We start from the raw sequence: 72,089 nt of genomic DNA on the forward strand, positions 1-72,089 counted from the left end.
AGAGCAAGGCTAAGTAGTCAGAGAACTGTAACATCATAATGTCTCCTAATAAACTAAATCAGGAGGCATGATGCCAAACTGATGTGCCTGATTAAAAAATCTACTCAAGTGGACTACATAAGTGGGGAAATAGGGTTAAGAGATGCAGGGGACTGACGTTTCTATTCTATACTATTTTCCTTTGGTCCAGTTTCAAACGAGGTCAAGGCTACCACTGTGCTCAGTTTCATACCACATTAGCAGCATCTTGCTTGCAGGCTTAGCAAGGCCTTACTTACAAAAAGTTCCCTCAAGCAGAATCAGGCTCTATCCAATTAATTTGCTTCAATGAAATGCCACATTGTGATGACAAGCAATAAATGGTAAATTAGTTCTTTAGTGCACAAATCATACTTAGAAGTGTCCCTCACAGCAAGGGTTCACAGGCAGCACTGTAATTGTGCTGACCAACAAAGCAATGCTATCCCAGGCTACCAGCTTGCAAGCATGGTTTTGGTCAATCTCCTGGAAAATTGTCCCTGTGAGGAGTAGAGGAATTAGACAACTTTTAAAGTTTGAAGCAGTGATCAAAATTTATTGTTCCACTCTACATTCATCTGTCTGTGACTGCCTTGAGTTACTCGGCAAAAGTAAGTGAGCCCAGAAAAGAGGGGAAACAGCTGAAAGATATATGTGATTTTTGCAAGTTTTGAGATGTCATTTCACCAACTATAGGGTGGAAACTCAAGGAAATCTTTGTTAGTAAGAGGAAGAAAAAAAATCCCTAAACCTCAAAAACCTTAACAAGACACAGCAGGGTTAAAAAGGAAGATGTAGTGGCGAAGGTTGAGGGTTTGGAGCAGTTACACCTCTATCTGCAAACTCCTTCTGAAAGCTGCTGACAGAGCTTTGGCATCTGATCATCTCCTGACTGCTGATTAACATAGCACTGTTTTATATTTAACTCAGGCCAGAACAGGAGGGGCTGGGGGTGGGGTTGCACTGCTTATAAGGGGAGCACGGCAGAAACAATGTTCTTCTGTGTCAGTTCCCTCCGTCTCCCAGTCCAGCTGCACTTCTTTTGATCATGTTTCCTCCAAATGCATGTTGCCTTTAATTAATTGAGTGTCTCGTGGAAAGAGAGGTGCGGGAGACAAGCAGAGAACAGCTATAGCTACACAATTAAAATACAAACCAAGACTGCTGAGTTTACTGAATGCAAGTGCTGAAGTGGCTAATAAGCTTTTTTGTGGTTAATGTTTTTTTCTGAGAACAGACCTAGGAGCAGAGATGGAGGGCATGGATTTTGAGGATGAGAAGTCCAAGAGGTACTGCATGAAGACAAAGCATGTGGCTATCATCTGTGGAGTTGTGGTTGTTGTAGGACTTGCTGTGGGGCTTGGTGTGGGATTGAGCAGACCCAAACCTCCAAAGGCAACAGAGCAACCAACAACGACAACAACGACAACAACAACAACAACAACAACGACAACAACAACAACAACGACAACAACAACAACAACAACAACAACAGAACAGCCACCTCCCCCAGTGGATTTGGGTCCCTGTCCTTCCAAGAATGATGAGACTGGAGACTGGAGACATTTTAGGCTTCCCACTTATGTCAAGCCTGTCCATTATGATCTGGAAATCAAGCCTGAAATGGAGAAAGACACTTACAGTGGGACAGTCAGTATATCCATTGTTTTGGAAAAACAAACCAGCGCCCTGTGGCTTCACCTGCGAGAGACCAAGGTTACAGAAATACCCACACTCCGGAAATCTTCGGGACAGCAGATTGCTCTGAATGACTGTTTTGAGTACAAGCCACAAGAATACATTGTGATGAAGGCAGCAGCAGAGCTCCCTGTCACTGATGAAAGTGATCCCTATGTGCTCACCCTGAAGTTTCAAGGCTGGCTGAATGGTTCGCTGGTTGGGTTTTATAGGACCACCTATACTGAGAACGGACAGATCAAGTAAAGCAGTTTTATTTATTAAACTTTATTCTCTATTTTTACTTGCTCAGGTTTGCTCTATTCCTATTTCAGCTTTTCAGTCTTGTCTCTCACCAACTTGCTGGCATTTCTGGGCTGTTTTTTAGTTTTCATATTCCCCTAAGGGAGATGCTGTATTCAAAAACCTTTGGCTTCTGACTAGTGAATGTGGGCTGGAGAGATGAGAGGTTTGTTATTATTCTGAAAAATCTTGTCAAACTCTACTGGTCTGAGCTTACCTTTGAACTGAATGACTCCCTCAAAGAGCTGGAGAGATCAAGGCCTGTTTTCATCTCTATAGTACAATAAATAGCATACAACTCTCTAACATAACATAACACCCTCTCCTGTTATCCCCAAGGTAACAGTTTTGGTGTAAAATGTTCTGATAGCTTTCCTGATAGCATACCTCCTTGGTTTTGTAAGCCTAAGGAATATTCAAACCAGAACTTCCCTGTCTCTCTTGCAGCTGGTTTAAATTATATGTAGGAAAGTCTAAACAATTAGGGGTTATATTTTACTTTTGGTTGGTTTTTTGTTTTTCTGTTTTTGGTGCTCCATCTCTTCCTTATTAATATATCAACAGTATTGAAAGATTACAAGAGCCTCTACCAGTTCAGCTAACCCATTGCACTTGCCAGGTTTGCACTGCTTCAAGGTGGAAGCTTGAAGAAGCCATTGCCCACTGCCCAAAGGCTTCTCTTCGCAGTTAATGTATGGAGAGGACACTCACCCATTTTCTGATATTTACATTTCTGAAGAGACTCATTCCAGCCTTGACAGTTGGGAGATAAACTTGGCTAGACTTTTACAAGGCCCTGTAGCAGAAGCATGGAGACAAACACTGATGTGTTTTCATGGCATTTCTTTGCCCTTCTGGGACAATGGTGTCATGAGCTTTTCCTCTTGTTTTCCTCCATCTAGGACTTCAGCACTTCTCTGACTTAAAAGGTGTTTTAGTTTTATACTTAGAGTGGTTTTGGTTTCATACTTTGAGCATCTGACATCTCCACAGCTGTTTTAAAGTGCAACCTCCTAACATCCTTCTAAGTTGAAGTGTGTTACTTCCTTTACATTGGTGAAGGATATCAAGATATTGCATTTATAGCCCCAGGTCTGTCATAACCCCAGAACAGCAGGACCAGAACACAGGTCTTCTGAGGTGCAGAGCAGGAGAGGTGAGTGCCTGTCCCTCAAATCAAGACAGTATAGGTAGACAAGGGCTGAGTATCTGATACCAGGAAGAAAGGAGGACTTTAAAACTAAAGAAAGTATAAAATGTGAGCTTACTTTGACTCTTCCTACATCTTGAATAGGATGCTGGAAACTACTATTGCAAGGGTGATCTTAGCCAGCAGTCTGAAAACTCTCAACACAGAAAGGAACTTGAGGGTGTGAGTTTGTTAGGCTTGAGAAAGACTTTAATGAGTGAAAATTTTGAAAAATTTTTCATGTGATTGAGTTTGGGTAGATTGTTTGTGGGGGTGGCAGAGGTGATGTACATGATAGTAGTAAGTACAGCTTTTAAGGTAAAGCAACCATCAGCCAAGTTGTTACTATGCAGCAGAGGGTAGAGAGTAGGATGGGGTGAGGAAGGACAGTGAAGGAAGAGTCTTATTACTGATCAAAAACACATTTTCCTCCAGCTTTCTCCTTAAAATAATGCTGACTGGAATTCACATTTTTATTTTGCCTTTGCCTGAGGTAGACACCATCCTTGGAAAATTTCAACCCAAATAGTTCTGTTCTTGTCATGTTGCAAGTAAATGCAAATCAGATCAGGTAACAGCAATGATCAAACAAGTCTGTTAATAGTGGATGTTAAAGAGAAGAGGGCTGAGGTAAAAAGGAGATCCAACATTAACTTACTTTATTATCCCTTCTGTGCAGTGTTAGAAGCAGTGGGAGCTTTTGAGCGATTTAATGACACTGAACATCAGTTCCTACGGCTGAGTTGCTCCCCAGATGTTTATCTGTGAAGGCAAAGGTTTGCCAAAGCATAGCTATAAGGCCTTTGCTTTACAAACTGGGCACATGTCCAGGCTCTGCTGTTGCTTAGATTCAAATCTCCCACCACACTTTGTGGATAACAGGTAGAGATGTGCTGAACATGCCTCTAAGTCTGGGATCCTTGAGAGGCTTAGGGAGAACACCTCATTTGGGGATCCTGTTCAGACAGATCACACAATCCCCATCAGGAAAAAGGTGCTTTTGGACATGCCCTGAAGCAGATTGTGAGATACCTTGGAATCATGACTATTTAAATTGATGTGCATATGCAGGTAGGGAACAGGAAAGCAGAAACTTTAAAAATGCAGATTTTGGACACAGACCTGCGTAGATGCTTCTGTGGGTTCCTAAATCTAGCCATAAGCACTTAAGTCCTTTGGTAAAACTATTCCTCTGTCTGTGCATTTCATTTCCCCATTGAGGAAAATGGAATAACAGTCCTTCCCTACTTTGCATAAAGCAGTGAGCATAACTACCTTACATTTGTATTTTCTGATCTTATCGAAAGGAGCAAAAGAAGAGTCCTTGGCTGGTGTACTGGGTTATTCAAGTCATTAGTTTCTCTCAGGGAATGTGCTAAAGCCCCCTTGTATTTTTTCCTTATTATTAAAAATAATACAAACATGTCATAGCAGCTAGCTTTGATTTTTGCACCACTATTAGTGACAAGGTATGTTCTCCCTTTTTGAGGAATTCCCTCTGTTCATAAGGGAACAGGAGGCTGGCACATGGCTAACAGGGATGTATTTAGGATTTTATTGAATAGAGAAGTGAAAATTTTTCTTCTGTGTGCAAAAGTAACACTGCTGATTTTTTTCTTCAAGGAGAAATTTTTCTCAGAAGAACCAATGAGTTGTAATTTTAAGACTATGAGAAAAATGCTTTAATTAGCTCAGGGAGGAGGGGTTTGACACTAATGCCTTGTACTTCAGGGGAGAGGAAAAAAAAGAAAATTCATCATGGTTCTAAGTGCATCATTCTTTTATTTTGAGAACAGCTGGATGCAGTCTCAGCCAGATCTTCACTTCTTATTGCTATGATGTTTACAACTGTCAACTCTAGTTCATATTTAAAGGTCTGGACATCAGCTTCAAGAGCAGAAGCCAACAAGCAGTGAAGAAAATCTTATCTAAAAACTACATTATGCCATTTGAAAGTGAATTACATTATTTCATGTTTCTATTGCCACTTCCATGCATGCCATAGTCTGGAGTTCTCATCATCTAGCTTATAAGAAGGGTAGTGCTGAGGCTTTTTATTCCTAATGTCTGTCTGCCTCCGCAAACGTATGAGGATAGATGGATTATCACCTTATAAATCAACAGATATATCACAATGTTATCAGTCTGTAGGAACAAGGTATAAATGTGTCAAAATATATAGCCAAGTTTTTAACCAATAGCAGTGAAGTATTGCCCTGGAGGCTTGGAGTTAACTTAATTGTGAAATAGCTCTCAAATCCTATGAAAAGTAGAGAGTGACAGCAAAGAATGCACCAAGCAAAAAAAACTCTACTGAGTCTGAAATTATGTTAAGGTGAAAGTTCATTATGCTTTCTGCCCATGAACCTTTGAGTTACTATTCCAAGGAACATAAATGGAGAGAACCCAGAAATACTACCTGTGTCAGGCTTGTAAATGACCCTTGCTGCTACAAGTTCCTAATGACCAGTTTAGTATTTAACCATCACAGGGAAATGCCAAGGGCAACAGAAACATTGAAAAATTGTTTGTCAAGTGAGCTTGTCAGATTGCTGCAGATCTGTTATTTATGAGGTACACTTTTAATTACTTTTCGGAAAGAAAAACTACCTTAATATAGTTGGAGCAGCTGTAGAAGTGCTGTCAGAAAATGCTCGACATTCCAGATTAATTGAAGGAGCATCTGTGATCCCTTTCACCATCAATCACTGGAGAATATGCTCTGCCACTGTGTGGGTCATTAATGGGGGAGCCCAATGTCACTGAGAGAAGCAAGCACAATATGAACACTCAGAACCTTCACCTTATGTTTTTACATGGCACCTATTGTCTAGCTCCTTCAGCTGGTTGTGCATAACTGAGATGACTTTATGACCCTCCCAACACAGCTTGCATAGCATCAGTTATGTACTAGGATATTCACCTGAACTTTCCATGCTTTCTCCAGCAGTTTCCTGACAAATGCTGCCCTGACAAATGGAGTCAGGGGAGCATAAGAGCACCAGGAGAAAACTGAATGTGGTAAATGCAGAAAAAGAAACACACAAGCAGGATGAGATTTATTGGCATTTACACAATTTCAAGGTGTCGCTTCAGGAGATGTTCAAGACCCTAATCCCAAAATAAGCTGTAGTAGGTAAACAACTCATAGAGTGACTTATTCCTTTTAGGTGATATAATCTGTTCTTTATTTTAGGTGCATAAATCAATGGGAAAGCTCAGCAGGAGGGTGAGCAAAGTTTTCACTATGCATGAGAGGTCATGCCTCTCTTATTGCCTGTCTCCTAAAAATATTTGATGATAAGCAATTTGCATTAGCTTTTGCTCTGAAACCTAGAGAATTTTGTTGACAGATAGACTATGCAATGTCAGCTCATGCATTTCTGATGGAACCTGCTTTTATGAATGTATAAATATGCACAAATATTTGTAGCTGAAAATTTAGTTTGTGAAATCATTTTTAAAAAATGCTTAGAAATTGCAGACAAGATTTCAAAGCCATATAATGAAGTCTTGCCAATGTGTTGTTTGTTTCAGGAGCATTGCAGCTACTGATCATGAGCCAACAGATGCACGGAAATCATTTCCTTGCTTTGACGAGCCAAACAAAAAGGCAACATACAACATATCCATCATTCATCAAGATGTGTACCAAGCGCTTTCAAACATGCCAGTACAGGTAGGTATTTCCCAACTGCTGCCTAAGTAGAAGGGTTCTGTAGAGCCACTGACAGGTAATGTGGGTTGCCAGGTTCTTGCACGTTCACAGACTCTTCTACTCAGGCACTGTAAAATTCAGGGTTAAAAAACATTCCATGAACAGAACTGGTTGGCTGGTTGGGACTTGGAGAGGACCAGCACACAACATGGCAGCACAGAGTCAAATCCAAAGAAAAAATGAAACATCTCTTCTGTTGTTAGCCAGCTGACCTTCTGTTCAGATGTTCTAGGTGAGCATCCCCTGCTAACTATAAACAGATATTGGCAGATTCTTCAGTCAAACTGGGTAGGCTCAGAGAATGAGTACTCTGAAAGACAGCTGATTCCCACATGGAAAGTCTGAAATAATCTCTAAAGCTGCATAATGGTCCAGAACAAGGATCTGCTGATCACAATTTAATGGCAAATAATCCTGCTAGCCAGAAAGACTAGGATTATTCCTTTTAATAATGGAGGATCTGAAGCCCTATCTATCTGAAGCCCTGTCAGCTTGTGGGTGTGGACGTTTGTCATTCCACCACGTCTATAATTTCCTGAATAACCCATTTCTAGACCTACTGTGTCAAATTCCAAATTTTGCATGAAATTCAATAGCATCAATTATCTTCTTCTGGGCCTTTTGGAAGAAGACTCAATGGCTTTCAGATGTGAGAGTTTCTACTGAATAGTTCAACTGAATGTGTAGTCCATTGTATAAGTTCTGAAGTGGGAGATAAAGTGCCAAGTTTAAAAAAAAAAAAAAAAAAAGAGAGCTTCCAGCCTCCAGGCTGTTGGCATTTGCATTTTTCCAAACACTCCCCCATCCAGAAAACAAAGGTCTGCTTTAATTTAGAGTCCCCTAAACTTATTGTCCTAGCAATGCATCTGAGATATCTATTACCAGGCTGATATAGATGCATCCATACCCTTTGTACATCTAAAGCTCTGACCCATTGTTATTAAAAATCTTTCTATGATACCTTGAAGTCCACCAGGCACTTCGATGAACAACACATGAAAGGAGATTGCATTACCTTTCCTCACTGACCTCAGATAAGGGAGAGTACAAGCAAGGAAGTAAGGGGATATCACCATATGTTAACAAGATTTAATGTGTTTTGAGATTTATTTTACAGCTTGACCATGTGGACATTGCCTCTATTATGGATCTACAATAATAAGCTTGCAAAGGGCTAACTACTGCTTCTTAATTGATTTGCTAAAAAATAAGTACAGATAAGAAAATGTAGGTTATGCTAAATTCATACTGAGGTTTGACTAAGGGATTATAGCAGGGAACTTTTTCATCTGGTCAAGGTCAGTAGCTCTGGTCTTAGTAGTGAAAGAACGTTGGGAAAGATCTTTTCCACGTCTGGAAATATAAGAGTTTGTAAATGCAAGGCATGCTGTATGTTACATGTCCTGTAGTAGCTGGGTGATGTGGAGCTTTATAATCAGCATGGCAAAATCCAATCAGCAAAATCAGAATCTTGTACATTTAATTTGCATTTTTTGCTGGAGTTGAGTTTCTTCAATTTTTTTTTTCCACTCAAGTCCTGACTTTGTTGAAATAACAAAAGATATAAAAACAGAGTCAAAATGGGTAAAATAATGGAAAATTAGTGAGTGGAAAATTGTGAATACCTTTTCAAAAAGGGGTAATGGATATATCTGTGAATAGGTGTTTTTGCTCATGGAATCATATTACCTGTCTGTGCTTTATTTATATTTTGTTTATAACAAAAACTCTCATGAACCACTGTATCTCTAGAAGGCTAATGTCTTTTATATGCTTTTGGCTTTTGTTCTATTTAAGTTAGTCATCCAGTCAGAAGCACAAAAGTTTCCAGACTATAGAAAAAAAGGAATAGAAGAATTATGTGTTCAGAATAGAATCACAGAATAAGCTGAGTTGTAAGGGACCCATCAAGATCATCAAGTCCAACTCCTGGCCATGTGCAGGACAACCCAAGAGTCACACCATGTCCCAGAGAGCATGGTCCAAACGCTTCTGGAACTTTGTGAGGTTTGGTGTTGTGACCACTTTCCTGGGGAGCCTGTTCCAGTTTTCACCCTCTGGGTGAAAAACCTTTTCCTATAATCAAATCTAAACCTCCCCTGACTCAACTTCATGCCCTTTCCTTGGGTCCTGTCACTGGTCATGGGAAAGAAGAGGTCAGTGTCTACCCCTTCCTATTTAGTGCTGTCAGCAAACTTGAAGAAAAAACCATCTGGGAAAATCAGGAATGTTTTTAAATTTATTTGCAAAATAAAAACTATGATCAACACTAAATTTTATGTATATTTAGGCAACTCACCAATTAGCAGTGTTCATTTGTATTTGAATTAGTTCAGGATCGATTTATTAGACTGGTCTCTACACCAGGCAGCATCCCTCCATCATGACTTAAAATGTGATGAATGTATTTAAGAGAAGGGAGAATTCAGTCTCTTCTCTGCTCTGTCCAAAGTGATGTTATTTTACACAACTATTGCCAAAACACAGCATACACCAGAAAACTCCTGTTGGCAAAATTTCTGTTCATGTTAACCATTTCAAATCCCTGATGAAAATTAGAGCAAAGTAAACCTATTTAGTGCCAAAAAAGCAAAGTACCATTTCATGTATTGTAGAAGAAAAATACCTTGTCTGCTCTCATGCCTTCACCATGAACAGAAATGCCAGAAGAAGTGGACCTGGAGAGGTGATTTGTTGCTCCTATGCAGTTGCAGCCTTTATACAAATATTGTACTCCTATGCATGTGTTTGCAATTTCAAAAATCAATTTGATTATTTTTGCATTTCTGCAGAAAACTGTACAGCTTGGTGATGGCTGGAATCGAACAACTTTTGAGAAGTCAGTCCCCATGAGCACTTACTTGGTATGCTTTGCAGTGCATCAGTTTGCCTGGGTAGAAAGAATATCAGCAAGTGGAAAACCTGTAAGTCTTTCTGCAGCCTGAATGTGGTTCAGATGACAGATATGCCTTGATTTGCGCCTTTTCTTAAAAATATATTTTTATACAATCAGTGACATATTTTTCCTTTTCCTGTAGCTTATTTTATGCAGCCTATTTTATCAGATTAGGTGTTCACAGTGGTCCCTCTGACTTTGACTACAGAGTGTTTTGCACTCCCCCCCTGTCTCCCATCTTTGTGAGGGCCCAGTTAGTACCTCCCATATGAGCACACAGGTGAGGAAAGAGCACTCTTTTTCCAAATTCATCCCTGACTCAAAGCCCAGTGACTGAAGGAATGTACAAGTTAGGAAGTACAGGAGAGTGACAGGCCATGAATACTTTACAGTTTTCTGTGGGTTAAAAAGAATGAATTGTACTTGATGTTATTACAGCCTATATGCTGAGACAGGATTACAGTGCTATGTGCCATTATGTACTGGCTTGCTTTATTTTACAAGAGTGGCAACAGGCAACTGCCCAGTGTAAGCTCTGTAAAAATAAGTATAGAAGTGATAGTGTCTGCCTAAACAGGTGGGTGTTTGGTAGATCCCCTAATGATGTGAACATTAATTAAGTTTGAACATTAATCTATTAAATTAATATAGGTCCTTCATTTAGGTGCAGTATGCAGGCCAATCCATTTCTTGCTAAGATTCAAATCTCCTGAAGGTGTAGCTGACATGAAGAGATCACGAGACATTATATTAAATAAAAAAACTGAAATCCAAAATACAACTTGCCCCTCAACAGAAATCCTCATTTAGCCTAAACTTAGTTTGGGATACTCAGCCTGATGTTAATTGTTTATTGGTTTAGATCTTTTTCTTATCTGATACATAGTGTGAACATTAGGGCTATATGCCCTTGCTTCTTTCCCTTCCTTTCCCCTTATGTAGCACAGAGTCTTGTCATTCACATGAGCTGGCAGTGCTTTCCTTGTTTTCTGGAGACAATGTCACAAATGGACAGGGAATCTAGAATAAAACCCCAGCCAGGCTATTGTTCCCTTAGCAAGCTTGCTCTTCCTTAGTTTCTTTAACTGAAAAAGCTCATCAAATCCTTCCTTACTGCAATCTGTTCACTGATGTTAAAATCTGTCACATAGAAATCTCCAAAGTTCTGATTCAGCTCTTACCAAAGGCTTCCAGTCACAGCACTGTGCAGATGCCTCTCTCTGTGCCCTCCCTAGTGTCATGCTATATGCTTATATTTCTACTAGACAAATAACTAAAGCTAAATTACACTTAGATAAGCAAATGGAGCCTGGTTTGAGATACAGATATAATATTCTTTGTTCTCTGCTGTTTGGCTAAGTAATTCACAGGAGTACATTTTTATGCCTCCCAGTCACACAATTTTGTTCACCAATGCTCTTCAGCATAGCTGATCCACTCATTATCAGGGAAAGGACTTTGGCAACTTGATCTCAATAGATATCCTCTAAAGTTCAGTTCCTTTAAAAATCAGAATTTGTCTAGATTTTTGTGCAGAATATAATGCAGTGAGGGGGGAAAATGTACTGAAAAAGCGTGCAACACTGTTTTCTACATGCAGAAGTTAAACATTCACTACTTGTCCATGCCACACTCCTGAGTATGGCCCTGAGGTCACTGTTTTTTTCCCCAAGCAAAACAGTACAGCCCACAATGTTCCTGACTGGTTGTAGTTTTTCTAAATAAAAGGGAGTGTTCACTGAAACATGGTAATTAAAGCGTGTGTGTGTGTAGAATCTGAAGTATTCGTGTCAGTACAGAGGTTGCCTGAAGAAACATCTTCTAATTCAAGCCTATGTTACTACATATTTTATTAATGCTGTTCACTAAACAATGTCTGAGGACTTGCCTGCACTAGAAAACTTGGGGTTTAAGTGAGGTTAAAATCATAACTTTCCTTTCTCTTAGAATGGACATAGTTTTACCAATATAAAACACATGCATAAGACCCATCACTAAAGATTATCTTTTCCCCAGGGAAACCAGGCTATCTTTAGGGGCTTTAATCATATATATAGAAAGTTATTCATATATATAGAAAGTTAATCATATATGTAGAAAATTATTCTTCTAACCTTTCCAAGCCTTTCCAAGGCTTCCTGTCCAAGAATTTTGAAGACCAGCTGAACAATGAGGCATTTAGATTCACCAACTACTAAAAAGAACATTCCATAGTTGGCTGTGTAAATTTCTAACAATAAATCTCTCATTCAGCAGAAAGTATCCACTCGATCCATAAATTACTTTCATAAACAACAGCAAGAGCATACAGCTCACATGACATAGTAAATTATTTTAAAACTCTGCCATTAACTCTGAAAGCCCTAATGAAGACATTCATGAAATCAGTGGTGGGAAATGTGCCTACAGCTGGAAACAATGCTCCTGAGCTGATTACCTGTCAGGTACCGAATATCTGGTTTGGAAAATCACAGAGGAGATTATACAAATGAAACCCAAAGTCAGTTTTAGTGCAGGCTGAAGGTTTTGGAAACCATTAATATGGATCAGCTAGGGGACTGAAGACTGCTAAATTGGGTAAAGAGCTTACAGAAATGGAAATTGCAGATTGTAATTGCAAACTGACCCTGGGGGAAATCCCCTGGCTGGAATAGATTCCCGATTGAATTTCATAAGCTTTTTTTAGGTTGGTTTTTTATTTTTAGGGGTTTTTTGGTTTTGTTTTTGTTTCAGCTTTATTTCTGACCACTTTCCCATCCTCCCCTCTCATTGGAGGAAGTGTAATTTATGGTATTGAAATCAATGTGTTGTCAGTTTCCAAAACAGTTCCTGGAATAGACCAGCTCCTTTTCTCTGCTTGGGCCCTAAACTCCTGGCTGTAAGACAGCACTGAAGGAGTAAACAAGCCACACCAGTGAAGTCAGATGAATGTGTCCCATTCATAAGAGTCACGGAGCTGGCAAAATGAGATAGATCAGTTTTCCTAATCCATATTGAAATCTCTAATCCACACTGGAGATTTTCAGGGATGGGGAAGAGAACAGCCAACATATAGCTCCAGCAGGTTTTGGGACAAAGAGGGAAAGATCCCTAAAAGGTTCCATGAATTCTGAGCTCAAACATTGTCTTCACAATGTGAAGATAACTTATCAAAAGGTTTTTTCAAGTTGCAGGCCTCCTCATCATGGGCATGGGTGCCATAAAAATTCTAGTCCTCCAGAGCTTTCCTACTGCTTAACAATGATAGCCAAAGCAGTCCCAGGGACCAGGCTTCAGGGATAGAAAGGCCAACATTCATCACATCATTTTTTGCATTTTATATATACAGGAGGAGCACAGAAATGGTCACTCATCACACACAGGGCTACCAAACATGCAAGTTTGCCCAGACTTGGCCGGTCATAAAAGAGAGAACTGATTTTTGCCTATGATTTCCTGGGGAGCAGCAGCCCAGAAGGCACCAAAGCTGAGCCTGAGTGGCTGTGTGGCCCAACACAGTTGGTCAAACAGCCACTCTACCTGCACAGGCCAGCATGTCTGGGAAGCATCACAGGTCTAGTAAATGCACTGTCTTCAGTGGGTTTGAGATCTTCAAATATACAAGGACAAGAGGAGATGATAATGATAGCACATAGGAAAGGTACGGAGAAGCTGAGTAAGATAAGATGCTATGGGCTTCTGACACTTTTCAGTACAGATGTGCTCCTGAAGATTGATCTGTGGGATCAGTCAAGATCAGTGAACTGCTCAGAACAAGTGGATCCCATTGGATCATGCTTTCCCAGTTTCCTTCTTGAGAAAACCAGGCCATGGGGAAGTAGAGGCTGGTATACAATCAGGTCCTGCTCCAAGCTTGGCCACCGTGAGCCTCTGGACATGGGTCTTGCCAGTTTTACACTTCAGACAAGCAGTGGAAAGTGTGCATATATTGACTTGGTCTCTCTTATGTACAACACTTGAAAAACTTTGTTAAATAAATGTGATAGGGAACAGAATTCAGTGTTCAGGCCAGTCTCAGAAAAAACCTGCAGTGTTATTTATATGTATGCTAAATGCCTTTTCAGTGTTTGACAGCTAATTCTTTTTAATTAAAAACTTTTCTAATTGTCTCTCTATTTTACAGCTGAGAGTTTACGCCCAGCCACAGCAAATACACACAGCAGAATATGCAGCAGAAGTAACAAAAACTGTATTTGACTTCTTTGAAGAGTACTTTAATTTGAGCTACTCCCTTCCAAAACTAGGTGATTATTTACATTTATATTTTTCATTTTGTGAATTCAGTGTTGTGGTTATGTTGCTCTTACAGAACTCTGTACTTTGGTGGAAAACAGCATGAAAGCATTTGGCTGCCAACCGCTGATATTATGTCAGGATGTTTTAAAGACTGTACCAATGTAGTTCAAGATGTTTCTAAATGTCATGATGGATGAGTTGGTCTCTGTTACTGTTTAGTTACCAGTTCTCACAGTTCAGTTTGCTGAACTGAAGAACTGGTCCTGGCATGTTTATTTTAAAGCGTCTTGTGGAAAAAAAAAGGCAAGCATTGGTGTCATCAGCAAAGGACCATCATGAGTTAAAACAGAGCCAGAAGTTTCAGAAAAATATGTACCACTTCCATGTGAACTTCTGGACAAAAGTCAGCAGTGAGATAAGTGAAGATGTAAACTGCCAGAGAGTATGTCATATTATTTATTAACCTTAGTGCAAAGTGGGTGTGTATCCACTTTTTAGAAAGATGAATGTGATCCAGCATATAATTTGTAGTTTCTACTGCTGAGCTAAATAAAGATCTGGGACTAAATAAGAGTGGGCACACTCTCAAATTTTGCCCATGGTTACAAAACTAGCAAAGATAAGGTAGTGCATTTGGACATCCTTTAGCATGAAATGGACTCTGGATCTGATTCATGCAGTTTAACATGCACAAAAATCAAGCTGGGAATGCAATCAGAGTTTTGGAAATTCTCCCTCCTAAGACCTACAAAGAGGTGATTCAGTTAGGTTCGTGAACTTAAAAGGATGCAAAAATACTAGCTGCAAACAAGTCAAGACAATATAAGGGGGGAAAATCCCAAAACTTTGAAGACAATTAATAATGCTGTGCAAACCTTTTGTTGGCTGTTTGTGCCTGTACCTATCAGGCTAACCTATGTCACTTTAACAAAGACTTTTACCTCCTCATTTCAAAACAGCACCTGAGTTTACTATAAATATGTTCACATTTCAATGACAACTGATTAGGGAAACCAGTACAATATGATGTTCTTTCACACACTGGTCCCCAGTAATAATAGGTACTGTATCTCACCTGTGCTTTATATTCAAACTTTCACTGTCATGAAAGCCTGATGACTTTGCCATGGCAGCATCTGGATAAAGGCCTGTCTGTGTGACAGGATGGACTGGTATCTCCCGGTCAGCAATGTCACAGGATAGATACTTTTGTAGATTCTATACTGGTTTTCCCAGAATGACCAGAATGTTGGATCACTAACCTTGACTTGCCATGCCATGTTGTTTCCTTATTTTTAGAAGTTATCCAGGTCAAACCTGGTGAATCAGATATGTTTCTGCATAATGGTTTATTTAAATATTTCACATTGATTTATGGCTTCTGGCAATACATTTTTCCTCGTATACTCATTTTGACTGTCATTGAAGCCCTTGACAAACTACCAGCTTTGATTCTGTAATTAAATTGTTTAATTTAAAATAATTAATTCCTATCTTCTGTTGGAGCGGGGTGAAGGGTTTTCATTCTATTCAGTTTAAAATCCATCTGTACTTTTTCACTAACCCACATAGAAAACCTGTGGTCATTATTTGCAGAAGAAAATGCCAGTTCAATTGAGTCTGCAATTCTCATTTAAACCTGTATTGATTACTGACCATAAATGAGTGACCCCCACAAATTGCCAGGCGTAGAAGCAGATGTTGTTCACTGCATGGGGGATTTACTTCAGTTAACATGTCAATAAATATTTTTATTACAACAGTGTGACAAACAATGTCATGCCTCATTATTCTACAAATAGTTGCAGAAGGTTTACTGCCTATAGCATGTCCCCAGACAATACTATTAATTTCTGGAGCCAAAATTAAGTAATGTATGATATGCATGTTCCCAGGAGATGGAATAGCATCACCTCCTAGGGCAGATCCTCAGCAAGTGCAACTGATCCTACCTCTGGTAATCTCAGCAGAGCCAGGGTACTTGCTATCATCTGCTTTAGGCCGGTTCTCTTCTTGAACACAGAACATAGCATAGCCTGCAGTCCACAGAAGTAAGCCAGAATCACTCATGGTAAGAAAAACAGGCTGTAAATACACAGAGAGAGGATAAGCTAATTGATTTAAGGGATACAGTGGTAATCATTGTCTCTTTCTTTTCATGCAGATAAAATAGCTATTCCAGATTTCGGGACAGGTGCTATGGAGAACTGGGGGCTGATCACATATCGAGAAACAAACCTGCTGTATGATCCTAGAGAGTCAGCCTCATCCAACCAACAGAGAGTAGCTGCTGTGATAGCCCATGAGCTCGTTCATCAGGTATATTTTAGGCCATGAGTCACTTTTACTTTTAGTGTTTCACATACATAGTCACAACATTTTAATCTTGAAAATACTGTCATTAACTGCATCTCAGGATCTTCTACATGTGTTCAAAATCTGATTGCAAAACATCATGTTAAAACAGATCCCTGTTAGAGCTTCAAAATACCATGACTACAGCCTTGGAATTTTTCTCAGGAAGTTAGATGCTTGGGCCCAAATTGTCAGCCAGTTTATGAAAATCTGTCTAAAATGTCTTAGAGAAACTAATTTCCGTGTGCAGATGTCTCTTTTGGGCAGGCAAACAGGGACAATCATACACTGTGGAGGCTGTCTGAAAACATATTCTTAAAAGCAGAAATCATCAAAGCAAGAGGAAGAAACTAAAAATATTTTCAGTGGCACATGAGTCATTAGCAATCTTCTAAGTAATATGTAATTTTATAATAAAAGTGATGTTTTAACACAAGGCAAGGCCTTCATTCCTATTCAAACACCAGAATTATGATAATTTTCATCTGGCAGCAGGAAAAAGTAAGCAAATGAATGTTCTATATGCAGATGTGAGATACTGAAATGTACATGTACTATTTATCTAAACCTGCATCTTTATGTTTATAATTGTAGTGGTTTGGAAATATCGTAACCATGGACTGGTGGGATGACTTGTGGTTAAATGAAGGATTTGCCAGTTATTTTGAGTTCCTGGGAGCAAATAAAGCAGAACCAAGTTGGCAAATGGTAATTATTTCTGCCTTGTGGAGGGTTGGCGAGGCTGGGAGGAACATTTCAGAAAGGAGTAAAATTTAGACAAGGATGATGAAGACTTAAAGTATATTTATGGAAAACTAACACAGTGTGGTGCAACATAAAGAAAAAATTGTTTTAAGTTTTTCACCTACCTGTGTTAGGGCCTGAAACTAGTCAAAGTAAACTTCATGAAGTTTTAGTCTGCAGGGAAGAATCATTCTTTTTTAACAAGTGAGTCAAGTGTTTGGTTATTATGGCAAATAACACCTAGGTGGGTTCTGGACAGAGCCTTAATAGTTTCTCAGAGTTGCTAAAAGGTCTAACTCTGAAAGATGGAGATTTTCCTGTATTTATGTACTTGGGCTGTACTCTCTTCATGGGACTTAGGATTGTTATCTGATCTGGTACGGGTTGGGAACCTGGGCCTGTCTCCACAGCTTGGGCTGTTATCAAGGAGAATACTGGATCGCCGTTCAGCTTCTGCCAGCATTGTGTCATTGCAAATGCTCCAACTCAGACAATCTCTATTCTGTACAGAGCAAAAATAGGTAGTGACAATGGATAGCCGAAGTGCTAACTCTGCCAAGACGCTTTAAGGGCGTTGCAAAGAAGTTAGCCTTAAATATGTGTTATACTCTGTGAATAAAGGGAGTTTTCTTGCTACTTCCTTCCTCCCCTCCCAAACAGATGTGATGGCACATAGCATGCATATTTTCCCCAGCTGGCCAGGTGTAATGACATTCTGGGTGATAAGACATATGCCAGTGGAATGGAGCAGAGTAGGTTTTGCATAAGTTGAACTTGTTGAAATCTACTATCTCCTGAGCCTAGTGACTTTAGAAGCAGTGCCTACTTGCTGCTTTCCCTACCTCTCTCCCTGTGGAGAGGCTAAGAACAAAATCATTCCCTGGGTCTTTTTTACACTTTAAAGTAGATCTGTTGTCCCAACTATGTAAAAAAATTCTAATTACTGAGTTTAAAATTTGAAAGACCTTTTTTATCTAGATACTATGTTAATCTAAGACATTTCAATTTTAATCTAGTGAGTATTAAAAGAGGAAAGCTAAATTAAATTTTAGTCTTTTTTGGTTAATATTGATTTAGATATAAGGGGATTTTGACTGCTGGCTACCTAATCTTTTTTTTTTTTTTTTTTAATATTCAAATGAATTTAAAAAAAACATTATAAGCTTGGAATGGGGAGCCCTGCCTCCTTCTTCCCTCCCTCCCTTCCTACCCAGCTCTTCTTTTGCAAGAGGAGACCATGCTTTATAAACATTGTCACACTTCTGAAATTGGTAACACAGGCTACTCTTTTTGCCTACTAGGGCAAGGTGGGGGTAGGATGGGGGTGTCTGTGTTATGATACACACAGGAAAACAGGATCTGCAAAAGACAATTTATCTGAGTTAAGGAGAAATAGTATCCCTCCCCTGTCAGATGTAAAGGAAGAGCTTTCAAGTCCTTCTTTAGAAGGCATGAAATTTTACTCTATTTCAAATTGTCTAGAGAAGCTGAAGTTCAAACTACTTATTTGAGAAGTAGGCATATACTCCTGCCTTTGTTTCTATTCTAATGTCTTCTCTTTCTCAGCTTGAACAGGTTTTAATTGAGGATGTGCTTCCTGTACTGAAAGATGACTCTTTGCTGTCTTCTCACCCAATTGTAGTTGATGTGTCATCTCCAGCTGAAATCACCTCTGTGTTTGATGGGATATCCTACAGTAAGGTAGGATATCCTCCTGTTGTGACTTTGGATGCAAAGGAAGTGGCAGCTTTGGAGAGAAGATAAAAGTGCTCATAATCAGGACTCCTAATTTCACTTGAGCTGTGTCTGTGCAGATCTTTGTTCTGGGTCATTTCCAACTGCTGTCAGTGACGATGCAGTTAAAAGCAGCTGTGAGACGAGCAGTACAGCCAGAGCCTCATCAGCCACCACACACCACTCAGGCGACATGCAGTGATGCAGGCAAAGCACAGTGTCACCAGCCTCTGCCACTAGAGGGTTGGGTTTAAAATTAAACTAAAACAGGTACAAAGCACATCCCTCTCCTACCACCTCGTGCTGATGCAACCCAGTTATGTCAAGTCTCATAAACTAACACAAGGGCAGAGAAGGCAAGGGCAGACGTCCAGGTATCCTCTCTGTCACTTCTCCATCACACTTGCAGGCAAATATAACTTCTGTTTTAAGGAAGCAAGGCAGAGAACCAAGCAGTGAAAACAGGAAAGTGACTTTTTATCTCAAGTTGCTCACAGTATCTCAGCCACCCAAAAAACCTTAGCAAAGATGGGTTACACCAATCTCTACTGGCATTGGCCTGAATTGGGAGATAGGTTAGCTCGGCATTTCACTGAAAGTTGAAGTGAAAGTGGAGCTCAGGAGTGCATTGGAGTATAGTAGTCTGAAGCTCAGGAGGTGGTAGCAGATACTCCATTTAGTATTTGATAAGATTTTTGCTCATCCCATCCCAATCAGTGACAGTGAGGACCTGTGCCTATAAAGACTCCTTAAGGAGCTAGTTGGAAGAATACCTTGGGTCTGCCTGAGCAGAGAGACACTGGAATGCTGGAGTCATCCAAGCACTGTTGTGACCAAGGCACATCACTGTTGTGATGTAGGGCCTCTGCCTTGGGGAGCCCACGGCCTCTGGTAGCACTTGCCATGTGGGGAGGCAGCCTGGAGCTCCGTGCATGTGGGAAAGTGCTGTGAGGTCCAGAGTGTGAGGGACACCAGCAGCCTGGTTCACCACCAGCTGAGGATCATCACTTTGAAGACCCAGCCTGGGAGGCTGAGGCCAGCTTGTCTCCCTCCATATTGGATGTAGCCAAAGCCACTTTATCCTTAGACAAGCCTTAGACATGGAACAAAGCAGGTGTCCCCCCATATCTAATCAGGGAGTCTCTTCACTCAAGGGCCCAAACAACACTGTTTCCTCCAGTTGTTTTCTGTAGTGCATCAAGAGACAAGCCCAAAGAAGCACAGGAGAAAACACCCCTGTCATTCTTCTCCTCAACCAGCCATCTCCCATGCTGCTTCTGAACCTCATACACCATGTTTTTATTGGCACCTTCTTGTATGACTCTGTCAATGTTCTCTATCTGATGCCATAACATGCTTCCACTGAACACACAAAATCCACCATTATTAAATACTGCTTGTTGCTTCCCCTCCAAGCTCTCATTATCAGCTAAACATAAAGTATTGCATCAACTTTAACTTTAGCTGTGCTGAAGTAACTGTAGATACTACTTTTATAAGCTAGACTTGATCCATCCATTTATATCAGTTTTCTGTTTTCAATTGTTAAATCCTCTATCCAACAATACAACCAGTATTTATTGCATCATAAATGCCTCACAGTCAAACCATAAACCATGTAAAAACCTGCATTGTGTAACACAGTTTTTAAATCAAAAACAAAAGGCGTGAAATATACAGAACTAAATCAAATACTCTGGATCAAAATGTATTTTAGTGGTGAGCTAAGCAAAAGACATACTTTTGCAGGGTCTGCAAAAACAATAGAGAAAAAAGTCCTAGCTTTTACTCATCTGTTTGTGCCTAGATAATTGCTACATGAACTCATTTTTTTAAGCAAAAACACTTGAGGACTTGTGCATTGTTTGGGAACAGTTTGCTTGGGATATAATTTGACTTGGGTTATAATTTGGCTTGAAAGAGAAAGTCTTTGCATAGATTTAGCTCAAATTACTGTTGGTATTTATATATAAATGCGTGACAAAATTAGCTTGTTTCTTTTTGGCTTTATTTTGGCTTCTCTCTTGCATTTTTCTTTTAAAAACAATCTTCTCATGATAATATTCATCACTAAACAAATAAAGCATAATTTGGAATCCTCTGTTAGTCTTACCAGAACAACCAGAGAGCTTATCCAATACTAAAACCCTAATGAATTGCCTAAGGGTCTATAGAGTCATTGCAGTGTGTTCTGTACAAAATCCTCTAACTGCTGGGTGATTGGTAGGGCATTATATGCCTAGGAAAGCTCTACTAGAATAGAGCTGGTGAGTGAGTAAACAATTAATGTACATAATTGTTTTAATCTGCTTTTACAAGTATTTGCATCTCATCTCTTCCCCAGTTTAATCTTCTCTTTTATTTTGAAAGGTTTTATTAAAGTAACAGTGATTTTTTTTGTCTTAAATAAGACCTGTTAGAAATTTCCTCTTGGATCCTCACATTTTTGGAAATTCCCAGCTACAGAAGTTTAGGATTCATCTTCCACATTTCTGCCACAAACAAATCTTGTCACATACTTGGCAATTACTATGAAATTATGTGGGTGTTGATAAAAGACTCCCCCTATATCACCATCAGAGAACATCAGCTAGTCAAATTAAAGTCACTTTCCTGAGCCTCCCCAAACAGTTGTAAGAAAAGACAGTTATTAAAATACTGGCATTCCTATATTCAGTGATTTTTGTTAGGATGAGTTTTTCTCAAACACACTCCATCATGGAGTACAAAGGAATGACAAAAGAGGGGGGAAGAGACTGAAAAATAATAGTAGAAGGTAAAAGTGACGAACTATACATTACAATTTAAAGAAGTCTCCACAGTTACCAAATGCACGTATAAGTGTGTATTTCTACTTTGGCTTTTAACATAAATGGGAGGGGATGGTTTATGAGAGGTGATACAGGTGGTAAGAAGTAGCTGAGTGACAAAGCTGAGGACCTGAGGTTCCCTACTGCATACTCATGGCCTTATAATCCTTTTTTATGATCACCACTGACTATTAAGCAGCCTTATGATTATCACTAATGGATATTTGTTCTAAATGTACTGAATTGGTTTTGAATATATTCCATGGCAAACACTTTCCTGATACAGATTTCTGTAGCAGAAAACAGTCATCTGCTCACCACCTTGACTCTCCAGCAATAGCCTGGAAAGCACTTTGAGGAATATCTGTTCAAACAGTCCCTCTGCCATGACTCATCTAGTCATTATTCTCAGACACATAAATAGAGGAAACAGGATTTACTGAGAATTCAGATAATATTCTTGTTTTCATGGGACAACTGGATTTTTAAACCATTCATAGCATTAGGCTCTCAACTGCCCCTTGATTTCACTCAGAAAATGAAAACATGCTAATCCTAAAATTGTATTCGCATCTTAGATTGAGTTTGCACTCCTTCTTTTTCTTCATCATTTTTGTACACCCTGTTCTTTGTTACACATAGCTTTTCTACTTCTCTCTCCTGTCTTCCTCTTGTTTCTTTCTTCTTTCAAATATTGTTTAAGCTTTTTTCTGTGATGCCTAAGTTAGTAATTTCTCGGGTCCCAATTCTACCCTGCTTCAGAGGCCAGAGCTCTTACACTAGTCCTCAGCAAATCTCATTCCTTATCTTGAGATGGAATACCCAACCTGTAAAGCCCCAGACTTGCAGCATTTTTAGAGTTCCCTTCCTGCTGTGTGTTCATCTGAAGTCACTGCCTCTCTCAGGCTGTTCCCCTGACAGGGGTAGTCCCCGGCTGCCCTCACCCCTGTCCTGTTCAACACGAACCAGGGAGCCCTGCTCACACAAACTGGTAGACTGGCAGGACAGTAACCTGCAGCAGCAGGGCTCAGAAGCTGAACATAGGAACAAGTGTCTGATCACAACTAAAGACTGATTTTCACATCCAGATTTAAGCTCCACCAGGTAGGCATGCCATCCCACAAAGGAAGTAGAAAAAACACTTCTTCGTCTGATGGATGATTTCTATTTTTTCCTTACAAAACCCTCATTCCCGTGTTGCCTTTTAGATGAACGGAAATCAGAGCAGTGTGGATTGACCTTCTCCCTTTTCCGTTTGTCCTCAGGGTGCATCAATCCTCAGAATGATTCAAGACTGGATTACACCAGAGCTCTTCCGAAAAGGCTGTCAGGTAAAGGTGGCACCAAAACCCACCAGACATAGAGCCCATCTTCATGTGACAGTAGCAAAGCCATTGTTCAAAAAGGGAATATCAGAGATGCTGGTATTGGTACCAAAAAAAAATGGAGAGGAAGAAATTCCATGCTCCCACAGAAGCAGAAATGTGAATTGCATGAAGATTTGATAGCCGGACAGTGAGGTGCTAAATTCCTGACAGTTTTTAATGGAAAAAACCACTCTACCCCACTGTTATGTTGTTGTCAGCTGGGATCCCCTCATTCTGCTGTAAAGTGTGTCTGCAGCTTCCTATGGCCAGCATCCTCCAACCCACACAAGGCTGCTATGTAGGGACACTCTTAGAGGCATAAACTCATCCGTGCCCTGATACAGGGACACCCAGCCTTAGAAAGTCAAGGGCTGGGTCAAGGTAATAGAAAGAAGAAAAGGGATATATTGCACCTTTCATAGCCTTTTCTTGTGGAGGAAAAACGTGGTGCTACAAAATGACAAAATGTGAGAAAGGAGCTGTCCCAGAAGGAGAAAGGTTATCTGTCCTTTAGTCTGAACAGACATTGGTACTAATGTTTATCAGTTACAGCGCAGGCTTTCCACATTTGCTCTTACTTCCCTCTCTCATCAAGAGCACATTTATGGGCTGCTACAAGACAGTTGTATTTTCCTGTACTTCCCCTTTTTATATATTCATATAATCAGAAGGGTTACTCAAGATGGGAAAATGCAGCCACCTCGTTCCCAAGAACCTAACCCCTCCCTTCTGCTGAGAGCCTTCAAGAGCACTAACGTAGGCAGCTGTGGCCAACAGCGAAACAAACAGCACCATCTACTGACTGAACACCACCAGGAGCAGGTGGCGTGGTAGGAAAACACCCTCCAAGCAGCCAGGGAAGACGTAGGATGGAAATAAGGTTTAGGCATTGCAAACTCTTCACTCAATACCATTACTCCTTGTAACAATCGTTTTGGTCAAAACCTAGGGGTGACTAGACTTTCCTACTTCCAGTTTGAGTCCACAGGCAGCAAAATCTTATGAAATATCTTCCTCCTGCTAAGCAGCCTCTTATATTAGTCAGAAATTTGCAACCGGGTATAGTGATATTGTTTGTTTTAAACAAAACACAAAGAACTCTTCAAGTACAAATTTATTTCTTACTAACAAGTCACTCCGGAAAATGCTTCTGGTGTTATGGGATGCATTGGATAGCAAAGGAATTTCATCAGCTGAATACTGATCCAATCAATTTCCCACTCACAGTACTCACAGTACCCATGTATCTCAGTACTCTGTGCAACTGAGAGGCACTCTCTGCATCCCCGTACAACTGAATATGTGTATTGTTTTCATAGGTAAAGAAGAAACACTGGTAGTATTTTCACAGTCTTCTATCTCTCTCTAGATGTATTTGAAAAAACACCATTTCCAGAATGCCAAGACACAACAATTTTGGGAAGCTCTGGAAGAGGTATGTTTTGCATCCACTCAAACCCTTCCTAATAAATGTTTCATACCTCACCCACTGATTGCAGTTTCTCAAACTTTTAATATTCTGTAGCTCTTCTGTCAATGAGAGATCACAAGCTAGGCAGCCTCCATTTATCTTTTTTTTTTTTTTTTTATAAGGCTGTAGGAGTGGAATAAGGAACAAGAAAGAAGGCCTTGCTAACAGTTTTGTTACCTGCTACTGAAGCATTCCCCCTGCAATGCAAACTCATTCAATGTGTGAAAACACCTCTCATCCACCACACACGTGCACCCCATACTGTCTCTTTTCTCTATCCAGATTCAGGTGTTTGAAAGCTTTCAGTAGTATCAATTCCCAAGTAATTTTGGTGCTTATCTCCTGTTTCTAGCTACTGAGTCATCTGTGCCACCACAGATCTTTCCTCTTCCTTGAGGCTGGACAATTTTTTTCCATCTATCCCATTACCTCCCATTACACTTGCATACTGTTAGGTTCTTCTCTGATATTATTTCCTTTTCTTCCAACACTGTGGACATGCACACAGCCTAAATTGTGCTTTTGTGTCTCTTTTCCAGTTCTGATCTTCTCCATGGTCCCAGACTTCTTCCTTCTCAGCAGAACTTCATTCTTTCTCTCTCTCTAGTGCTTTGCATCTTCACGTCATTCACCTCATCTGGAGAAGGAAACATTACAAGTGACGCTAGCTCACTTGCCTCACAAGTGGCATCCTGGGGAGGTAGTGACATTTTTTTTTCCAGCTCCAGTTACTGGGACAGGAGTTCAGGGTTCACAGAATTAATCAAATTTTACATTGGTGCAGCTGCTAGTTAATACTGGCTCTTCCTTCACACTCAAAACAGGACACACTGCAAGGAGGCTTCTGGCTTTAAAAATCCCCCTGTGTCCTTTCTGTTCAGTTTTTCTGTCAGAAAAAAACTGAGAGATCTTAGAGCAAGGGGTCTCAAAGGTTCCTCAGTATTTCTTATTCATGTTACTGGCCAGTCTCCTGCCTACAGATTTCTCATTTCTTCTGTGGGTGTTCAAGTTTCCAAATATTTTTTTTTTTCAATGACAGGCACCTTAAAAGGATTTAATGGAGGATTTTTTTGTTCTGAACATGCTCTTTCCTCTGCTGCTTTCTGCTCTTCTTTTTCTTAATACCAGAGTTACTTTCTTTCCTCTTAGGACTGAATTTCCATTTTCACTGCAACCTTCTTCCATCATTCATAGGCAAGTAATAAATCTGTGAAGGAAGTCATGGACACATGGACTGGACAGATGGGCTACCCTGTTCTGGAGATGGGAGATAATTCAGTATTCATACAGAAACGTTTTCTTTTGGATCCCAAAGCAAATGCTTCTCATCCTCCTTCTGATCTTGGGTAAGTTGCCATTGCAAATATTGATTCAAACCAGGTAGAAACTAAGTAAAATGTACCTCATTTACAAAAACAAGTTTAAAAAAACCAAACCAAAACAAAAAACCACAAGTGAACAAAAAACAAACAAAAAAAACCCCAAAAGACCAAAACTGAACCACAAACAAACAAACAAAAACCCAAAAACCTATATGGGTTTTCTCCTGGGAAACAAAATACCTCTCTAAATTCCATTGTAGTAAGCTCCATAAAAGAACTAGTAAAACTAGAAATGTATAAATCTGTTAAGATATTTTGTTTAGGAGATACAAAATAATAAATCTTTCTTCCTGGAGGTAGGAGGAGATACCATAGCATTATTTATTTATTTTTTTTATTTCCTGAAAGTTACCGACCATTTACTTTACCCAGGGTTATAAAGATGACATATATTTTCCCATAGCATTTGTCACCAAGGGGAAGTCTTCCTGGGATGAACTATAATATACTAACACAGAACAGCAGCTGACTGCTCAGAAGGGCTTAATAATTTTAGCAGCCCTATGCAGGTGGCTGACATTACACTCCCAGCATGCTCTGCTGTCCCATGTACTTCATTGCCTGGTCACAGTCCTGATTGGGCTGTGCCATAGCTCTATTCTTGCCCAAATTTCTCATTTTTGTCCTGGGAATGCCCTGGACTGAGGAATGTACACCTACACAATAAAGGTAGACAAGGAGCTGAGAAACAAGAGGTAAGGTCGCATTTGGCTCCCAGCGTTTTATAATGAAGGAATTAGGGTTGTCTTGAAGAAGAAGATTAGGCTGGAAAAGGCAAGAGGTCCTAGTAGCTGTATTGCAGTGGTTGCTTAAACCATTTCACTTTTTCAATCTGTAAAAAACTGTAATACTTAACCATTTATTTCAAGTCAGCATTGTAAAGATTAACTAGTGTCTGCACAAAGCCCTAAACACATCAACATTAACACTGACACCAATTATTCACATACAGTCATCTTTTACTAAATTAATTCCTTTGTATCCTGCTAGAATATTGCCTGACATATTATTTAGTAAATGTATATGTTCATAAGTACAAGTTGGCTTCATAAAACAAGATGTAAGCACTAAAATAAACAAATAAACAAAGACATATTGGAGGTTTGGTTTTTTTTACCATTTGGCTTCAAATGTAATTTGATTTTCTTTCCCTCTACATAATTTCAGTTATAAATGGAATATACCAGTCAAATGGAAGCATGGTGATTCATCAGATTATACTTTCTACAACGCATCAGATTCTAGAGGTAAACATCTTTTTAAGGGTAATGAATGGATAAAACTTTTCAATATCATTTACAAAAAAACAGAGCACAGAATGAATTTTCATACTTTCCAGCTTTCAGATCTCGGAGCTAGCACCCAGCTCAGTTGTAGTGCAGTTACTAGTAGTTGCACTGATAAGATTATTATTTCCCCTGTACAAATGTTATGTCAATTTACACTGTTTCAGTATTGCCTAAGCATCTGTTTAAATACAGTCCTATTCAAGGAAACATCCATGCATACTCTTAATTATAATGCACTAAAATAAATTTGGCTTGGATATGGCCATTGTCCAGTCCAAGAAAAGAGAAGTGGGAGGCTGATGAATGCTTTCTGGCATGGTAACTGGCAACTCGAGTTCAATTAAAGAAAAAGAACTACAAATGATTAATCACCTTTTCTAATGCTGAATTCAGAACTGAGAAAATTCCTACATGCTTTTTTTTTGGATCATTGTTCTATTATGCAGTCAAATCTGAATTTCTTGTTTTACACCTCCAGTGGACAAAACTGTGGGGAAAAATTACTGACTTTTTTCAGGTTTTAAATTACATCTCATTAAATTTCAGAAATATTACAGTTGGGTCATCTTTTCTTGTACTTGTTTGTTACTTATTCTAAATACAATTTGTCTTTTGTTCTGGTTTTTTTTTTAACCTGGTTTCTTTTAGTATCCATGCAAAAGCAAACAAAAAAATATCTTATGTCATGATACAAGTCAGAAGTCAACACAAAGAAATTTTCTTTCTCTGATTTCCACATGATATGAGGGGTGAAAGGGGCTATTAACTTCACAAAGCCAGCAAAGTCTTGATTAGATGCTTACTTCTACATCCATAAAATTTCTGTTTTGCATGGCAAACACCAACTCTAGGGAAAAGTCCCTTTAGAAATACTTTGTATGTATCATCCAAACAGAAATGTGCTTTTAACTACAGCCACCCTCAAACCACAGATTGAAGACCACTGTTTTCAATGGAAATAGAAAAAAAAATCATAAGTAGCGTTACCAAGTGGACCAGGTCAAGCTTCTGAGAACGGAACATTTCTCAAGTATTAATTTTAAATGGTAAACTCCTCTAACATGAGTGCTTGCATGAAGTCTCAGCCTATTCTGTAAATTGTTTCTCAATAGCTTCAAAAAAAGAATCAAAGAAGAGTACAGGAAAGAAGAGTTCAAGTTAGTTGAAACAAACTGAAAAATTAAACTAATGGAGGATAAAGTATATAAACTTTAATAGTGCACATGAGGATGAAAAATGTTTAAAAATATATATTTTCAAGAACTGCTTCTTTGCAATTCTTTATTTCTTACAATGACACTAAATCTCACCATCCTAACCCTACTCACAATGATCTCAATTTCAAATTTAACAAACTAACTAGCCCAAGTAATTACCATGATTCATTGTTCTAAGACAAGTAAGTGCCGGCATTCATCAAAATCCATAATAACTCGTCTTTACTCAGAGGTAATAAAGAAATAAATGAAATTAAGAGTTGGACCTTATTTTGATATCCATTAAAACCAAATAATCCTTTTGGAGTCCAGGAATCTCCGGTGAGTTCTGCATCATATAAGGTGCACAAACTGATCACTCTTTGTTTTGTAGGAATTACAATAGAAGGTACTTCTGATACTTTTGTGAAGGTTAATCCAGACCACATTGGATTCTTTCGGGTGAATTATGATGGTCAAAACTGGGCCACGTTAAGCAGTCTTCTGCTCCAAAACCACACAGTGAGTGTTGTAATGTCTAACTTGTCTGGTGGGTCTCTTCTAAGAGATCTGTAGAGGCTGGGGTTTTTCTGCAAATAATCTGTACCCTCTTCCTCTTTTCATACAGAGTTTTTCAGCTGCTGATCGTGCAGGGATTTTGGATGATGCCTTTTCTTTAGCAAGGTAAATGAATTCTCTGCAGAGACTTCAAGACAAGTTTTTCCCTTTCTGTTGCCTAATAATTAGAATTCACACAACCCATGTGGTTGAAAGAAATTTTCCAACTTTGGTACGAGCTTTAAATGTTTGTTGCTTTATCTTGTCCTCCAAAAGGGGTTCCTTTATGCATTGTAAACTTGCATTACCAATGCAATCAAGAGAAATTCTCCTTTTCAGTACCATGGCAAGAAAAAAGGCTTTAATGGCACAGGTCTTAGAAAGGGGTGTTTTCTCCATACAATTAACAATAATGGCAGCACTCCAGAAGAATTTAGGCATCCAGAAAAGCAGAGGCATGTGTACAATGCATACCATAGTAGTTTGTTTAGAAACTTGATGGGAAACTTCTAGATCTTGTGCCCAGCCACAGATAAATTTTAGGCATCTGTAACAGCCTCTCAGTCTAAGTCTCCTCAGCCTTTCAGGATGTCTCCAACTAGCAATTCCTTTCCTTTTTGTAATATTAATGTAGTCAGTTAAGGGCTGCCCACTTCTAGGCACACTGGGCTGTTGCACAATGCTAGCAGTCTTCTCACAATAGCACAGCTCCTATTGTTAGGCATGGATCAACAGTGATCCTCGGTTATCTCTTTGGAAAACACCTTCCAAGTTACATTCCAGACTACTTTCTCCCTCAAAAACTTCACTATTTCAGGCCTCCGAAAGTAAATAGTAAATCTAATATCTTTGAAGAAGCAAGTTCTTCAAATTCATTAAAATAACAGAAGTTATGTTTTCTCCTTTCACAGACCTGGACTTGTGAATTACTCTGTTGCCCTGGAACTCACAAAATACCTAAGAAACGAAACAGAATATTTACCTTGGAATAGAGCTGTATCAGCTGTAACTTACCTTGCAAACATGCTTGAAGATGATAAAAATCTCTATCCCGCGTTTCAGGTGATGAAGCAAAATAAAAGCCAATCCAGCTTGGGACTACTGAATCTGATAATTCAGAATCTCTAACAAGAATAATACTGTAGTTCAAGTGATTTTCAGCGTTGCTGAACCATTAACATTTACTTTTCATTACTGGTGTCTTAAACAAAACCCTCTAAACAATGCTTAGTAGTGGTATCTGAATTATTTGGATTCTGCATTCAGGACCATGCACCTGGAAAAAGAAATTACCCCTAATTATTCTTACAATCTGTCACTGTAAGGCATGTTACAAATATTTATTATTCAAGGCTGTCCAACCTTCAATAAAGAAAGGCAACAAAGTCTCAGACACCTCAGCAAAAAGGATAGATGCATATCTGTGTAGCACTGTGTAGCAGTGAGGTTTTTTAGTTGACCTAAAATACTGAACATGATTTAATGGTCACTAAAGTATGTCCTGAACTCTCTATCATCTCTGGAAAGTAGCTGTGGCAGTGTGTCCTTGCTGGACCCCAGCCTTCATCTGGGAGCACAGACAAGGTTGGAGAAAAGCAGGTTGGCTTTGTTCCATCTGCACATCAGTATTGCAAGCATTCAGACTTGGCATGCTGGAAAGATTTTGTGTGTGCCTGTTCATGTTACTTTTCATTCAAGAGATGCTAGTTCTGAAAAAAAATGAAGGAGAATAAACTATGAAATGAAATTAAATATATTATTATTTAAAGAAATCTACACATGTAACCAACACCCTTTTTCTACCTCAGACGTATTTTAGCAATTTGGTAAAGCCAGCTGTGGATCAGCTGGGCTGGGAAGATTCTGGAGACCATTTGCAGAGGTGGGACAATCTTTATTTTTTCCTTTTCATTTTATTGATGCATTCAAAGAATAGTTAGCAGTAGGAAACTATCTCTCTCCCTCTCTCTCCTTCCAAGGCTTCTTCGTGCATCTCTTCTAGACTTTGCCTGCAGTATGAATGACGAAGAATCTTTGCGCAACGCTTCTCAACTCTTTGATAGATGGTTACAAGGAGAAACGTGAGTGCTCACATCTTTTGTGGTTTGTGAAGAATGCAGCATGTGACTGGGTCACTGATCTCAAGCAGGAAAAGGAGAATATTTAACTACTGTTTCTTTATTTTAGTATTGCTCCAAATCTCCGACTTATAGTTTATCGTTATGGGATGCAGAACTCAGGCAATGAGACATCATGGAATCACATGTTCAAAGAATACCAAAAAACTACATTAGCCCAAGAAAAAGAAAAGCTGCTATATGGCCTGGCATCAGTGAGGAACATCACCCTTCTGGACAGGTGATTTAAACACACACAGATTTCTCTTTTTCTACAGAAGCAACTGGTCACTGTTTGCTCATTCCCCTTTTCCTCTCTTCTGTGCTTTCATTTTGGTCAGATTACAGCATGAGGAATGCAACACATTTGCAAGACCAGTTATCTAAATCTAACATGCCCCTCTGAGACTGTACTTCAGCAGGAAGAAAGCCTTGTTCTTTTAGTGGAAAGATATTGAAGACGTGGTAGTTGCTTCACACAATCAACAACCTTTAGTTCTTCCAAAAGTGCATTCACCCTATGCAATTTTAGCTGCTTAATAGTTAAGCATCAGGAGTAAATTAGTCATCCATTTCCTCTTTAATCAGTGAAGAGAGGCCAGACCTACAAAGCACTGCTTATCCTAGGCCAGGATAGGGCTTAAAATCAATGGAAAGAATTGCTTTTGGGTGTTGTCAGCCTCCATTGGCTCCAGTTTGTTTAGTCTAGATGTCTACCTTCTAACTAGCTAAAATTAGGCAAACAACCTTGAGCGATTGTTACTAACAGCCCTAGGAAGGCATCCATGAGAACTCGCTGAGGTGCTGTGCAGAAGTACTTAAGCTAGAACCAAAAATGTTGAATTCATGCCGCATGTCAATGATGAGGAGTCTGGATACTGCCCCAGACTGGTCCAGCAGACTGTCAAACTGGGCAAGTATCTCACCAGGCTGTCACCCTGCATAGGCACATCAGCTACTTTAGGCTTATCAGATAACTTTGCATGTTGTTGTATCATGTAGCACTCATGCAAGAAAACATCTACACCGGGGACATTCACCACTGTATTGATGCCCTATCTAATTGTCATAACATGGTTATAGAACAAATTTAAAGGAGGTGAAACAAGGAAGTGTAGGAAATTCAGGAAGAGTAAATACAAGAATTAGAGTAATTGAAATAATGGTATGAAGCAGCTTCATTCCTAAATTCTTGTGACCACAGCAGTCATAATCAAAATCCATTAAATAGCTAATGGCTGACGTGATTAAGACATGAATTAATTAGCTAGGTCAGCCTATATTTGTAGAAAATAAAAAATTCCCTTCTAAAGCAGGGAAAGCTTGCCTCTTAATTTACTATTAAAATAACAAGCAAGGAGGGCAAACAGATTGGACAAAATTGTCCATTACATACAGGGAAAAGGAAGACAATCCTTAATCCAAATGCACAAGAGCTTGAAACGGTGTTCTTCTACAGCTGCTGCTGTGAATCCATGACCATGCTACTCACCCTGCAAACATGTCTGCTTCACCCTGTCAGTCAAAACTATCTGTGCCATAACTTGAAGTGTAACTACAGCACGTGCAGGCATGCTCTGCCCAAATGAATTTTAATTTTGTACAGATAAAATTTTCCAAACAGAACAGATGTCAATGTGAGCAAGCATTCATGGTCCCTGTAAGATCTTTAAAGTCTGGATTATTATTTTTTTTGAGCTTGGCTGAACTACTAACTGATCCAGTTTTGTTTTCTCTACTGCATTAAAATATAGGAATAATAATAGCATTTGGCTATTTTGAAGTAGAGACATAAACTCTACCTACTTTTCTAGAGATTCCTAACTATGATTTCTTTCAATACAATTATCTCTTGACACAGTTACATTTTAGATCTGCCTACTTTACCTTTAAAATGCTGTAGGAAAAGAATAATACTCCTGTTTGGAAATGGCTCTCATCAATTCCTATGGCATTTCCCTTAGGTATCTGAAATATATTTACAACACCAGCCTCATCAAAAGCCAAGATGTGTTCACAGTCCTGAGATACATCTCATATAACACCTATGGGAAAACAATGGCCTGGGACTGGATACGACTGAACTGGGAGTACTTAGTTGACAGGTACTCTAATGAACTCATGGGAAACTACATCCACCTGTAAATCTTGTTACATGCCATGTTTTTCTGTGTTTTCATTGTACAGCTATAATCACTGACCTTTGCAAAATGAAAACTGAAAGCTTATTCAACACAATTACATCCATTTGCTGTGGCAAAAGTACTTTGTTGCTAACTTGAAAACCATTCTTTCCCTAAATGATCACTACCAGTAAATGGTGATCAAGGAGAGAAAGTTTTATCAAAGCCACAGAAATCTGGTTATAGCACGGAAACTATTGAATCAAGTCTCTGCTCTTGCAACTGATTTCATCATGTGACCAAGATGACAGAGTATATTTTTTTTTTAATTTTAAATTTTATTCTAATGGTAACAGCAAGCAGCTGACATACAGATGAGCAGTAGAAGTTATAGCAAACCTTTTAGCTTTTCTCCTCAGTATTTAAGTATTGAGTATTCTCTCTCCTTCCATCTCCTTTCTAAGTACTTGGTGAGGGTACAGAAGGAAAGCACACCTGCAAGCCTAGAGCTGTGAACTGGACAGTTTTTGTATTGCCAAGCAGCAATACTCCTAACTTCCATCCTGAGACGATCAGTAATTATTTTTTAAAAAATGATTCCACCATAAGAGTTCACTCCATTAGTAAGTATATTTAAGAACAGCTCAGATATTATGTAGGGAAGCTATTCTTCAATTGTTTCAAAAAATGCTGAAATTTGAGTGTATCTGCATTATTGTAATACAATAGAAGTTTAAGCTTCAGATAATTATGGTTTTACATCAAACATCATTTATGAAATTGTTTTTCTAGATTCACTATAAATGACAGAACCCTTGGTCGAATAGTAACTATTACCCAAACTTTCAACACTGAGCTCCAGCTTTGGCAGGTATGGTGATATCAATTCTCTTGGGTTTAAGACAAATATATTTAACAATCTTCTGGCCAGGAAACGTAATTTTTTTGTCCTCTAAATGCTTAAACCAGCAGGAGTTAACTGTAAAACTATTCCAGTGCTACTATCTTGAGCTTATTGATCTCTCCCAGCCAGAATTACCCCTAACCATGTCTTTGTAAAAAGCTGCTTGCCCAATAGCAGCATTCTTTATTTCACATCAATTCTTTTTATCTTTTCCAGATGGAAAATTTCTTTGAAAAATATCCTAATGCTGGGGCAGGAGAAATGCCCAGGAGTCAGTCACTGGAGCAAGTGAAGAGCAACATTGAATGGCTAAAAGAAAACAAGGAGGAAATAGGAGCATGGCTGAAAGCATAGTAAGGCTTCAGAGTCTTACTTTATGAAAAAGATCAGGCACTCAGATCTTCAGAGATGTTTAGCAATGTGGATTTCTCACCTAGATACTTTAGAGGACTAAGACCTAACATTTTTTTCTACAAACACTCAGAAGACCACTGCCAGAGCAATGTTTGTGTAGTTGTTTAGCAGGAATATCTTTGTATGTTGAGAGCTGAATTTGCCTGAACAAACAGGACAAAGGTTTAAAGTCACTCAAAGCAGAAGTGATGGCAGAACTGGAGTCCTTGCTGATCACTCTGGTCTCACTCCTTATGCACACCACTCTGCAAAGCTACTTCTTGGTTCACACAGAAGTATATCTAGTACACTCAGGGATTCCTTTCCAAGTGCACCTCATAGGAGCTTTCTCCTGAAGGAAAGGGAATTAAACAATAGTTTTGACATTGTCTGAAAATCTTCCCCTATATTTATAGCTGTAAAAATTCTATGTCTGGGATTTAGATTTGCTTTCTGATACTACAGAAAGGCCTCTCAATTGATTTTTGAAGTTTAACTACCAGTACACAAGGGATCAATTTTATCAACTTCTTTTTCAATGTTATTAAGTGGGATTCTGTAGTTTAGGGTAGGGGTTGTCTTGGTTACTTTTGTCTTATTTCTAAATCTTTAAGAAAAAAAAAAAGAACTTGTGGCAGCCAATACTGCAAGCAAGACATGCTTTACTTACTGTTTCTTTTATTACAGAAAAATAAAATTAAAAAATCTATGTGAAATCTCAGTTTCTTTCTCATGAAGTGATGAAACTTCCTGGTTTATAGAAAACCAGCTGTTACATAGCTCAGCTGTGCTGTACATAATACCTCCAGTGACTTCCAAGGGGGGGAAGTCTATTACCTCCTCTGAGAAAACACAGAAAAAATGGCAAATGCACCCAGAGGGATCAGATGAGTCCCACTGCTGCAACAGAGTCTATTGCAGGAAAACAGACAGCAAAGAAAGAATTCTCAGTCCCAAGGCCCTCTTCCCCTGTGATGCTGGAGAAAGCATTAAGGCTGCTCTGCCTGTCTCTCCCAAGCTGGAAGCTGGGGGGGCTTTGGAGTTCACAGATTTCCATGTGCTGTGTCCTGACACTGGACAAGCAGCAAATGTGAGCACCTCCTTGCCTTTTCCCTGGTCTCCTGAGCGAAGACCATAACCAGCTAGAGCCAATGTCTGTCCAGATATCCTGGGAGCAGGATCACAGAGCACCTCATAGGAGGTAGCCCTGGGAGATTTCATGCACAGCTGTTGGGAAACTGCAGTTGGATCAGAGGACAGAACCATGGAAAAGCACTTCTCGTACCTTCATCCTGCAGTGCTGTTCAAAGGGGAGATGACTGTAAGGTACAGACATTTTGGTACAGGCTACATGCTTGCCTCTGGGCCTTGGTACAGCACAGAGGACTCCAGAACAACTTATATAGTCCCAGATGGAAACACTTTACCCCATTTCCACATTTCATTCAAGGCTGGTACTGATTTGGGCCTCTCTCTAGACACCCAAATAGCTGTGATAAGCCCAGATAAATCCAGTGACAAAGTCAGTTGTCCTGTTGTGCTGGTTTTGGCTGGGATGGAGTTAATTTTCTTCACAGTAGCTGGTGTGGGCTATGTTTTTCATTTGTCCTGGAAACAGTGTTTATAAAACAGGGATGTTTTCATTAGTGCTGAGCAGTGCTTACAGTGTCAGGGCCTTTTCTGCCTCTCACACCACCCCACCAGCGAGGAGACTGAGTGTGCATAAACTGTGAGGGGACACAGCTGAGACGGCTGATCCCAACTCACCCAGGGGATATTCCATACCATAGTGCATCATGCTCAGCATACAGAGATGGAGGGGAGAAGGAAGGTAGGGACATTCAGAATGATGGCATTTGTGTTCCCAAGTAACCATTATGTGTAATGGAGTTCTGCTCTCATAGAGATGGCTGAACACCTGCCAGCTCGTGGGAAGTGGTGAAGGAATTCCTTGTTTAGCTTTACTTGTATCCACAGCTTTTGCTTTAATTATGAAACTATGTTTGTCTCAACCCATGAGGTTTTTTTTTTCACATGCTCAATTCTCTTCCCCATCCCACCCAAACGGAGTGAGCAAGTGGCTGTGTGAGGCTGAGATGTCAGCTGGGGTTAAAACACAAGCTCTGTCAAAGGAAAATATCAGTCATTTTCCTCCTGCAAACAAAACATGGCAGGATTTTGACTAACAGTGGCTACAACTTGCTAGTGACAGCTAGTGACCAGCTGCTCTTCAAGGTGAGGAGGTGGCAAAGGGCCAGGCAGTTCCTTCCAGTTTTTCTGGTTCAGATTCACACACAGAGAACAGTGAAAGTGAAGCAGCTTCCCACACCCAAAACTACCAGCAGCAGACAGGGAGCGGATTGTCCTTGGGCAGCTGCCAGTTCAGTACAGGATATGACAACTCACCTAATTTACACTTTTCATGAACTGAAGGAGTGGAAGCCAAACAAAAACTCTTTTGGCTTCAAGGTCACAAACTGGTTAGGTAGCATCACACAGTAATGCCATCAGCACATTGTATCACTGTGACTATCAACAACATGATGTACATGTTGTACAGAGATGTACAAACATCTCTGAAAAATTTTCTGTGTACACTATGTTTTGATTGAAGGTTTTTAATTTCAGCTGGCCATGATGTCCAACATTGCAAAACCAATATGAAGATATCCAAGCACACAGCTCATGATTTAATGAAATTTTGGCAAAAATAACTGATTTTATTACTCACACATTTCTGCCACAAGTTGCTGCAGAAAGAGAAGTATGACTGTTACGGGAATTGTACAACATTAAGAAGTTATTTGAAGATATTTTTATCCCTTGTTACATGTAGCCCCTACTACCACCAAGTGGGACCAGGCTGGCCAACTTTGTCAGCTACAGTAGCAGGCTTTCATCAAGGAAAACATAGGAAGTAATGAAGATTATTTATGATGCAGGAAAGCTACAGCATTAGCAGCCTTCATCCAAATCACACAGACAATACCACTGCTTCAGACAAGATGTATATTGGTAGCATTGTGTATCGTTGTAGTAGAAAGAATAAAAAATGACAGAGAGAGAGAACAGAAACATATCACTGAAACACAGAGAGAAAGAGAAGCCAGGGACAAGCCTGAACAACTACTGAGCTCATGGTCCTGGATGAATGGGGGAGAGAAGGAGATTTAAAGAGTGAACCAAGCAATTTCCACCTGTCATTTGATTCTCATTCTCTTCAGGAAGTCGTGACCAACTGCAGCTTTTGTGCCTGAACCACACTGGATTGGAGAGAGTTTTGACTAGTGCTTGGATACTTTCGATGTTACAGAAAGGTTAGCTGGATTTCTACACTGATCTTAAGTGGATAGAGGAACATGGAAGAAAGTCCAAAAGCCCCAGAAGGCAGCTACTTTTATGATAGGGTAAAGGTTCTGTCAATTTTAAATAATGTTCTCTAGATTATGCCGTGCTCTTGCTACCTTTAAATGGCTCATGGAGAATGTACTCTATGGCATGTGCCTCTTTCAGACTGTTTGTCCGAGATGGATAACAAATCTAGTACATGCTAAATCTTTCAGTCAGGAACTGGTGCATTTATAAATGGTTTGTGATAAGCTTAAGAATGCCAATTTGAAACTGAATCCAAAGAAATGTGAACTGTTTTAAAAAGAGATAATTTTCCCTCGGTCATTTGATCAGCAAGGAAGGAATTTCTACTGATAAAGCTGAGTGAGGGAGTGCAGAACCAGCTGGCCCCTTAGATCCACACAGTTTTTTGAGACTCTGCTGTTCCTATTGTACCACAGCAAAAGCTATTGCAGGCAGTGAAGCAGAGAAACGTCTTGTGTAATCAAAATGCAATGTGGCGGAGTTAAAGAGGGGCCACTTACAACTTTTGCAGTGTTGCCTTACACCAGCTCTGCAAATCCGTCTCATATCAGCTACAGCTGTGCGTCCTATAGACCCTGAACCCATGGGCCCCAGGAGGCTTTAAGCCTGATAGGAGCATGAAAATGCTTTATCTTGATAATTTAGGTAAAGAAAGAACTGAAGACATTGTATTACTGCACAGAGCAAAAAAATTAATAGCACCAATGGGAACACCAAGGCGTCTACAACTCCCTGACTGAGACAGTTTCTAAACCAGCAGTTAAGATCACTGTGAGTATGCAGACTAAAAAAAAAAAAAGACCCCCACCTTAAACATATGGCATGCCTGTTGAAATAGAACATGACTGGGAAGTATCCCTCCAGTCTTCCCACAATAACCAGTACCATTTCTTGGCATTTTGTGTGATGGCATCTTCCAGCAGCTTTTGGGACTCAAGGTGAGAGGGGAAAAGCTAGCCCGTGCTGGGCACAGGAATGCCTAGATAAAACAGGTCTGAAGGCTAGGAACTTGTCCAGTTGCTACCAACTTTTTCCAAGATGTGCTTCAGAAAAAAAAATCAACTACAAATATATTTATAAAGCATCTGAAACCTATATGGTTCAGGTAAGTCTGAGAGTTTCTGACTTCCCAGTGTACATTCTAAAAAGTCATGAGGGAAGAGCAAATCCTGAAAAATATGACCACAATATAGTGTGAAAGAAAATGACACAACTTCTGTAGCTGCAGAAATGTCTGTTGTGCTTGTAACAACACCTAAAATCTAAAAAATACCATTAGTAAGTAGCACTCACTAGTTGTTTCAGTAATCCATCACTTGCAGAAATCCTTTCCATATCAATGTTCTCTTCTTCCCAAATTGATATCCAGAGACTGCTACCAAGCTGACACCTACTTTCTGATGGTTTCATGATGCTGAAACAATATACATGGATGGTCTCAAGAGCCAGGTAGCCAGGGAAAGGAAGATATCCAAGCATGAGAGAGGACTGGAGCCTAACTCTACAAAAGGAAGGCTGGAGGTACATGGTCATTATTTTAGTAAAATGCGAAAGTTCATTTGAAGCAGATACTGCAGTTATAAATGTTATATCCATCACACAACCTTCACCCAGTTTAAACCATCAAGGTTCATTTTCCTTTGGAGATGGATGAGATGGCCAGGTGACTTCTAAATATCCTTCCCAATATTTTCTTTAACTGTTTGTAGTGTATGAGGGACTGGTCACTGATGATTTCTTCCAAGAAGTGCAAGGCCAGACATGGGTGATGAGGTTCTGCCATTCCAGAGCTCCCTTTCTGTTTTGCCTACTGCCAAATGCATTTGTACACCACAAGTCAGCAAGGAAGCCTCTCCAACCAGGAACTGCAAACCCCTGAGCTACAGAGCTCATATCTGTAGCAGCTCTGAAACTTAGGGCTGTTTTTTTGGTTTTTTGTTTTTTTCAAAGAGGGATACTGCAGGATGTACTCTGGAGGGTTGCTAACATAGCTATTAGCCAGAGCAAAAGTTGAGGAATCTCATGCCAAGAAAGGCGTTAAGCTGTAGGTCAAGTTCTCATAAGCCAAAGGCGTTACTGTGGCAGCCTAAGAGGAAGATTTTCCAGGTGTCTGGTGGGTAGCCAAAAACTGATTGGATTCATTTATTTCAGCAAACAGTCACTTTCAGCAAACTGAAATTATGGCCCACCCAGGTTCCTTAAGCAAATTCAGCTGGAGAAAACACTATGGACCTGAAGTTACATAAACCCTGATGAAAAGTCATCATCCCTGCTTTTTTTTGGGCTGGAGCACTTGCAAAGAAAGCAAACAGATCAAGTCTCAGTTCTACCTCCTCCAAAGAAATGCACATGAACTCTTCCACACGACTCTACTGGGCCTGGTCTTTCAAATTTTCCCATGGTACTTAAATAATAGCCAGAATCAAAAGTAATTAGTAACTTCCCCATTTGTTGCTTCACGTGAGCACCTGAGAACACAGGATTGCCAGACATTTTTATTAGTATTTTATTACAGAGTATTTTTATCATTATGTTAAGTAAAGATGGATACATTCAACAGAGGCTGCTAAAAAGTTCAGATCTGTATCAGTAGGCCCTAAGTAATTAGAAATGTAGAGGAGCACCATTCTGTAGTACAGTGGTTTGAGTAATAGCCTGAAAGGGAAGACCTGTGGTTTAAAATTCTCTCCAGCAGAAACAATTCATGAAGTCCTCCACTTCCTGCACAAGATCTCTAATCAATGCATATAAAAGGCATTCCTCTCATCCAGTGCTCTTGTGAATGCAGCCCTTATTTTACCCTACCACCTCAAGGACTCCAAACCAAAATGCTCAGTCCTGTGCAAGGGAATATTTCTGTGTCAGGTGTGACAAGACTTCAGCTTTCCATTTCTTCAGCAGAAAACAAAGCTTCCTTCAAGCTGTATAGACACACACCCCTTCTCCCTTGCTCAGGATGAAAACAAACAAAAATGTGCTCCTCCACTAAATGTCCCAAAATAACATGACTGTTGCTTCACAGACAAGTTATTCAGCTCCCTGGCCCAACTGCAACAGAGGAAAGACAAGCTCCAGGCATGAAAGACAACCAGTGCAAACTAGGAGGTGAACCAGAGCAAACTAGCCCCCCAGCTATCACCTTAGCCACAAAGCAGAAGCACACAATTGAGCAATCTGAGAAGGGCTGATGCAAGCTGGGGCTGGTTTTAATGAACATCGAGTCAGTCACTAAGTATTACAAAAAAGAACAGCCAGCAGCAGAGCCAACAACAAACAATTAACATTGAAAAGCCACAACCAAGGGCAATGTCAACCATGGCTAAAATCAGATTGTATGAAGGGGAAATCAGGTACAACACCAAAGGACACAGCTGGCACCAGCGTGGCCCAGTCAGAAAGTCAGGGCTAGGCCAAAGGATGGTATTCATGTAAGCAAGGTGCTACACTAACACACCAATACAGCGCCTTCTGTGCTGCACCCTGGACAGACCCCTCCTCACATCCCCTGTTTGTGGCTGCAGGTGCACAGCTAAGAGAAAACTGAGCAGAGCAAGAAAGGTTTGGACATCTTTGCATTTTGAATGAATGGAGAACAAGTCATTTGGCCAGAACTGCTCATTCTGCTCTAATGGATGGGTGGGTTTACTCAGGATAAAGACTTTTTTGGGGTGCCTTCCAGGCTGCCGAGGTGAACATGGAAACAGTGTGCAGGACAGGGAAACAGAGAAGCAGTTACCAAAGCAAGTTGACACCCATGTCCAAGTGAGACACACACAGCTTGTGTTTTGTTTATTTAAACACTCTTGGCTTAGGGGCTAACAGTTCTGCAGAAAATATTTAAGAGTTCTTTGCAAAAGATTGAAGGTATTTTTACTCTTTAGTCAGGACTCCTTGCATAGGAGATTAATGAAATCTGTCAAAGACAAATCAGATCGGGAAGATTAGGGACAGGAAAAAAAGCAAGCATTAGAAAATATATTAGTGAAGTATCATTATGTTTTTATTATGGGAAATATATTATCCCAAAAGCATATGTTAAAACATAAATTTCCAACTATAATTTTAGGAGTTATTGCTCAAATATTTTTTAAAATGCAATAGAAAAATGTTGATCTATTTGCTGTCTTCACTAGATAAACAATGAGTATTGGTGGTCTGGGAAATATGGTTTGTTCTTGCATTGGATTGTAATAGCTAGAGTGATTTCAGAGCGGTTAAACTAATCTTTAGTAATGGAAATAAATAGAATAATCATGAAGATGCAACATGGTGATGAACTTCCTTTCCTTTTGTTAAAGAAATAAAAAACCCCCATGGTTTATGTGAGATAGAAGACGTGTAGTGATTTTTTTTCCCTATTTTTATTTCTTCACAGTGTATTAAGAGCAGCCTCTAGTGACAGTTGGTAGCCATTACATTTAATTATACTCGCTTTAACACATCGAGCAGAAACACCTACTTAACTATTTGTAATACATCTTTTAAAAAATTAACAAAATAATCCTAATGTGGTTTTAGAGATCAGTCACTAGGCACACAGGGGCTTCTAAGTAACATTGCACAAAACTACTTAACCTAGAATAAATGGAAATCACAAAGGCTAAAATTTATCTGTGTTTAAAAAATAATAACCAACCCATATAATAAGCTTCTGTGACACTTTTTAAGGTAACATTTAACCATTTTAATCATAAAATGGCCTGGGTTGGAAGGGGCCTTAAAGATTATCTAGTTCAACACCCTTGCTGCAGGCAGAGACACCTTCCACTAGACCAGGTTGCTCAAAGACCCTTCAACACTTGCAGTGATGGGACACTCACGGCTTCTCTAGGCAGTACCTCTCCATCCTTGCAATAAAGAATTTCTTCCTAACATCCAGTGTAAACCTACCCTCTTTCTGCTTAAAGCCATTTCCCCTTGTCCTACCTCTACACACCCTTGTATCTCTCCATCTCTCTTTTAGGCTGCCCCCTGGAGTCTCCTTACTGGAAGGCTGCTGTAAGGTCTCCCCAGAGCCTTCTTCAGGGTGAACAACCCCAGATCTTTCAATCTGTCTTTACAGGAGAGGTTCTCCCATCCTCTGACATCTTTGTGACCCTACACCAGTTTTGGTCCAACAGGTCCATGCCCTTCCTATACAGGGGCTCCCAGAGCTGAACAGTGTTGCTGGTGGGGTCTCATGAGAGCAGAATAGAAGGGGAGAATCCCCTCCCTCACCCTGCTGGCCACACTGCTTTGGACGCAGCCCAGGACACAGTTTGGCTTTCTGGGCTGCAAACGTACATTCCTTGGCCATGTTATCTTCTCATCCACCAATATCCCCAAGTCCTTGTCCTCAGGACTACTCTCGATCCATTCTTTGTTCAGCGCCTGGATTTGTGCTTGGGATTGCCCTGACCCAGGTGCAGGACCTTGGCACTTGTCCTTGCTGAACTTTGTGATATTCACCCAAGATCACCTCTCAAGCCTGTCAAGGTCCCACTGCATGGCCTCCCTTCCCTCCAGTGCATTGATCACACCACAGAGCTTAGTGTTATTGGCAAATGGCCTGAGAGTGCACTCAATCCCACTGTCCATGCTGCCAATAAAGATGTTAAACAGTGCTGGTCCCAATACCAACCTCTGAGGAATGCCATTTACCATTAGAAAGTGATGAAAATGTAATTTATGTTTCAAAAAGCAGTGGGCACTGCCGTGATGAATCAAAAAGCCAAACAGAACACGAGACAGTCACAACAAGATTGCATACACATCTGTATACAGAGGTGTGCTGGATTCTGGCATGATGGCTAATTTACCTCAAGAAGTTGTTTGCAACTGAAAAAAAAAAGCTTCCTGGAAAAACCAGGCATGTGTAATTTGCAACAAGCACAAATGTCCATAAACTCCTTAACATCATTCTGAGCTAGGCATTTTTTAGCTTTTTTCACTTATAGCAACTGAGACATTAAGAAGATATTTCATCTTCTTGCAAACTTGTCTTTCGTTTTGGATGTACGCACACACACTTGTGCTTCAAGGGACTGTGGAAACAAGCACCTGTGATCATGTGGGGTGCCCATGCTCAGCAAAATGCTGAGGCATCATGGCAGGACCCAAACAAGTTCTGTCTGCCTGAGGTGTGGCTGGGTATGGCAAAGCCAGGCAGTGTCCCCTCACAGTTCTGCCAGTAGCCCACAACAATGCCCTTAGCATTTCCAAAACAGGCTTATGTTTGCTTTTTAATCCATTGCTTTGGGGAGTCATATGTTCCTTTATTTCTCACTGAAAAGAAGTTAGGAAATATTTGTTTAAGAAGGCTGAGCACCTGCCTTTAAGTAATTTCTTCATTTACAGAAGGAGGACTCATCTACCTCTGCCTGCGGTGGCTGTTCTCCTGCAGACATGGCTCTGCCCAGAACTCTGGAGATTTGCTCCAGCCAGTCAAGCTTTGCTTATAGAAAACAAATCCAGGTTCACAGTCATGATAGTGTCTGCAACCTCAGCATTTCGGCAATACTTTTGCAGCATTACAAAGGGAGGCTGGAGAGTCGGGGAGAGTTCAGGAATGTTGTCCCAGGCAGGGCAGCAGTAAGGCATCAGGTACCTGTCCTCTCCATACCAGAGGGCAGCACCTGGCACAAGCAGGACTGGCCCCTGTCCCTCAGCCAGGCAGGCAGGCAGGCTGGAAGGAGAAGCTGCCAGAGAGATGGGCTCCCTCTCATGGCTGGCTTCCCATGGGCTACGGAGAACAAAACCTTGCACCCAGTGGTGGGGCACTGCTCACCCTGGCGGCGGGAGGGGTTGAACATAAGATCTTGGAATTCAGGCATGTCTGCTGCCTCTCGTCACACCTACCTCTCCATAATGGGCCTTGCTCTTATGCAATCTGAGGGGGCTAAAGCCTCTTCCAGACTCTCATCTCACACCAGTCACACTGCTGGTTCACTTGTCCTGAAGTATAAAGCCTCTCCTGAGAGCGCAGAAGTCCTGTCACCAGGCCCTGCGCCACAGCTCTGTGGCCTGGCATCCCCGGCAGCTGCACCCATCCAGCACCTGGAGTGGCTCTGGCCTCATCTCCCGTTCCCGGCTCTCCTAAGGTCACCATCGTGAGGGAGATTAATCTCTCTCAGGGGTCCAGGAGCCTGCCAAGCGTTTGTGTCTCCATGTAGCAGGCAGGGCCATGGGAGGGAGAAGGAAAGGCCCTGCCAGCATCCCGCTGCTGATCCTGAGCGCACATTCCCCTGCACCCAAACCTTGGGCAGGTCGAGCCCCCCACACCGCTGGGACACCCGGGAGGGCAGGGGTGGGTGGCCGGCTGCTCTCCTTACAGCCACTCATCGGCCGCTAATCCAATCACCCCGCTAATGAAATCAGGCTGTGCCGCTAATGAAATCACCCTGCAGCAGCCAGCAGGGCTTCACGGTGCTGCTGCTCTCAGCGTCGGCTGTGCTGTGGGCACCCTCTGCCCAGAGCTGCTCCGGCACCTCGGGTTCCAGGCCTCTGCCACAGCGGGCCCCGCGCTGCCAGCCGGCTGAAGGAAGCAGGGAACAGGATGGCTCCGAAGAAGGCAGTTTCTGGTTTTACTTCCCTGCTAGCATGGGTTTGCTCGGGGAGCTGCTGTCCGTGTGTCCTGGGAGCTGCTGTCCGTGTGTCCTGGGAGCTGCTGTCCGTGTGTCCTGGGAGCTGAGGTGCCACAGGCCTGCCCAGCCCCTGTGGCACAGGTGCTCAGAGAGGGAGCTGGTGTCTACAGTACTCATGGGCCCTGCACTTCGAGATAATGCTGCTAATGAATGTCTCCCGCTAATTAGCAGAGAAGCGTCCCAGCACACAGGCCCTGGCCTCTGGGATTTATTCCCAGAGTGTTTCCTGAGTATTTACCAAAGCGAGAAAGGGCAACCTTTTCCTTATGAAACACTTTTGATACTATCATTCCAATAGGCTAGAAGGGGGTAAAAAGAATACTAATACTGTTTTCTTTAAATACCTTTTTTCCCCCTCAGGAGACTTTTGAGGTCTCCTCTATCCCACAAAGTATGCCACATTAATATTTCTTTTTTACATTAAAAGCTGCTGGATGCAGGGGAACAATTTGAAGCATCCAGATCGTGTTTGGAGTGAGGTCTATCTTAAATTGGAGTGTGTTTGGTTGTTTTTTGGTTTTTTCCAAGCAACTTGGAGCAGAAAGAAATGAAGGAGACAGCGATAACCGTATTGTTTGTATGAAACTTAGAGCGTTTGGCAAGCTAGTGAGCTCCTCAAAAGGGCTGCTAGTTAATTGGTGTGTTAAGGGAAGATTTTAATGATGTAGGAGGCATAAGCCTTTATAAATAATATTGTCATCAATGCAGAAGGCCTTATAATGCGCTCCTTGCTTAGGCAAGTTTCCTCTTTAGACTGGAGTTTTGTGTAAGAAGCACAGAATCAAGTCCATAATGACCCAGCTGCTTAATCGAGTGGTGCAGCAAAACACATTCAAGCAGTTTTCAGGCACATCTGCTAGACATCAGTACTGCCGTGATCTCACTAGAGGGAGCAATTTATTTTGAAATATTAGTCAATATTAGCTCAGTGCTTAGCTGGGCCACCGGTGGGTCAAAATTAAGAAGACTTTTCTCAAGCAAATACACATTTTAAGATACAAAGACAAACAAGGGGAATAGAGAAATGAAAAGACAGTGATAGTTTAAAGTCCCAGCTTCTGAAACAATGAGTTGTAAACAGAAAAAGGATTTTGTGTGACATATGGAGATGATTTCTGTAATGTTTTTCCTGCTGAAAAATCTACAGTGGAGGTTCTGTTCCTGTTTCCAGTAGAAATTCCTGTTTTCGGGAATTACAGATCATTTTGGTTGGCCCTTGATGTGAGATTTTAAAACATGGATAAACTATTCCCTTTTTTTATCATAGGCTGTAAAAGGAAATAAATTCCCAGATGCACCGAGATTCTGAGAAGCATTGCTAGCACTCAGACTCTGTCAACATTTCCATCTAAAACTATTATTTAATGTAGAGTCATAAACACCTTTCTGTAAACATTTATTTAGTGCCTGACAAGATCTCCCCTCTAAAGGGGTGGGGGATGGTGTTGTTCCAAAAATCCAGGGGTCTAAAACATTTTAATGATATCTTAAAAGGCTGTGTTCTAAATTTGTCACGGTTCAATACTGTCCTTATTCAAATTCTATATTGGGGTAAGTTTGTTCTGGACTCATACAGTGCCTGGCACAGTAAGGTTCTCAGAGACCCAAGGCACTGCAGCGAAAGCAAATAATACGGATTTAATACTGGCTGTGTTTATGCAGTCTGACCCTGGGTGTTGCTTAGCTCCTGGGTCCTGCTGTCTGGCTCAGCTACGTCTTGACTCTGTGTTGGGGTGAAATGTGGGAATGTGATGCCTCTACTTTGCCCTTGCTCAGTCTGGAGGTAGGAAAGGGGATCTGCAGACTAGCAGGGAGCCAGAGCGACCTCCCTGAGGTGCAGAAACATGGAGCACCGCTGTCCCACAGGCAAGGCACAGCCACCGGGATTTAATCCCTCCTCACAAAGCCCAAATGATCAGTTTGTGCATCTGTGTGAGCAGAAGCTGGGTCTTTGTTTCATGTGCTCAGCAGTCTCCGTATGCAAGATCACTGGGTCTGTTTGCTCTGGTGCGTTTTGGATATAGCCTTTAAAAGCCCAAAACTTTCCATCTGGTCTACTAAAGAGGAGCCTTCTTTCTACAGAGCACCAACTGTGATACAATTTGCAGGATGAGAGCTGAAATGTTCTATGTTTTAGTAAGTGAAATAATATCACTGCCACCTCTCAGATGTATTTGACCAAAATGATTGTTATGAGCAGAAATTACAAGCATCACAGTTAGTTGGAGGTGGTGTTGGCTCTGTACCTTATTGAAACAAAAATCTGTTGTTATTTTCCAGATCTGGCACACACACGAAGGATGGCTTAAGCCCATACCCTCGCTGCGTTTCGGGAGGCTGGATGGAGGTATGTGCACCACGCTCCCCCAGGCTCCGGCCACGTGCTGGTACAGAGAGCACAATGCTATGCTTAAGGAAGCCGTGCTGGCGATACAGCAGGATCCGCCTGGATCTAGGTGCCATTTATCACAGGGTAAGAAACAGACCCCGAGGAATGGAAGAGAAAAAGGAGGGCTGTGCAATTTTCATCTCTATCACAACCTGCAAGAAAAGCCTCACTTTTACTGCTGCTGACATTTTACTGTTGAGAAAACCAAATCTCAATTTTCAGTGGAAAATTAAAAAAGAGTGGTAAGTGTAAGTGAGGGCAGATGTAAGGCTACCTTCAAATGTGATTGAATAGTGGAAGAAACTTTCTATAGTTTTAATCTCTACTAATCCACAAGGTTGGCGTTTACTTGTTGCAGACTGAAATTTTCTGGTAATGCTTTATATGAAAACATCCAGTCCTGGTTTATTCTGCCTGCTTTAGTCTATAGGTGAATAGAGATTTAGTAGATGTGCTGTCAGGCAAGGAGGAAGCAAAATCTGACAGACTGACTGAACGTGACTAATAACCAGTTCATACAGAAAGTCTTTTTGTTAACATTGATGTAACTCCTTTGCTAAGACAGCAGGCAAAAATCTGCTTGGTTCTTTCAGCAAAGCACTGAAGCACAAATCTAACCTTAACAATGTGAATATCATGGAGCTTTTATAGGTATAACTGGTGTTAAAAATTTCAAAATATTTGCATATTCATTTAATTGCTGAGAGAATCTCCTTCAAGAAAATTTCTAGAAAGAAAATTCTGAATACGTAAAGGAGATTTTAAAATATTAAACAAACATGGGTAAGAATTGCCCTCACATGCCTGCCTTCCAGTTTACAATCATTTCTGGTGGTGCCTGCCAGTGTGTGTGTGTGTATATATATATACACACACACATACATATATATATATATTTCTGTTTTCTTAGAATTATTACAGCACCTGTTGTTATTGCAACAGGGTCAGATAGTACTGATGTAATTTAATGGTAAGTAGCACATAGGAGACCATGTAGTATGTAAAAATTCCTTTAGAAGCTTAGCTCAGCTGAGGTAGCAGCAATAGCCTGGATTCTGGAATGCTTGATTTCTATTGAAAACCCTGAGTGGCTTAAAACTCAATCTAAACAAGTTTGTATGTAAAGGGCACTAAAGAATACATAATACTTTAATATTTAATAAATCCATAATATTCAGTTGTCCATTTAATAAGAAACTTCTTTATGGACCAAGGCTCCTTTGGATTAGCAGCAGGATTAACAGAACCAAGTTATCTCTTAAAAAATGATGATTTTATTTGTTTCCCATTAAAATATGTTGCCAGATTAATGGTGATTGAGATTCTTAACATTACAGGCATTTTAAGAAAACTTCAGAGAGTTCTGTATTGCTATTAGTTTTAAATGTTTGGTATTACATGTAAAGCTGAACATGTTATGTGTAAAAAAATAAATAAATAGAGGTGTTGCTTTTTTTTTTTTTTTTTTTTTTTTTTTTTTTTTTTTTTTTTTGTGATCCTCAGTTTAAGCACAGATTTCTTCCTTTCCCACATTTGGTTGGAGGAAGGGGGGGTTAAGCCTCTGCATCCACCAAACTACACCTAGTCCACATGAGCAGATTGCTGGACAAAATCCACAAAGGCATCCAGTAATCAATTCTTTGGAGGAAAGTGGGTTGATCTATTTTTGCTACAAGGAAAAGTTGTTCTTTGCAAAAAGCCCTTTGCCCTTTGCCATGTGAATTAGCAGTACACTGCTGTTAGTCTAAGTGGATTAAAAAAGGGTAAAGACTCCTGGTCCATGAAAGCCTTCTCTATAGCTAGATTTTGTACAAGTGTAACTGTGTCGGCTGTGTGAGAGACCTGGTGAGGGGGAAGCACAAGGGGGGTCTTTTAACTCCATCTACAGCTCCTGGTATCAATGCACTTACAGTGGCAGGAAGGTGCTTGCAATTCATTCCTTTTCCTGGTGAAGAATAACAGCATCGGTATGGGGTCTTTATGTTGCTATAATGGCAGTCACGATATGGGGCAGAGGGGAATGGCTGTGTTTGTGCTCTTATACCCGAGTGGTGGAAGAGACACAGCTCCTGTGTGCAGACACAGCTGAAATAATGCGCTTCCCAAGGAAGGCAACAGTGCCGTTCTGCAGCTATAAAGCACCGGGCTTAAGAATTTTGCTTGTGAGCATATCAAGGAGCTCGGCATGCTGACTAGATAAATGTTTAAAAATAAGTCTAGTGCCCAGGCTGACAAGCTTGTGCCTTTTTGAATATATTAATCTGAAGAAGAAAATGAATTTATCTGGAAATTTGTTTCATTTAACTGAGGCTCTCATCAGGGATGTAATGCGTACTTGCCATTTTCATTACTCACCTGAATATTTTTGATATCTTGAAACAGGGAAGATAAAGAGTTGTATTCTATTAATCACTCTTCTCTTTGTTCTCAAGCTACCTCTGTTCCTTCTATCCCTCTTCCAATCATACCTCCCTTGCCAAATCTTCAGAAAAAAGGTAATCGCTGCCATATTCTTTCAGGGACTCTAGCACTTACTGGTACAACATGTAATTCTTGTGTCTAATTTGCATTTTTGTCATCTGACTGGGAGCCAGTAAAAAAAATCACATTAAAATGGAATTTTATAAATAACAGATGTGAGCTTTTTTAAAAAAAATGTTCAATGTTTTTAAGGAAAAAAAACAATCTAATTCCGTTTGCTTATTTTGATTTTCCTTCTTTTCTTCTTTTCTCTATTTTCCTGAGCTTAGAGGGCAAATAAAATTTTCCCAGGCAAGACAAAAGAGGAGAAGAGTATTGTCTTTGGTTTTATCATGGTGAAGTAAGCACAGAGAGGGTAAAGTCAAGAATTTTCCACAAAATTCTTCAGGTACTTACCATTACATGGCACAAATTCCACTGGCATTATTCACCACTAACATGTCTAGCAATTATTTTCACTGGGCAAAATAGGGTTTGAAGAAGGATTTTGAAGAAATCTGTGTAGGTTGGTGTTACCTTAGGGCCAACACTTTGATAGCCTTCTCTTCTGTATGATAGCCACTGATTACAAAGATCCTCAAACTGCAGCTCCCTGCCGCTCCCTTCTCTAGCTATCATAACAATGAGTTGTGAATCTCCATGCACAGGTATAACACTGCTCATATACAGAGCTACTAACAGCCAGTGCTGACTCCTGGCAGACCCACTGTGTGCCCTCAGGACTCCCTCCCAGGGCCTATTGCAGCTCCATGCCAGGCATGGGAAGTATTGCACAGCAAGGTCCTGATGTGAAGCCCTGGCTTGGGGACATCACACGGTGTGAGGCTAAAGAGCTGTCAGTCCTAAAACATGTAGGCACTATCCTTGAGGTGAAGGCTCCACACCAGAATTGCTCTTTGGCCCCCTGTTCCCACCCATGAGTAAATGTTCAGCTTAAGGCTTCCCACCTGTGTAGCAAAACCCTGTTTTCTTCTCTTAGGGTAAGCAGAGAAAGACAGAGGTGACCCAGTTTGCCACACAGAGAGAAGAGAGAATGGGATGGGCTGGAACTGGGTTCCTGTGTGCAAAATCCTGGGGGTGGAGTAATGTCATTCTCAGAACAACTGATAGTGACAGTCTTGCTTCCTCTTCAGCCATAGCTGCCACCACCTCAGCCCTGAGCCCTTCCTGGGTGGAAACAGCAGCCTGGCTTTGCATGGCTGTGGGAGAGATGATACAGGCAGCAGGGCCCACTCAGGCTGAGCTCTTCCCCCAGAATGCTCTTCACCATGATGGTGGAAAATCTCCTCTAACCAAAATCACTACTGTTGCATTCCTTATCTGCGCTGATTTCCCACTACTCACACTTACACACTCCAGAGTGTATTTGACCCATCACAGTTCTTCCTAACGGCACAGTGCCCTTGTCTGTGCTGTCTCGGGCTGTCATGGTCTTGGGCTATGAGTGTTCTGATTCAAACAATGTTTAGTTCCCCACCATCTCTACAGAGAAACTACTCAGCCCTCCCTAAATTTCAGCCTGCCCTGGATAAATGAATTCTTTTGTCAAGTTCTGCTTTAAAAAAAAACTGGCGATTCCAGCCATCACTTGACCACAAACTCTCTTTGAGATCTTCCAAGCTGGCCAAGGAAAAGCCTGCCCAGCCCAGTGGAGCCTGGGCTGGATAGCTGGGGTTCAGAAGGACAGCCTGCGGGTCTGTTTGACAGATGCCTGGGTGGTTTCAAGTGAAACAAGCAGCAGCCCTGTCTTGCCATCAGCGCAGGGATCTGGCTGGGGCGTACTGCAGCAGCTTTGTAACACATCGGTGCATGTTTCCTGCAGCAGCCACAGTTTGATGCAAGATGAGGAGGAGCCGCATGTGTAAGCTTCAGATAATTTAGCTGCCCAGCTCTAAGAAGTGTTTCTAGAGTACATCCAAATTATAATTTCAGAAAATTGGCTGATAATATTTAAGAAAGGAAAAGGTATATTCCTCACACCAGCATAACTTTTCCAGCAAATTAACATCCCTGCTCCTAAGCGTATACAAGCCATTGTCTTGCAGCAGGATAAGAGTGTTTTTCTCTCTTTGGAAAATGAGCCAAATGATAGATTAATTTAATTATCCCTGGAAACACTGGATGAACCATTTTTGTTGAATCTTTAACCAAAAGATACATAAATCAGCAACCAAAGATAGGCAACCATCATGGGTTTTTGGGTCTTTTTTTTTTGTATGAAGGAAAGTATAGAAAAATTTAAAGTGCCTAGAACAGTCATTTATATGAGGCAACTTTGTGTTCTAATGGACACAGTGTAGTGCTGTATTTCCCAGTAACAGCAGTTAGTAATACAGGAATCTGTGTCACACCTTTTGCTAAAGCACTTCTTCAAGGAACATATTTCACAACTAGTGTGTTAAAAATTAGCTCACTTTTCATAATGTATTAGCAGTGAATTTAAATGTGCTTCAAAATGGGATCTTCCCCCAGCTGCTGGGATCCCATTATCCAAAGAACCTCTTGTATGCTCTCTTCCTCTCCCCTACACAGGAAATTAGGCTGTCCCTATTCTATTCCCATGTTTCCCTTGTAGCTATTCCCATGTTTTCCCTGCAAGAAAACCAGTTGCAGGCAAAAATATCAGTGGCTTCTCTGATGGCTTGAAGGTGTCTAAAATAAAGTCTGATGTGGGTCTTCCATGATGCACCAGCAGCATCCTCCCCCTCAAGTGTCTTCAAAGCAGTTACAACCAGCAGTATCCTAGGAATGCAGCTTTCATGCAGCACTTCTTTTTGGTGCAGCATCTAGTCTACAGAACATGGTCCTGTAGGATTCACAGCTCATTGGAGAGAAAAAAACTTCTCCCAGAATCTTCATAAGCAGATCCCTGGAAGGGTCAAGGGTCTGGATCTATGCCAAAAGAAGTAGAATCTTTCTGTGCATGAGAAATTGTTGTCTTTTGCATATAGATGCACTGAGGTGGGGAGCTTAAGCAACATACCCAGGGTTACAAAGCAACCAAGTGGTAGAGCAGAGACAGACATCTGGCATCCTGACTCCTATTTGTCTCTAGTTTCTATTCTCTCTTTCACTGATGCTTTCAAATCTGTAGTTAACATTGCTGTAATGCATTTAGAAATGAATACAAATAAGTATTTTTTTTTTCTAGTGGGCAATAAAGATGAGTTGATTTTGCACAGTTGTAAAATTCTGTTACATATAAAGGACTCTTTATTTTATAATAGCTATTAGAATGTTTGTTTGTGGGATTTTCTTGGGCTGGAAACTTCAGATGGAGCATTGCTTTGAGCTAATCATTTAGCAAAGGACAAAGATACCTTAGATTGGTGACTCGTCCTATAGTTAATGGTTCTCTCAGGCTTTTCTCTGTCAAATGTGGCAACTATGACATCAAATGTTATCTCTGTAAACACATGCCAACTCAAAATAGCACATGGTGGGGGGGAGAAGGACAAAGAGTTCCTTATCCTATATTTTAACCAAGATTATGGTCACCAACATGTTCCTCTCAGCACAGAAAAAAAATGGACTTCAGTTCACCTACACTTTACAAAATTTAATTTTCACAGAAAATTGACTTATGTGACAAACCATTTCTCTTTCAAATTAGCCACATTAGGGGATCATGGTCTAAGTGCATGAAGTATGGAATTCTTACTTCTGGGATGTCAGAATTTGAGTTATGATATATCGCCTGCAGAGGGACACTATAGGCATGAGAGCAGCTACAGCTATTAGGGACCTTTTTCTAAAGATTTCCCAAGGCAGTAGACTGGCACTTCAGACAACCAGACTGTTTTGTTGATCTGCCACTGATCTGCCATGTGACCTTGAGCAAGTCTTTTCACTTTCCTCTAGCTCTGTTTCTCCTGCTACAATTTGCCTTATCTATTTAAATGGCAGCCTTTCTGAGCAGGGAATTTCTCACCTTGTGCTAGCTAGCAGCGCTTAGCTGAATGTGAACCCGTCTTCCTTGAGATTATTGTATTGTAAAGCCAGCAAGTAACTACCAATTAAAAGCACTAGTATAAACTACTAATAAGTTTTTTTTCCAGAGGGGATGTTTGTACAGTTGGAGAAACAGTGATCCCTCCCTCTCCAGTGCTTCATTTCTGCTGCTCTTCATATCTAGAAGCTGAAGCAACCAACGCTGCCACTTTGCAGTCAAAGTTTTTGGAAGAAAGCCTCAAAACCATGAAGATGTGGGGTGTAGCAGCCTGAAGCAGAGCTGGCCAAGCTGTGGCTGCTGAGCTGCACTTGGCTTAGGGGCAGGTCAAATCCACTCCCATGCTGGGTTTTATCAAAGAGGATGAGAGGTGCTCCTAATCCTGGCTGTGAGTGAAAGTGAGCTTGCAGAGCTGCCAAGGTCCTGGCTGCAGTGCTGGACCTCAGCCACCCGTGCTGACAGCCCTGGGCTGGCAGTGTGTGTTGTTCCAGGGGCTGGGTACCTCCGGTGATGGCCAGCTCCAGGGCTCACAGGCATCACAGCCATGCTGAGCCACACAGACCAAAGTCTGCAAAGCTCTCTCCCTTTAACCTGCACACGCAGTGTGGAGCGGCAGAGGACAAATAACCCAGGTGGGTCACAGCCCACCAAGACCTCTGTGCCTGAGAAGGTAATTTAGAGGCAGCTGAATGACATGACTGCTCAGCAGCAAAAAGCCACAGCCTGTCCTAGTTTTTCCAGGGTGGATAATTGTCACTGGCACTGTCTCGTAATGAAGCACACCATGAATAAGAACAGGTACAGAGTGCAGAGGTCTGCTTCAGAGTCCTGGGCCATGGTGCACCTCTCCAGAATTTCTAAGCAAGAGCCCCATAAATCTTAATTTACATGTATGACACCTGTTCCTGAACGCTGCAAAAAGTATAAAATAAAAAACACCCTAAATGGACTTCTCTTCATTTTTTGTGGCTTATTATCCCTGACATCTCCAAGCAAGCAATTTGTACAGTGTGTGGAGTCCCCTCCCACCAGACTTCTGGTTAGGGTCTTTGACCTATGGACCAGTAGTGTGGGGAAGCTCTGTCTTCCCCCAGAATCAATGGCATTAAACCCTATTTGGAGTAGAGAGGTTTTCTGAGGCTGAACCATAATTTTTGGAGGGGAGGTATTTTTTGTTGGTGATATAATATATGCTACAGTCTACGTTGACTTTGGCAAAGCAGTTTATTATCCTAACTAGGAGCTGTTTGTAAATTTGTCCAGAATTAGCTAATATATTTTACGAGCTAGGTGCAAGTTGTCAGCTTGCAGCACGTCCACAGTAGAGCAGTATTCTCGCCATTCTTCCCATAAATTAGAAAAATGCCCAGACTATCTAAGGCAGCAGTTCATTTCAGAGAACAGGATTTCTCAACAGAGGTCTGAAGAGGAATGTGCCTGCCTAACTCATCTGCACAATTTGAGCAGCTGAGGCTTTCTCCCAAAGGATTTGTGTGGCACACGCTCATCATCTTCACAGCATCCTTTTGCCAGCCAAGCAGACACTTTCCCTCTCCATTTGCAGGCTTGGGAGAGTAAGCATAGGGGAGTGAAGCCTGTGCCTTTCTCTCACACATACATGGCAAATCCCAGAGTTTTCTGCCTGGAATCCTCCTGAGTCAGTAAACAGCTGGATTTGTATCCCAGTCAGGAGGCAGCTTTCAGAGGAACATCTGGCTCCAGTCTCTATCTTGTCTGCTGTTCCTTCACACATCTACTTCCTTAAAAAGAGCTTACTGGGGTGAGCAGGAGGGAAAACTGGCTCCAGGTCCTTTTGGCTACTTAAAGAGGACCACCCTGTTGCACTGTCAAACAAAAGTTATATATTTCCTACAAAAAAATATAATACTTAAATAAGGGAGACAATTAGATGTAGTTGCCTATTGCAATGCAGTTCCGACATCTTTGGGACGACTCGGAAGTTTATATGTGGAAGAATGCTGACTGCTGCTCTTCTTCTCTTCAGTTTGATATTCCAGGCTGTTAGAGAAAGGGCTCTGCACAGAAAGGAATGAGTGAAACTTGTGGGTGTTGGACAAATTGTGTTAAATATTAAACAGGGATGTCAGTCTGCCCAGACTTCCAGATGACATCCTTGTTTTGCAGATTGCCCCAAAAGAAGCCAGCGGCAATATTTTTAGAGGCTCATATTGCTTAGTGTGAATGACAGTGGTTAAATGTCTTCTCTGACAATTTCCAAATAAGCACAAGCCTAATGAGAAAGAAGAAGAACAAAGACCACTGCTGTGGGGCAACAGATTTGAGGGAAAAAATTGTGATTTTGTGGTCAGTCAAATATGGAATGTGCTGATGGTTCCGTAAGATTTTCTAATGGAAAAATCATAGGCTGCAAATAGTTAAATCAGAGTCTCTGTTTCTCAGCAAACATCTTAAATTACACAAAAAAATCTCTTAAACACTTTAGCTTAAGAGAGGCCCTGTCTAGCCCTAGATCCTTTGTCTTTTGGGAATTTTGCAGCAGACCACCCACTGGGAAAATTAAAAGTTGGCATCACTACTATTGTGGCACTTTTTCTGGAGATGAGCCCCTGTGGTAGTTTGACATTAATTGATATTTAGGGAGAGAAGAAGAAACAGCCCCTAAAACAGCTATTTTGCGCTTTTCCTTGGAAAGATCAAATGAAAAGGTCTGACTTGGTCAACTTGATTTGACAAAGCAGAGAGGAATAAATCACTCGTGGCATAGTACCTAAACTATTAGGTACTCTACTTACATGTATTTGGACCAAATGTCCTGCTTCACCCCACTACTTACATGTAATGTAATCAGCTCACACTTGTCTACAATTTCACAGAGACATGCTGTATGCTGTAGATGCCTTGTCTCAGATAATAAGCTAGTTGTACTAATTATTATAAATCTGTCCTGGTCTATTAAAGTCTTTCCTTAATGATATTGCAGTGAGGTGGCTCCTTCATTCTGAGTCAGTTTTTCCTGTAGCTATGCCTGTCTTTTTGATTGAAACCTTTTGTGGTTCCTTAGTGAAGGTAGCCAGTTTCCAGTTTATAGGCAAACAAGCCATTTTGTCTCCAAATTGTCTCCAGACAATTTTATGAAGATTATGTTTTTCATCAGAATAAAAGGTATGGAGTTGGAACACTAATCTTATACATTAAAAAACAATAACAACAACAAAAACTGAAAGTAAAAATATCTTTAAAAACCCACAAAAAATAAAGTGTGCATTATGCATAGGAAGTATCCATTTCTAGATAGAAATTAGGGATTTAATTTGTTGTCCATTGGCTGAAATGCTCTTCCTTACAAAGTTAGCTGAGTATTTCACAAACACCAATGCACTTTTATCTTTACACTATATGGGAGACGATTGTCGCTCCAGTTAGGCAACTGCTGCTCAAAGGGCAGCTGGAAAAGAAGTCTGCATTGCATATGAGCTACACGAGACCTTCCAGGTGCCCATCTACTTTGGCACACACCAAGGACCTGATGAGAACACACTGTAATTCCCTCTCAGCTTGCTTGTATGCCTGGTTTCCTTCCTGTGGTTGAATCCATAGGCTTATTCAACATGTTTTTGACTGCTTAAAGCATTACACCAGTCTAGATGACCAGGATATGCACTTGGATCTGAAAGTCTTGAAGCATCCCAGATCCTTCAGTTTAAACACCAACTTAGTGGCTTGACCTTGTCTGTGTGCCTGAAACACAAACTAGTGCTGGTGTCCTGCATTTCACTGAGTTCAGCATATGTACACCCTATTTGCAACCTAGTTAGCTAGGCTCAGCTTCAGAACCTGCCAAAGTTTGGGATGGGCCAGTAACACCATGGCCAAGAGCCCTCTGCATAAAAGGGTCCAGGAGATACGCTGTGTCTGTCTGACCCTCTTTGCTAAAGGCAAAAGATAGGGTCATTCTGCACTCCCATAGTATCCGGAAATTTTCTCACCCTCTTGGTGCTTGGGGCTCAAACCTAACTCAGCCAGCAGCTCCCTTGGGGGTTTTACCATTTGCTCACACAGGGAGTTGGTGAGAAGAGTTCACTTTCAGAAGAAGGAGACGTCCCATCCACAAGCACTTCACAGGGGAATATGGGAGATTGCAAAGTAGCTGAAAGGGGGTACTACTGTGCTTGCAGTCAACAACAACTGTCCTGGACTCTTGGCTACAGTTTAAAATGTCAAGAGCCCCTTGGGGTACTGTGTGTCCAACACCAGTTACTATGCCAGATTGCACGGCAGCGGTTTGATCACGGAGCCAGGACTGTGTATCTGATGTCGCACCTTTAGGAGTTCAGTAGTGTGGGGCTATAGCATTATGTGTAGTAGACAAGTGTCAGATACTGTCTTGGGTTTCTTGCCCAGATATCAAGAACTGCTTTTTGCGATTTTATACTTTTCACTCATTTGGCTGAAGTCCATATTTTTAGCCTCAGATTACACATCTCCTGGAGGACAGTGGGAGGCTTTTCTTTGTACCTCTGGGAGCCCTCAGTGCACTGAGAACAAATCCTCGAGCAGGTACCTTCTAAAGCACCCTGAAGTTGGAAAAAATGGCAGGACAGGACTGGAGCATTATTTCTTGAGGCCTATTCTAGGCTCTGCTTTTTCCTTCGTAACAGCCTGACATTCCTAATCCTCTGGGGTAATCAGGATGGGCATTCTGCCCACAACACTCCACACTCTCTGCCGGTATATACATGTAAACTGAATTTTGCAGTGAAGTTTATCAGAGTATATCTTTATTATGAAGAATAACAAAGAATAAATTATGAGTACCTTCATTGCCGTTATAGAATCTATATCAAGACTACCAATTTAGCTGTCCCATTTTCCCTCTGTGGGTTTATTTCAATTAGATTTCTTTTAAGAAAGTGAAAATGTGCCACTAAAATAAATCAGTAAAAAAAAATGCTTGGGTTACATCACCAGAGAATTAGATTCAGAATTATCACTCTTGTAACATACCACCCCTGAGCTGATCTAGAGAGCATAGAGACTTTTCTTAATGACAACTCATTGGTTTCAGTGGCATTGTATTCAATGGAGGTTTCTTCTTGTGACAGTCACTGCATAGGACATCTCACAGGAACCAGAAATAGGTTCTCTTTTCTTCTTCTCAAGCTGTTTCATCTTTTCTTCTTGTTCATTTTTTGGCTTAATTTCTCCAGACAGAAGAGAGAAGTAAGGGAACCACTCTGGGAGTTCTAATGCAACGTGTTTCTAATGTGCATCTGCATGGTGTCTGCTCGTGCCTGCAACCTCCACACAGGGTCAGCATGGTCTTCATGGCCTGGGCAGTGTGTGTCTTCCTCCCGCCATGAAAAGCCTTTGCAGAGTTCCTTTAGAGGGTTTTCTCCATTTTTAATTCATCTATTTCCCTGAACATGAGGCATACCCTATTTCCAAACAGCTGATTGATTTCTCTGGCCAGAGATTAAGTATTTAAGGTTGGAAATTTTTTTATTCTAGGTGCTGTAGAACCTCCAGTTATTCTCCTTGCCCAGCCATGCAAGATTAAATGAGCCTGTCTAAGGCCATAAAAAGGGAACCTGTTCCCAGTCCTTCCTCTCCAGCCTTGGAGCCTGGTCCTGATTCAGCATGTTCTGTGGGCACATGCTCCATTCCTGCTGTCCTCCAGTATGAGTCGAGTCGTTCTCATGCTGTTCAAATGCCATTGGAAACCAATGGGATTTATGTATATGCATACATGACCCATTGAATCGACAAGCGTGTCACAGCTTCTGCTCCTTCCAGCACAAGGAGGAAAATGCTACATTGCCTGGTGTAAGCCCATAATATTTCCATGTAAACAATGCTTGCTTGGGTCCCCAAGCTCTGTTATTTATGTCCCCAGAATTGCCAGCTCTACCAGAGGGAATTTGAGTGGTCTCAAATAGCAGTGCCTGGCCATCACAAGAATTAAGTACTCCATTGTCCTGGAAAGAATTGTTAGAGCTGTGCTCCAGTTTCAGAAGCCTTTCTGTTCAGAAGACAGAAAAATGCAATATGTCTTGTGCCCTAGATAATTCAAAGGAAGCACCCCCTAAGTTCCTGAGAACCTACAACTGTCACTTAATGAGCAATGAGACCACTCTTAGAGGTAATTAATATCCCTTTTTGTTGTGAAAAAAAACCCAAATCAAAATAAAGCAAAACCACCGCTGTCAGTAGGAGCCAATGCTTCTGCTCTGCATCAGGGGGTGAAGCTTTAAATAGCATCTCAGGTGCATGGTCCAGGACTAAAAAAATGACCTGTGCTATGAACATCCCTCCCTGAGTCCTTTACTTACTGAGCTATAGCTGTTGACATGTGAGAATGGCTGTCGCCCTGATCGTGTCACGCCAACATTATTTGTCAAGGATGTTGCCGGTCACCCACTGATTACCAGCTAAAGTCTCTGACCTCCTGGCTCAGCCAGCAGCTACAAGTACATCAAGTAGGACAAAGGTGTCCCTTAACATCCAAATAAACCATGAGAATAAAGCCCAACTGCCTGTTGGTGTTAACAAAACACATGGAGTATTTTTATCTCTGGAAAGCTATTTCCTATTTGTAATACTACTTGAAACCCCTTCCAAGTTTTCATTTGATGTTTCTCGCATTCATATATTTTATGTATCTTATTTTCATTTTCCAAACATGTTTATTAAAAAATGTTCTCAGGGTGATGGGCCTTGTGGTAGGAATTTCTGTTTCAGGAAAAGAATGCCAGAGTTGGAGGTTTTTGCCAGAAGGATGTGAAAGCTGAAGGGAATAACAATGACTGAGGCTAGAGATTTGTCACAGGGAGTTAGAATGTGAAAATTTACAGTCTGGCCATGAGAGAGTCCAGGCTAAAGCCATGAATTTATAGAAAGCATTGCCAAAAGCTGGATACTATTATTTTACTGAAACTCTGTTTTGCTCTGCATGGAAAAAAAATAAAAAAAAATAGAAAATAAAAAATTGAGAAATTCCAGAAACTTTGGCTCTTCATACAGAAGAAAGAAGGCAGAAGAGCCATCTCTGTCTCCACTGCTCTTCCCATCCCAGCTGAGGAGTAGGAAGCATGCATGACCTTCCCCGGAGAAATCATGGGAATTGAACCACCCCAAACCTCATAGGGAGAATTTCTACTTGCTTGGGAACTGCTCTTGCATTGAGCACTGCCAGCTCAGACTCTGCTGACTTCAAAGGATCACCAAACGGGCTGGGACCCACTCACACCGACACATCTTCCCCCGGCCTGGCAAGAAATTCTTTCATTCCTCAGTTCTGCATCCACCAAAGCAGATGCAAGAGTTTGTGGCTCGGAAGGTTGAAAACTTCATTGGCACAGGCTTGTAGATTCCTGCTCCTCTCCAGATAATGCAACCATGAAAGTGCCCATCAAAGTTTTACATAAAGGAAAGGCTTTATACTCCCTTATTGTTCCAGTGACATTAATTGTTGGTGGGGTTGTTTCGGATTTTCTTAATTGAATGAAACAAAAGAGTTCTCTTCACTTTTATCTTAAAACTATGAGGTCTGGATCTGCTGGAAAATTACTTGTGAGACTTCTGGATCTCTTACTTGCACAGAAGTAGACACTTATATTTATTGCTTTACATATGGCCACAATCCAACAAATCACTCAGGCATGTGAATAACTTTCGGCATGGAAGTAGTCCCCGGTGAGGCAGCGGGACTGCCACCACACTAAATATACACATCAAGTGATGAGCCCGACTCCACCCTTGTGTTTTCCCGAATGCTGCCACTTCTCCACATACACACCCAGCAGGCCAGGGGGCTTGTTCCTCGGGTTCCTTTCCAATAGCATAAATTTTAGTTGCAGATTTGAACTCTGGGCTGCCTTGATGGCTTCACGTCCATTGATCCTTGCCCGCGTCTGCCCACCGAGGCTATGCAGTACTGCGCTCCAATCAGATTAGATATTCTTCCTCTTTTCCCTTTAATCCCGAGAAAAATACATAACGAATTTGCAGGGAGGGAGCCTTGTTGAGTTTTATAGAGCCTTGCTGCAATGTATGAGTAGCTCTTATCACAGGCACAGAGATACAGACCCCTCGAAGGGCGGGAGCAGCAGGGACAGCTGTGAGCCGCCCCACCTAGGCTGGCCCCGGGGGGTGGGGGCTTCTGCCGCCCTGGAGGGTTAAGGGCCGGGCCTGTCCCGCTTCTTTTTCTCCTCGCTGTAGTTTGGAGGGAGCGAGGTGGCCCCAGCGCCCCGACGGTTGCGACCCTCGGTGGTCCCCTGTGGGGCTTCGCTCTCCTCACGGGGAGGTGAGGCTGCATCCCAGGACATGCGGGCCCGGGGCTAGGACCGCAGCCAGCCAGCGGGATTTAGAGGGAGAGAAAAGTGGGGAGAGGAGGGAATGGCAAATACTGCGTAGCAACAGTAAGATGTGAAGCCGAGAGCACTAAGTGCATACCAGGATTTATAGGTGGACTTTACGGGACGTTTTACTACAACCTAGGAGATGATTCATTTTTATACACAGCCTGTTACACTGCGGGGCCGCTCCAGCCGGTTAATGTTCAACGCGGGCCGGGCTTAGCGGTGGGCGCAAACCCGCGGCCGGGGAAGGGGCTGCGGCCATCGGACTCACTCCGTGCCCGGCCCCGCCACGGCCCTTCAGCCCCTGGATTTGAGGGGGGAAACCTCAAAAAAAGTCAAACGGCAGGAGAGACTGAAAGGCGATCACGCTCCGCCATTCCGTTCAGGCGTGGGTTTCACCTCCGCTGTCTGTGCATGGCCAGTGGCTGGCAAAGCCTCTGGAGCATCCCTCTCATCTGCGGGCGGCGGCTACAGAGCACAGCCCGCGCAGTACTCTGTGTGTGTCGGTGTAAAATACGCACGTGTGAGCAGTAGATACGCGTGTGTGTATTATACATGTATGGGTGTACGTGGGCGCGGGAGGGAACCTGAGACGCTTCCCCGCTGCATCCTGGCTTGGTGAGGAGCCACGCTGGGCCGGGGCCGGGTCTCTCCCACACTCTGGCACGCTCTTTGCACACTTGCGCACACACACAGACACACACAGGGCTCACACGGCTCCTTCCTCAGCGCCGTGCCGCGCTGCCGGGACAGGGGCTGACTCCAAAAGGCGCTCAGGTTTTCTTCTCTGCCGAAGCGAGGCACTCGAGGCCTCCTGCTGCCGGGTGGGCTACTGAGCAGTCTGTGGCTTGTTAAACTTTTTTTTTTTCCTTTTTTTTTTTTTTTCTTCTTTTTTTTTTCCTTTCTCTTGGTTTTGGGTTGGTCATCAGCCGCGTCCATACCCCACTCCCGACGGGACGTTCCAACCCCGCAAATTGCGCCCCTCGCCCAAAACTCCCAGGGATATGCCATTGTAGAGTGGCGGCCGCTCGGGGCCTGCCGAGCCGCCCCTTCCCGCGTGGGGTCCGGCCAAGGCTCTTGCCGAAGCGGTGCCGAGGGAGGGTACCTGTCCCCGCCTCGGTCACGCTGCCTCCCTCCCGTGGGGCTGCAGTCCGTGAGGCCCCGCTCGCACTCTGCCACCGCCGGAGCTGCCGGGCACGGGCTGGTGGCGGCCGTGCGAGGTCGCGGGGCTGGGCTTGGGTCGGTGGCCCCCCCGCGCAGTCACAGCCCGCCCTCCGAGAAGGCAGGCTCGGCTCGGATCCCTCTGTGGCTGCGGCAGCGTTTGCCCTGCCCCGCCTGGCTCCACAGCGGCGGGAGCGACCCGCGCTGCCCCCTGCACTTCGGGGCGGACGGGGGGTGGTCACAGCCGCAAGGGAGAAAGCCACCAAACAAGTCACCCTCGTCCCCGAAATCGCGGTTCTGCCAGAGGGACGTTCGTCGAGCACCGCCAGAGGGCTGGCTCCCTGCTCAGGGGCGCAGAGCACCGGCTCCGTTCTGCCCGCTCCAATCCCGCGGGTCTGCCTGGCACAAGTAGGGCCGAGGTCCGGAAAAGAGGCCTTTTAATTTTTTTTTTTATTAAAAACCTCCAACAAAACAAAACACATACACGAAAACAACAACAACAAAAAAGACCCCAACACCCCGAACAGCAAAAAATATTCCCTTGCCGCTTAAAATTTGCACGTTAGAGTTTATTTTATTTCTCCTCTCTTCCACTCTTATTAAGTAAATGCAGGAGGCCGAAGAAAATAATTCCAAAAGGGGTTAGCATTAAAAAAACTTCAGACTTAGCAATCAATTAGTCCGGCATTGTATGGAGCTCCGAAGGTGTAAATCCTTCCAAGTTTCTGGATTATTGACTGTTACGCTCTATCGGGTGCCTAATATCCAGACCTACATGTGTAATACGCGTACCAAAGCAGACATTTAGCAAGGTAAATTATATGTCCCGAAAAAGCGTGTTAGCGCCAGCGACCTGGGCCGGTTCCCTGTCCTCCCTCCTTGTCTTAAGCCGGCATCTGAGATCCCCCCACGCCACTCGCACACCCCCCGCAACCCCGTCCTCGGCGGCGGGGGAAGGAGAACTGCAAACCTGCAAACGCCGTCGTCCCCGCTCCACAACGGAGTATTCTTGAAAGAAAAAAATGTCCCCGAAACGCGGCTTTATTGAAGAAAAAAAAAACAAACAAAAAAACAACCCAACAACAAACTCTTCCCCGGGCTCAGATGTCAACTATTTTCCCTAGGTAGTTACTTGCCTCCAAAATGCTAATGAATGTCTAAGAAAAAAAAAAAAAAAAAAGTTCTTTTATTTTATAGGTAGAAACAACTGTACAGGTATGTAAAGATCGGTATCTCGCTGGTTTGGGAAAGTACACGCGGATGAGCGCGCACGCACTAAAAACAAAGCAAGGAGAGGACAACGGGAAGCACAGACAATAACCAAAAGGAGATACATCCATATCTGCTCGTCATTTTGACCTTTGTGAAGGCGAAGCACTCCGATCCGACGGGACTCGCGCACGCCGCCGGGGTTCAAAGTGCGGGAAGGCACCGTCCGAAAACAAAAGAGCGGAGCGGGGCCGCGACACGGCCCCGGGACACCAGCGCGGGGAGAGGGAGCCCGGGGATCCCCCGGGCCCGCCTGGAAGGGGCGCGCTCCCGGCTCCGGTCGGGGGTGCTGGGGGCTGCCAGGGCCAGCGGGACTGTGGATTGGGATGTGGATTGGGATGTGAATTGGGAGGCAGACGGCGCTGCCCGCTCGCACGCCCGGCGCGGGGGGTTGCGCAGCGGGCGGCCTGAATAGGCCTTTCGGAGGGGCGAGGGGGGTGCGAGGGGGTGTGAGCCCCTTGTTTAACCACTCTCCGCCCCGCTTCTGCAAATAGATATTTTGCAAATTCCCCATTTCGTTGTGGCTTTTTCTCCCCCTCTGTGCGGCCTCCATTGTTCCAGGTTCACACTGCCACCGCCGATAAGGAGAAGAAAAGCGCCCGGGAAAAAAAAAAAAATTAAAAAAAATAAAAAAAACCGGCACCACGACCCAAGATTTTGATTTACGACCTAATCAAAACATTATATCTTTGGTCAAGTGGCGCAGAAAAATGATGACCCTCAAGGCTTCAGCTAGGGGGAGAAAGAAATTCAGATTACTCTCGGAGTGATTTATATCCTCTCTGAGCGGTCACGTTGATTTTTCATCGTTTGAGCCATTACACAGTAGAGTGAAAAACTCTGATTCAATTTTTTTTTTTTTTTTTGGTCCGGAATCGGTATATATTATTCTTCTAAATATATATGCGTATACTATGTATTGTGTATCTAATATTTCTCCACGCACACACAGATTGTACATATATATACCGACATTTTATATGTGTGTATATATATTTATAATTATATTTATAACAGAGGACTATAAATAACCAAAGCACCGAGAAGAAACGAGAGCCGAAAAAGGCGTGTAAAATACCATGCTGATACCCGCAGCGATCCGTTCGCTGATTTCCAAGCCCGTCCCGACGAGAAGGTTTGGGCAGAAAAGCTTTCTCGTTTCTCCAGCTCCCCTGATCCCGGAGGGGGCTCCGGGCTGCCAGCCCTTCGCCGCCGTCACCCTCAGACTTTTCGCCCGCAGCCCAGTGAGGAAGAGGAAGAGAAGAAGGAGGAGGAATGGGACATTTTTGGCAGCCCCTGGCACTCACCCGGGTGAGGTGTTGACACGGTGCGGAAAAAACGAGGGGAGCGGAGTTGGGTCGGGGAGGCGGCGAGGCCGGACAAGCAGGCGGGGGCTTCCCGCCTCCCCCCGTCCCAAGCACCGAGGTTCTTTCTCTGCACTGACCCCCTGGCAAGAACACACAGAGGAAAAGGAAACAGAAAGACGCGTAAAATAATTTTAAAACCCCCAAACTCGCAACAAAATAAGAGACAAAAAACCAAAACCTAATAAAAATGTGATGAGGAAGAAAAAAAGGAAAGAAAAAAAATAAAAATAAAGGGTGTTAAAAGAAATTAAAAAAGGGGCGGGGGGGTGGGGAAGTGGAGGCTGGGGTTTGCCCACGCTGCAAGTGGACCCACGGGAGAGTATCCTGATTTCGTGTGGAGGAAGCATTTTCCTCGTGGGAAAGCGCAGGTCGCTGACCTCTCCCCTCTCCCCTCTCCCTCTCTTCTCTGCTCCTCTTCCCGACCAAGCGCTGGAGGGGAAGGAACCCCCTCCAGCGTGTCCGCCCACCCCCGGGCCACCTCGGCCGCTCCTCCCGACCTCACAAAGGCGCGCAAGGAGCGCGCAAAGGCCGCTCAAGGATTAAGCTCGCTCTCACCGCATAGAGTTTCCTCCCTGCAGTCCCCTGCGCCCCTCGCCAGTTTACGCTCCTGCGGAATTTCTTCGTGTCTCGATATTCCTGCAGGATCCTGCGGCTGCCCACCCTCTCGGCAGCCCCTCCTCGCCCGCCCGGGGTGTGAGCCGATGGGAGGGCCGAGCAGCAATTCATCTTGATTTGTTTCAATTGTCTGGCGATGGCAAAGTTATAATCCTGTATAATTTCACGAACAAGCAGGTTGAGAATGAATGGGTCAATATTATTTAAAACAAAACACACGAGAGCACGACCTTTCCCTTCAACGACGTGTTGCAGCACGAAGTCGCAGGAAACTCGGGCTAACCTCTCACCCCCCGCGCTCCACGGGGTTGCGGTTATTTGGGCTGCTCTTTGTTTCTCTTCATGTCTGAAAGGGGGATTTGGAAATAGAAATGTAATATTACATGAAGGATCTCCCCGCTAAAGGGCGAGAAGGTGGGCGCAGGGGCGGCAAAGGGGACAGATTATTTTGAACAGGAGCAGTTTGTTTGCAAGCTGGCCTTTTAAAATTCCCCCTCCCCCCCTTTTTTTCCCCCCACCACTCCCTTTTCTTTAATGTAATAAAAGCTTCCTTCACAGGAGGACAAATTTATGCCCGAGATACAGCAACTTAGTGGCTGGTAATTCTCGAGTCCAGCGATGTCAAATAATCCAGCTTTTCTGGGCTGTGTGGGGAAATAAAAACAGCCAAGGGGTACAAGTCCCATGTTTCTCTAGTATGCAACGTTAGAGCGAGGGATATTTTTTTTTTTAATGAGGAAAAAAAAGCGCCAGCATGTATTTGCATTGCAAAAGCACTACCCCGAATTGCCAGAGAACGAGATCCAGTGTCAGCTATCAGTCAATCACTGCAGACTAGTTGCTGCTGCGCAGCTTGGCTCAATAAATAAAAAATCCAGACAAAACTGTATGCTGTATATTTTACTCCCATGAAATAAAACACATTTTTTTTTAAGGTTGCTGAAAAGTAAAACAATAATATTGTACGAAATGTTATACACAGGGCATGTTTTACATTGCAATATCAGAAACATCATTGCATCCACCAGAGGTACTATTCTAAAACTGATATTCACACAATTTTTTTAATAATTATATGTTAGAAACATACAGTGTCGCATTTAGTATATACATTCCCTTGCTCGCAAGCGAAAAAGTCCTAATCGCTTCTGTGTAACATGCTTTATTTTAAAGCCTAACCTTTTAAAAACACTGTTGTGATATTACTAACAACTGCTTTTATAAAATTAATTTGACATTTCGATATATATACATCCTTTCAGTCATTTTTATGTTAACAATGCTAAACTTAAAAAATAACAAGCTTATAGTAACATTAAAATGTCATATCATATCCAGTCAAACATTTGTCCATATATATATATATATATATGTCCTTGTAACTGTTGAAATACTCTTAGTGAAAGAAAGATCTCAGAATTTGTAGGAGGTCCTTTGAAAACAAAGGAACTATCTTATTTCAGTGGTTTCCTCTTTTTTTTTTTTTTTTTCTCTCCTCTCTCTCTCTCTCTCTCTCTCTCTCTCTCTTCCTCTGATTTTTCCTCCTTTCTCTTTCTCTCTAGTGCCCATTACTTTCTAGTGAAATTCTCAGTCTCTGCGGGAAATGGGGAGGGATTCCCACGCAGTTTTCTACTTGGATGTTTCACACGGGTCTGTCCACCGCGTACTGGCAAGCGCTCAGGTTGGAAGCGGGGTTCTGCACACTGGCATAGCCAAAACTGGAGTGCTGCTTGGCTTTAAGTCTCAGACTCGCCAAGCTCGAGTTACATGTGTCCCTATAAACATACGGAGGTGTCGGAGGAGCATAAGGACAGGCTGGCGTTGGCACTGCAGAATTCAGGGAGGGATTGCTCAAGTTGTTCAAGTTATTCAGGCTGTTGAGGCTGGAGCCGGGCACCCCGGTGACTGCAGAAGGTACCATGCTTGAAGACATACTCATGGAGGATATGGAGTTTGGAGGGGAGAACATGCTCTGAGAAGACAGAGGGTTGACATTCATGGAGTTGAAAAAAGGAAAGCTTTTGGTGGAGAGGGAAGCGGAGGTCAGGCCCTTGGCTGCCCAGTTGTTGTACGAGTAGCCGGGGTACATGTCATCGTAGGGCTGCATGAGGCCGTTAAACTGCGGACCGAAGCCGTTTTTGCAAAGCTCGGCTTGCTGGTTCCTTTCTCTCTTTCTCCATTTGGCTCTGCGGTTCTTGAACCAAACCTTTGGAAACGGGGGGAGAGGGAGGGAGGGAGATGCGAATTAGTCAGGAACTACCATCACCACCACCGCAACCCTTTGCAGGTTCTCGGGGCAACAGCCGAGCCTGTCCGTATAGAAGTCATATATGAAAGTTTGTACGAATATACATATATATATATATATGAATATATCTCCATGTATAGGTTCACCTCCTCCTCTGTGGAGCCCTGCACTGGGCCGAGGCAGGGGTGCGCTGCCGGGACAGCTGAGCATCCTCGGGGCCGCCCGGGTTTAGCAAGGCAGACCCGTGGCCGCATCATTCCACCCTCACCACGGCCCCCCCGCTCCCCCTCCCAGTTCCCCCCGCAGCTCTCCACATAATTTGTGATGCTCTAATTCGGGCCACGGAGGCTAAAGCTTCCTTCTTATTCTCTCCTTTCTATGCTGCCGCCCCTTCATTCCTCTCTTGGGGTTTTTTTCGCCCCCTCCCCTTCTCTTGGCTTTTTCTGTACTGCAGCCATCCAGGAAAAATACAAAAGTGCAAAAGCGAGAGTAAAACTCTTGGAAACCCGCGGAATATTTAAGCCGATAGTACGGGAAAGGAGTGGGGAAGTCAGCAGCTAATAAATCCTTGCTTCAGTTTGTTAAAGCTACAAGTTCCTCTAGCGTGAAAGCTTCCAGAACCGAAAAACACTTTCTAAACAAACTTGTTCGACTGCTCTTTGGAGGGGGGAAATAATGGGGGTGGGGGGGGGGGGGGGGGGGGAAGAAAAAAACAAAAAAGAAAAAACCCCACCATTTAACAACGTGCTAAATGAGATCTAAGGGACCCTCCCCGCTCAGACAATGGAAAAACGTGCCCTTTCCCAATCCACATCTGGGTGTCTGACCCGTCGGGCAGCCGCCAGCAGCCGCCTTACCGTGTGTATTGAAACCACCCCGGGGTGTTTGCGGTAACCCCCACCCCGGTCCAGCCGGGCGGGGGCCGCCCGGGCACCACGGGGACGGGCCCGTCTGGCGGAACCGCGCGGACCCGTACAAAAACTTCCGAGAAAGCCGCACGGCGACCGACAGCGCTCCGTGCTCCGGGAGGATACCGGGCTCGGCCGGGCCCCGCTCTTTCCTCGTGGCTGCCCCGGCGCCAACACCGCCGGACAGGGGCTGAGAGCCGGCCCCGCTCGCTGCCTCCCCCGGTTCTCACTGTCTCGCTTTCCTCAAGCGACCTCAGGGAGAGGATTTATGCGGGATTTCCGAAAATATGGAGGTTCGGCCGGTTTACAGGCTTCTTTTTGTGCGCGTTGGGGTTTGTTGTTTTTCTTTTTTTCCCCCCCAGCGCGGCGTTTGCAGGCGAGCAGGATCCGGCCGCGGTATCTCTGCAGCGCCGCGATGGTCTCATAAATCTCAGAGGGGGGTAGAGGGTGGAGAGAGACGCTCGTCGAATTGTGAAACCCAAAGAAATAGAAAATGCAAGGAAGGGCACGTTGGGGGTGCCTCGGAGTGAAGCAAAAGCTCTTGTGTATTTTACATCTTTTTCTCATTAGAGACAGCGCAGGTTGCAGCCTGTTCCAAGTCGCTCTCTTGGCTAATGTTTTCATTAGCGTTTCGATCAAAAGGAGAGGGACGCATTGCACGGTGAGGGCGAAACGTGCAGCAAACCATATTTCAGAGACACTGAGAGAGATCCCAATCTGTCTCGCTTTGACAGAAATGTCCTGCTCTGCCCTGCTTTTGTGCAAAGGCTCTGAAGTTTACATACAAGGCGAAATCGAAAGCAGCTGCGAACATTTCAGCCCTCCTTTCCTTTCCCAACCCACCCTGACCCCCGTTGCTCCGAGCCGGAGTGTCAGGACTTACCCTAACCCTGGCCTCGGTGAGGTTGGTCCAGACGGCGATCTCCTCCCGGGTGGACATGTCCGGGTAGCGATTCCGCTGGAAGGTGGCCTCCAGCTCCTGCAACTGCTGGCTGGTGAAGTGAGTCCGCTGCCGCCGCTGCCTCTTCTTCTTGGAGGGGTCCTCGGGCCCCGCATCCTCATTCTTGCTCTGTTGGCTCTTATCCTTCTCTATGAGTGGGGGAAACAAAAAAGAACAAGGCGGAAAACGAAGGCGCCTCAGCCTCCTCAGCCTCCTCTCCAGCGGCTGGGGAAAAGCGTGTCCCCAGCGCTGCTGGATCCCGCAGACTGCCCCGAACGCGACTCGACGCTGTAATGATTAACCCACGCCGGCCTCCCGCCTCCGCGGCTGCTCCGCGTCCCGCGGGCACCCACGGGCGGCTCCTCCCGGTGGAGCAGCCACAGCAGGGGCAGCGGGACGGAGCCGCCTCTCCGTAGGCAAGCTTTCTGCCTATGTGCATCCATATTATTCTCCCGACTGCATACACGTAATTCGTTTTATTTGCTTACCTACACCCGTTTTATTCGCCCGCCTGTAACAATATTGTTTGTCCGTATATACCCCTATTTGTCAGTCTGTATCGATATTACTCGCCCACGAACTCCCCACGTTGTCTGCCGATCTGTGTCCATGTATAGCAGTACACATGCTACTCGCCTATCCTTACGTATGCCATTATCTTTCTATACGCCGAAACACTGCACTCGAAAAAACACGAAACGCATCTCGGCTCGGGTGCGGGACGCTCCCGGGCAGAGGGGCGGCGGCGCATCGCGGTCCGCGGGGCTGCCAGCCGGGCCGGAGCAGGACAGGGCGGCGAGGCGCCCGTCGGGCTGAGGTCCCTGCCTCTCACCCCCTCTTACCTGCGGCCTCGGGGCTGGAGGTGTCGGAGATGGTGTGCACCTCCAGCCGGTGCTTGGCGGACTCCAGGGAGGAGCGCGCCTGCCCCGGCGCCAGCGCCGTCGCC

General features: G+C 42.6%; 2 protein-coding genes across 3 annotated transcripts in view; one reads left to right on the top strand and one right to left on the bottom strand.

Annotated features, from left to right (window-relative positions):
- Positions 1-1,008: 1,008 nt before the first annotated feature.
- Positions 1,009-35,189, top strand: ENPEP (glutamyl aminopeptidase). The gene is made up of 20 exons (XM_015623573.3): positions 1,009-1,958; positions 6,725-6,866; positions 9,698-9,829; positions 13,925-14,045; positions 16,202-16,356; positions 16,987-17,100; positions 18,703-18,837; positions 22,946-23,011; positions 24,417-24,482; positions 25,713-25,864; positions 27,068-27,147; positions 28,780-28,907; positions 29,014-29,069; positions 29,855-30,005; positions 30,752-30,825; positions 30,923-31,024; positions 31,131-31,301; positions 33,025-33,165; positions 33,976-34,054; positions 34,304-35,189. Exons 1-20 carry the CDS (start codon positions 1,270-1,272, stop codon positions 34,439-34,441), a joined length of 2,892 nt encoding a protein of 963 aa, XP_015479059.1. The 5' UTR covers positions 1,009-1,269; the 3' UTR covers positions 34,442-35,189.
- A 32,743-nt stretch (positions 35,190-67,932) lies between these two features.
- Positions 67,933-72,089, bottom strand: part of PITX2 (paired like homeodomain 2) — a 14,439-nt gene continuing 10,282 nt past the window's right edge. The window contains exons 1-3 of one of the 2 annotated variants that reach the window (XM_015623733.2): positions 71,986-72,089; positions 71,087-71,292; positions 67,933-69,253 (exon numbers count right to left, since the gene is read on the bottom strand). The exon at positions 71,986-72,089 is cut by the window's right edge and continues 263 nt beyond it. In XM_015623733.2, coding sequence (XP_015479219.1) covers positions 68,690-69,253; positions 71,087-71,292; positions 71,986-72,089 — 874 coding nt within the window. In that variant the 3' untranslated portion in view covers positions 67,933-68,689. The remainder of the gene's footprint in view (positions 69,254-71,086; positions 71,293-71,985) is intronic. The other variant, XM_015623734.3, reaches the window with a different exon arrangement.

The sequence above is a fragment of the Parus major genome, chromosome 4 (assembly GCF_001522545.3).
Source record: "Parus major isolate Abel chromosome 4, Parus_major1.1, whole genome shotgun sequence".
Classification (NCBI taxonomy): Eukaryota; Metazoa; Chordata; class Aves; order Passeriformes; family Paridae; genus Parus; species Parus major.

Bases quoted from the DNA above. Each gene is read 5' to 3' on its own strand.
- ENPEP (XM_015623573.3), top strand. From the start codon at position 1,270: ATGGAGGGCATGGATTTTGAGGATGAGAAGTCCAAGAGGTACTGCATG. The intron at 24,483-25,712 runs GTATGTTTTGCA...CATCATTCATAG, and splicing joins TTTGGGAAGCTCTGGAAGAG to GCAAGTAATAAATCTGTGAA. The intron at 28,908-29,013 runs GTGAGTGTTGTA...CTTTTCATACAG, and splicing joins TTCTGCTCCAAAACCACACA to AGTTTTTCAGCTGCTGATCG.